Genomic DNA, 72,089 nt, shown 5'->3' on the forward strand with positions numbered 1-72,089 from the left:
AGCATTGACTGAGACTGGACAGGACCTTAGTGTGAATTAATTACATATGCACAGCATTTGAACTAAACCTTGTTAGTCTTACAGAAACCACTGAACCAGAAAAACGCAGAAACCACTATCAGCTGACCATAATGGCGAATCCCTACAACCAGGCGATTACAAACTGATAAGAAATTGGGATCGGAGGAATTTGGGAGAACGGTAGAAGGAGCCCTTCCCAGTACTACTGACTACACCTACCTACAGTGAAAGTCAAAAATAATCCTCATTGGATACACCAAACTTATTGCAAAATAATTGGAAACTGGAAAAAGGAAGTATGAACATGGATGTCCTCCTGCAAGACTGGAGGTAGAAGGAAGCCATACACAAAAATTAAAAAAAGGCTAGAAGTTACAGTATCTTGTTAAAACCAGCCATGAAAATAAGTGAACGCACTGCACTGAATTATATACATGCCTTCTTAATCCAGGATACTTGGAACGAGTCTCCCCCTGGTTGAATAAATTTGAACAATTAACAGTGACCCCTAATTTGTTCTTTGGGGTCCTGAGATTAGGAATAAAACCAAAGGGATCGATTTGAGATGGGAGACACCTCTGAGTCACACTTAATCGTCACTGCTAGACCTCCAGCAACAGCAAAATAAATAGGAAAAATTATAAATGGCTGAAGGACAAACAGAATAAATTGTGTTTGTCATGTTTTAAAGTTGCCAATGACACAGAAGGAAAGTTCACATGGGTCAGAAAGGAATGGGACACTATGAAAAGCAACAGCTGCCTACTGAGGATCTGCCTACTACGGCTCTGGTCCAAATACCCTACAAACTATGGGCAAATCATAAGAATCATGTGGGATGAGTGTATTCAGCCCCTGAACCTAAACTGACTCTAAAAAGGGGAGTTGCCTTGCCATGAATTAAAACAGTATTGACTGGCCCTGGAGGCTGAAGAAGGGATAGCTATGGTCTTTATGATTGACATAATTGCCTTTATTGCAACGAGCACTATTAGTGAAAATGCAAAGTCTGTGAAATAGAACCCGAAAGTGGGCAGATGTAATGAATAGTGTTTTGTCTAAGGCCTGAGAGCTATTTAAAATAGTCCTTTAGTACCTGATACCAATATTATTCTTTCATCTATAACGGCAGAAGCTGACACCTTTACAGTAATTGACCTACGTTCAGCCCTTTTCCCCATATCCCTCCTTAAAGACCGATAGCCTATTGTTCAATGGCTTTACCAGCAGTGGTGGAATAACATGCCAGCCTGCTTACCCGCTGTTATGGTAAGGGCTATGGTAAGGTAAATAAGCTTTTTTTAATCTGATTTTAGGTTTTTTAACTGGGGGCACTGCACTTTTTTTAGTATGTTTAAAAGTCTGTTTTTAATGTTTCTTTGTGTGTTATGTGTGGGGGGTGGTGTGGGGGGGGGTAAGGGGGAAACCGTTTCGGCCGCCTCTTCCATGGAGAGGCAACTTTTTCAGGTCGCCTCCCCCGTGGCCTAACAGCAAGGATCGGCGCCGACTTTCCCGGAGACGCGCCCGGAGCTTCAGCGGCGGGCGCAGCGTGGACTCTCGGCGCGGAGTGGGTGAGACCTCGCTGAAGGGGAACGCTCCGTTACGCTGGCCCGCGGCAGCCGGCAGCCTGAAGCAGCGGTCTGCAGAACTCCAGCTGGTGCGGCGTCTACAACCCGGGATCTCACGTGGAGGACCCGGGGGAAGAAGCTTCCACCGCCGGCCCGCGGCCATCTTCTACCGCGGGCGCGGTATGGACTTAACATCACCCCAGGAGGGGAGCTTCGACCGCCGGCCCTGCAGACTGCGGTGCTTCTGGCTGCGGCACGGCAGGTACTTTAAAACTTTGACCGCCGGCCTGCGGCCTACACCAGCCTGAAGCCGCGGTCTCTGGTTGGGAAGAGCCGATCCTGGACTCACCTTGACTTTGACTTTGTCCCTTACCATCTGGACGCCCGCAGCAACGGCTGTGGAGGATGGTGGTCCCGGCCACGGGGGAAAATGGAGGAGGACTGGCCAACTCTGTGCCTTCCACCACAGTGATGAATGCTGTGGTGGATGTTTGTGTAAAATTTATATTGTGTTTGTGTGTTCTTTATTATTGTACCGCTGCTGGCAACCCAAATACCACCGACCTTGGTTGTGTGGCAAATAAATTATTTCAAATTATTTCAATTTCAATTCAATTCATTAGGATGTTGGGTTTGTGCCATAACCCATTAGGACTTAAATGACAGATTCAAACCAAATTATAATCAGACACATAATGCTTCTAGTTCATGGTATCTTGTAACATTTGAATTTATGGATGTTAATCTCTTAAAGAAGCTAAAAACTAACCTGCAGGTCCCACAGTCATGGATAAATGACATGAAGCAATTCACTGGGGGATTTGTATAAGAGCTAACGCCAACAGTGTGAAACGCATGAATTCTGAATATTACTATTAATTTCAGGTTGACAGTGACATGCATGGTTACAATTAAGTAAATTGAGATGCTGGCCATTCAGTTGTCTGGATAGACGTTGGGATACTATATTACACTATGTATACACTAAGGAATAAGGAAGTTTGAAAGATTTAAAAGTTACAAAAATGGATTCAGCTGAAACTAGAAGTAAAGACAGACTGTTACCTTTCTCGTATTAATTGCAAAGCCAGCAGAAAACCCTTACCCTTGCTCCTATTACACTAACAAGGCTAACAAAGATGTTTATGTTCTTTGTCCCATAACACAAGCAAGATAACAAGAACAACTTCATGAATGTCTCCTCTATAATATAAACATTAAGAGGATGTTCAGACACTCTGCTCCTACCCTTGCTCTATAAGATTATAATGTGCGTCATTAAAGTAAAAATAACAAAATGTTTGATCTGCAGAAAAATAGCCTTCTCATCATAACCATATGTGGACTAACCCTTCCTCTCTCGGAAGAATCTGTCAATCTTAAGTAGCTGTCAATCTTAAGTAGCTGCCAATCTTAAGAAGCAAGAGGCGGTACTATGCTCTGTAAGATAAAATATTGCAGAATCGTTGATTACTGAGGTATAAATATATCTACTTAAACACTGCCCATGTGTGTGGGGATAGAGTGAACCTTTAGTCTGTACATTACATACTGTAAATGTTTACAGCCACACCCGCCTGGTGAAATAAAGATTGTACTACTTGATTACTGATTTTATTTGCGTTTTTGTCTGTGAAAGAGAAACTGAACCACAACACTGTTCCTGCCTCTAGCATGTCCAAACTCTTAATAATCTTGTATTTTTCAATAACATAAACCTCTCATCCTTCCAAATTCCAGAGTCTACAAGCCCAGCCGCTCCATTCTCTTAGCATATGACAGTTCTGCCATCCCGGGAATTAACCTTGTGAACCTACGCTGAACTCCCTCAATAACAAGAATGTCCTTCCTCAAATTTGGAGACCAAAACTGCACACAATACTCCAGGTGTGCTCTCACTAGGGCCCTGTACAACTTCAGAAGGACCTATTTTCTCCTATACTCAACTCCTCTTGTTATGAAGGCCAAAATATAACCATATAACCATATAACAATTACAGCATGGAGACAGGCCATCTCGGCCTTACAAGACCGTGCCGAACAATTATTTTCCCCTAATCCCATCTACCTGCACTCAGACCATAACCCTCCATTCCTTTCCCATCCATATACCTATCATACCATTCCTAACATGCCATTCCTAACATGCCATTCGCTTTCTTCACTGCATGCTTACTATCATTGTTGAATGGTGCATGCTTAATACATGCTTACTTTCATTGACTGATGAACAAGGACACCCAGGTCTCATTGCACCCTCACTTTTCCTATTGTGACACCATTCAGATAATAATCTGCCTTCCTGTTCTTGCCACCAAAGTAAATAACATCACATTTATCCACATTATACTGTATCTGCCATGCATCTGCCCATTCACCCAACATATCCAAGTCCCCCTGCATTCTCGTAGCATCCTCCTCACAGTTCACATTGCCACCTAACTTTGTGTTGTCTGGAAATTTGCTAATGTTGCTTGTAATCCCTTCATCTAAATAGGCACAGGGACTTTTACTCCCTCCTTTTGACATGCATAATCAAATTTACAAGGAGCATGGTAACATCGCAATACTCCGTAATTATGATTTTCCTTTCTTGTTATCGCCATCACATTGCAGTGCATCTCCTTCACATAGGTGATAGATTATATCGGCATAATCTGTTTTTCGCAGACCCGATGGCTAGCAATGTCCTAAGATAGGCGAACAACAATTGTATGCCCATCGTGATTCATCCTGGGAAGAGATTTCTTAAGAAGAAGTTAGCATTTTAGGTCTCACGCACCATACTGACAATCTTATAGTGGTGAAAGTGTCCTTCCACCAAATGCTCAGTGACTTCCTTGTCCAATTCTTGATCATTACATAAACACCAGGTACAATTTTAGACTGAGTGGTTAGAGTGTAGATCTCTCAATGCCCTGGTTAACGATAAAATATAATAGTAAGATTAAACGAGAACTTACCAGTTTGAAGTTTGATCGTTATTTTATGAGGAGTAACGTTGAGGGAATACGTGAAGAACCCCGCCAGGACGCATGTGTGTCATTCTTCAAAGCAGCGGTGTGAAATCACAGATAACTGTAATGACTAAACATAGTAAGATTAGAGAAGAGATACCAGTTGAGTATATGATCAAGGGTGGGAGCGGAGGGCACGTATTCCCTCAACGTTACTCCTCATAAAATAACAATCAAACTTCAAACTGGTAAGTTCTCGTTTAATCTTACTATTTTACTTCGGAGTCACGTGAGTGACTACGTGAAGATTTTAAAGCTCTGTGATTTCATGCCGTGGAAACGAGTCCATGCATCACATCTGCCTTGATTATGGGGAGAATAGAGTTAACATCATTAGACATCAATACGATATTGAGAACCCAATGATAAAAATATTAACACCAATTATTACCCCTATTTATGGGGTAAATGATATTACAGAACTTAAATTTGTTTCTGCAAATGTTCCAGGTTCAATGACTGGTTTGTTATAAAGTCATTGCAAAGGTTCCTCCGTTGACCATCCTGCTGTCTTGAGGATTTGGTCCATAGAAACATCCAACTTCATAGCTGCCGATGTAGCTGCAGCCCTGGTGGAGTGAGAGTTAAAAATGCTAGTGTCTACTCCAGCCTTTATTAGGACCTGTTTTAGCCATCTAGAGATGGTCTGGACTGTCACTGTTTTGAGTGGCTGTTTGTAGCTGATTAAAGTGACATATCTTCCCTCTGATGATCTTAGTATACTCCATACATAATAGTAAGTGTGTTACAATACAGAGACGACCATCTGTCGGATAGGCCCTGAATTCTGTTTTTAGGCCTGCTGACCCCTGTCTGTTCTGTTTGACTATTTCATTGATGTGAAAAGTTAAATTTCCAGATGAATAATCATGTTGTCCAACCTTTGTTTCTGTTGTGAGTGGACCCTTTGTGCCGTGACCAAGGCCATCAGCATGACTGTTTTCATAGTGGAGTAGTGACTGTTTTCATAGTCAGTTTCTGTAGGGACAGAGCTGTAGCTGAAGACCAGTTTCTTAACATGGTCAGTACAATGCTCACATCCCATATTTTGGAGTACCTGGTTCTTGGGGGATTAATATTAAAATGCCCCTCATGAATTTGGTTACCAGGGTGTGTCCCAACAGAATGCCGCACTGTACCTTGCGACAGGTATGTTGACAGAGCACTTCTGGCGCAGTTGATGGCACTATGACTGAGCCTCTCATCGTAATGGAGGCTTGCCAGGAATTCCAGAACAGACGGGATGTTCATAGATCTGTGGGTGATGTTTATTGTTGTGACAGTACTTCCCATTTCTTGATGACATCAAGTACTGATTTTTTGGGGGACTGTCTGTGGCCCGCTGAAATAATTCCACATTCGGTCTGTCAGTCCCAGGTGTAGAAGAGGTGCTTTCAACTATAAATTAAAAGGTTTATATATAATTATGACATGGGTAACACCCCTTGTAGCGGGAATAACCAGTAAATTAGGTCTATGATGGATGGTGATGCATGGTTCTAAATCCATGTCGATATCACCGGGACCCATGGTTGAGTAGGCCAATCAGGTACTATCAAAATACCAGACGCGGAGTCTACTGTTTATTCCTAAATACCCGACTGATGAGGCAGAAGGAGGGAATGCATAAATGATCCCCCAAAGCAGCGAAGATGCATCTGTAGCCACTGCCCCAGGTTCTGGATCCCAAGAACATAATTCGATAACTGGTGAGAGCATGGATGTGAATAGGTCGTTATCTGGTGTTCCATGCCGTGCTGTTCCAGCAATACATTTATTATCCAACATCCATACAGTGTTCTAGACTTAGCGTGACCTGTTGTCTGCCACTAAATTCAGTTTACCTAGTAAGTTGGTAGCTGATATCCAAATATCTATCTGGATACACTATTGCCAAATTATGTTGGCCAGATAGTCACATGATGTCGATATGTTTCCACCCATATGGTTGACATATGCTACCACGGTGGTGTCTAACATACTGGTGATATAACCCAGAACAATATGACTTAAAGCCATGGCATGCACTCACTTCCCCAGGTATTTATGCCCAGCATTTGTAATGATGCCTCCTGTGCATTCCATCTCCCCCACAGCTGGAGATGGAATTAGTAGCATCCCAATCCAAGTGCCCATCAGTATGTTGTTCCATAGACGGGTAGCTGTTAATGTTTGGATTGGAACAATGCCTAATGTTATGTTTCCATCATTTTAGTACCATAGTGGCCTCTGTTGGTAGCTTCATAGGTCTGTCAGAATGACCCCCATAATTTTTGAGTGCACGCATGATTGCGCTCAGTAATTTGATAATGTAAAGGTCTGATTTATGTGGCTGGAATACAGCCACTAAATGCCAATTATTCTACTACCAGTCTGATGGATGGTTTAGTGTACTGCAAGCCTCCATTAAGGCTGTACCCTTTCTTACGGCAAAGTCACTGACATGTGAACTGTGTTAAGGGTGAACCACAGATGATCTATTGTGTTAAATACATCTGTGGTCACCTCCAATGAGTACTGTATAGCAAGCATATTTTAAAACGATGCTTGCCATGTAGTACCCTAGGATCAATACCTTTGAAGTAACAAAGGTTCCCATCTAGTAATGAATATAAAGTACGAAAGTATTCAAATTAGTAAAATCTATGATGATGTGGCAACCCCCATCTATATTCTGATGAAGCTTTTTGGACATGAATTCCTGTGATTCGTGTTGGTTGTCCTCCATTACTCCTATTTTATTTGGGCACTGTAGTTCAGCATGCGCTTTTGATTATTTCTTTGCCTGTAAGCATGAACATTCAGTTCGGTACATGCTGAACTGGAGGATTATGTTTTGAATAATTCTATGGTATACCCCTATACTTCTGAAGTATAAGTGTCGGTAGTAATATATTCTATGCATCCAGATAGAACTGTAATCTCCCACCAACCTCGTACGGAACCAGACCCACCTTCCTCCATGGTTACTATTAGTAGGTTTGTCACTATTTCCGCAACCTCCGTGGTCATTGAGGTGCCGGTGTCTGGATCTGTAGTTGGGTCTGAGTTGAGGGTTAGCGCATTCCCCAGGAAGTAGTTTTTAGACGTTGCTTAATGTGCCCCAGGGTTTCCCTCTATGTCAAGTTCTTTACCTGTTAAGATAAGATGCCTCCAAATTTTAATATTGGTGGTATGGAGGTTCCAAGTTTGCATAGGCCTGCAAAATAGGGTCTAAAGCCGGTTGGATGGTACTTCGTCCTAATGCTGTTACTCGTATTGGTAGTTTGCAAAATAAGGCCAGTGCATCCTGGTGATCTAGTGTCATGTCTTTTTGTTTATTGTGCGGGCGAACCCGACCCACTGTTAGGACTTTTAGAACTTTCTTTCGTTTCAATTCCCTGCCCTGCCATGTTTTCAAATACACTGGTTGATACTGGGAACATTCAGTGTTTTGCAGTTCCCTGATGGTAAATGTCTTCCAATAGGTTTTCTGCACCCCATGTGCACTAGGGGTATGTTCTGCACCCCTGTTCAGGTACAGCCCAGAATTAACCCCCTATACTCCCCTCTGATGAGGGAGAACACTGTGCAGCCCTACAAGAGGTACTGCTGTAGGACTTACTAGCTGCCCCCTGTGACTAGTCTCCATCTCCCGGAGCCTGCCACTTACCTGCTCCAACAGCCGCTCCAGCTGGCTCCGATACTCTCGGGCACCCAACCGGCTCCAATGCACATGGTCACTGGCCATCGCGGCTGCTCCTGAAGCTGCTACTCCTGAGGCCGCTCCTGCTCCAGTTCCTGCAGCCACTCCACCCGGCTCAAAAAATGCTCATGGGCACTGGCCGTTGCGGCTGCTCCTGAAGCCGCTCCTGCTCCAGCTCCTGCAGCCAGCCCAGGATTGACCCTCGGTGTTCCCCTCTGATGAGGGAGAAACACTGTGCTGCCCTACACGAGATACTGCTGTGGGGCTTACTACCTGCCCACTGTGGCTAGCCTCCATCTCCCGGTGCCTGCCACTTTGGGGTATTTCCTCCAGCAGCCGTTCCAACTGGCTCTTATGCTCTAGGGCATAGGCCACTCCCGACTGCTGCTGATCCTGCAGCCGCTCCAACCGGCTCCAATGCTCTCGGGCACTGGCCGTCACGGCTGCTTGAAGCTGTTCCTCCTGCAGCCACTCCAACCGGCTCCAATGCTCACGGGCACTGGCCGTCGTGGCTGCTTTGTTCCCCGCTCCCAGCCGCTCCAACCGGCTCCAGTGCGCACGGGCACTGATCGCTCGCGGCTGCTCCTAAAGCCGCTCCAACCGGCCCCAATGCGCACGGGCAATGGCCGCTCGCGACTATTCAGAGTCGGACTCCTCGGAGTCAACGACCATGTTAGTTTTTGCTTCCCTGTCCCGCCCGGAGCAAAGTCGGGCACAGCTGTTCCCATTACGGGAGATTAGCGTGCCTTTGGCTGCTGCTGCCGGCTACCCGCAACTCCGCGGTTCTCCCCCTCCAGCTTTCCCGCAGCCTTCGTGGATCCGGTCCATGTCTCCACCTAAAAGGTAAGTGGAAGGAACGCAGAGTCTTCTTACCTGCTGTTCCCGACTTTCAAATTCTGGAACGCAGTCTCCTTACCTGCTGTTCCCGGCTTTCAAATTTTGCCGCTAAGGGAACGTCGTTCCCCCTGCTGTGACTGGTTGCAATGCGTGTAGCGATATATGACACGCATGCGTCCTGGCGGGGTTCTTCACGTAATCACTCACGTGACTCCGAAGTAAAATTAGTAATTTCCATTGTCATGTAGTGAATGTGAACAGCATTTGGAGTGTTCTGGATCCATGGGGTTCTGAGTGGGCAGCCATATACAATCTCTGCTAGACTCAACCGAACCTTCCCTGCTGGGGTGGTGCGCAGCTGGAATAGTGCCACAGGGAATAATTTATGCCAATTGGACCCGGTTTCAATGTGTAATTTGGCAAATTTATTTTTCAATGTTTGATTGGCTCATTCAGTGAGTCCAGCAGCCTGTGGCCAACAGGCACAATGTAATTGCTGTTGGATGCCAATCTGAACGCAGAATTCTTTGGTCACCCTTCCCACAAAATGAGGGCCATTATCCGAACTCAGCCGAGTTGGGATTCCATACCTGGGTATAAATTCTTTAATAAATACTTTAACGAATGTAGAGGCTTTGTTGTCCACAGTGGGGTAAGCTTCAATCCATTTACTAAAGACATCAACAATAAGTAATACATATTTATAAAACGGACATCTTTCCAACTCAATGCAGTCCATCTGGAGGGTCTCAAAGACTCAGAGCTCCCGTGGATTTCGAATATACGGCAACAAAGAGAAGCAGGAAAAAGCTCTGATTGGCTTTAGCCCGAGTGGGACGAGAGTCAGAGGGGGAAAACAGTTGAAAAGGAGAGGCAAAGCACAGGCAGACTTAACTCAGAGCTCCCGTGGATTTTGAAGAAACAGCAACAAAGAGAAGCAGAAAAAAGCACTGATTGGCTCTAGCCCAAGTGGGAGGAGAGTTAGAAGTGAGTCAGAGGGGGAAAACAGTTGAAAAGAAGAGGAAAGCACAGGCAGACTTAACTCAGAGCTCCCATGGATTTTGAAGAAACAGCAACAAAGAGAAGGAGGAAAAAGCACTGATTGGCTCTAGACCGAGTGGGAGAGGAGGGTTAGAAGAAAGTCAGAGGGGGGGGAAACAGTTTAAAACTGAGGAATTTTGTTTGTAAATTGGTAAATTAGGCAATTTATCAGTCAATATAAGCAAGATGGCTCTGAGGGAGTGGCAGTGAGGGAGAGGCCTTGTGAGAGAAGTGCCTTGTGAGTAAAGTGTGAGTCTTTGGCTCAAGAGTCTTCGGAGAGGAGGCTACACATAAAACTCGAGAGGACGGAAAGCGGTGAACACATGTTGGGATAGTGTGAGGCTTGCAGAATGTGGGAGCCCAGGGACACGGATGGAGCCTCTAGCTGCTACAACTGTGGCAAGTGTGTCCAGCTTCAGCTCCTAAAGGACCGTGTTGGGGCACTGGAGAAGCAGCTGGATGACCTCAGGGCCATCCGGGAAAACAAACGTTTCCTGGACAGGACCTACAGTGAGGTAGTCACGCCGAGGTTACGGGAAGAACCAAGGTGTGTGACGGAGAAAAAGGGTGGAAATCGTGGAGTGCATAAGACCCAGGTGGCTGTGCCTAATGAAAACAGGTACGCCCTCTTGGGAACTGTCCGGGGAGACAATGTTTCGCGGACACGTTGGTGGCTTCTTTCCTAGAGATGGGACTCGACTGGCAAGACCGACATCGGGCAGAGCCCTAGTGGTGGGTGACTCCATTGTCCGAGGAGCGGACAGGAGATTCTGAGGCGGCACACGAGATGCAAGGCTGGTCTGTTGCCTCCCTGGTGCCAGGGTTCAGGATGTCACAAGCCAAATTCAGAACATCCTCGAGTGAGAAGGTGAACAGCCGGCAGTAGTTGTGCACCAAGGCACAAACGACATCGGGAAGAAGAGGAAGGAGGTTCTCCAACATGACCAGAGAGTTGGGAAGAAGACTGAAATGCCGGACTTCTAGGGTGGTTATCTCTGGATTGCTTCCAGTACCTCATGCTAGTGAGGACAGGAACAGGGAGATAGGGGATCTGAACGTGTGGCTGAGGGGCTGGAGCAGGGAGCAAGGATTTAGATTTATAGACCACTGGTATCTCTTCTGGGGTAGGGGTGACTTGTACAAAAGGGATAGGTTACACCTTAACTGGAGGGGGACCGACATTCTGGCAGGCAGGTTTGCTAGGGCTACATGTGTGGGTTTAAACTAAATAGTGGGGGGGAGGGATTGACAAATTAGAAGTATAACGATGTAGTTGAGGGGAAGTGGCTATAGGAAAAATTACAAAAGATTCTCGAATTAATGGGAAGGAAAGCTTGAGAATGGACAACAGAGTAAGGTCAGGGCCAATTGCGAGGGGGGGAGTGAATACGGAGGTCAAAGTGCTGTATATGAATGCCCGAAGTGTAAGGAATAAAGTGGACGAGCTTGAGGCTCAGTTAGAAACTGGCAAGTATGATGTTGTGGGAATTACTGAGACATGGCTGCAAGAGGGCCTGGGCTAAGAACTGAATATTCAAGGATATACCTCCTATCGAAAGGACAGACAGGTGGGCAGAAGGGGTGGGATTGCACTGTTGGTGTTGCCCTGTGGCCCTTGTGGCTAAAGAGATCAGGGGGTATGGAGAGAAGGCAGGGATGGGATACTGAGTTGGATGATCAGCCATGATCATATCGAATGGCGGTGCAGGCTCGAAGGGCCGAATGGCCTACTCCTGCACCTATTTTCTATGTTTCTATGTTTCTATGAATGCTCAACTACAACTTCCAACAACTTACCTGGATCAGAAAAACGGCAGAAATCGGTGCCGTTTCGGACAAGCTGCTGGAGCACCTCAAGGCTCTCGCAATTTCGCGATCTCCCGCAGCTGCGGGAAATCCGGACTTTAAATTTTCCCACGCTGGCTGTGGAACTCCCGACCCGACTGTGGATCCCAGGTACTGTACCTTGAATTGTATTGTATTGTAATGTATTCAAATTTATTGGCATTGTCTCAGTTAGAGACAACGAAATTAATTTCCCTTACAGGCAGTATCATAAAAATTAATAAATAATAATAAATAATAAAACATATTAAAAATAAAATAGAATTTAAAAAAAAGCACAAACACTGAAAGTCCACGACACAACATAACACTGTGGCACCAAGGTGAGGAAGGCACCATAGTCCAGCCAGCCTCCCCTCCGTTCTTCCCAGTTGTTCACTCGTGGTCGAGGCCTTCCTAGCACCCGCAGTCGCCGCACCGGGTGGCCCGATGTTCAGGCCCTCACGCCGGGCTGGTGGAACGCCGACGCCGAACCCCGACGGTGAACATCCTCTCAGCGGCCCGGACCTCCAGATCAGCCGCCTCCCGCAGCCGGAGTCCGCAGCTCCCGAGTCCGCAGGCTGAGCCGGGTGGAGTCGCAGGACCCCGCATTGTCTATCAGCACCGCCCGCGTTGGGAGCCCGCAAACCGCAGCTCCATGATGTTGGTGCAGCAGGTCCAGCCACGCGATGTTTCAGCGCTGTCCCGCCGCTGCTGGAGCTCTGGTCGATCCCGGCAGGAAAGGCCGCGCCAATCCAGGTAGGCCGCTGGGGGGGGGTTGGGGGGGGGGGGGCGAGGACGTGACTCGAATAATAGTCACGTCCTCTCCAGGAAGCGACTGAAGGACGGTATCCCCCTTACCATGCCCGCTTCCCCCACATAAAGACATTAAAAAAACCCCGGGATGACCCCCAGAGCTGACGGGCTGGATCTTCCAGGAACAACGGAGCTGGAGCTGCCGACTTTGAGGGAATCCCTGTTCGTTACGGAGCTGGAGCTGCCATCTGCGAGGGAATCCCCGTTCCAGCGCAGGTCCGCAGAAACAGCAGGTACAGTAAACACAGTACCTGGGAACAAAGGGGAAGCCTCCATTGTGTCCGGAAACGTGGCCGTCGGGCAGGACTTCAGGTCAGATTGAAGCGCACGGGACTTCGGCCCCCTCTCCCAACTATCCTACCGGCTAATGTACAGTCCCTTGAAAACAAAGTGGAGGACTTAAGGGCAAGACTGCTTTATCAAAGGGAGCTGAGGGAATGCTCTGTGTTCTGTTTCACAGAGACATGGCTCACCCCCAGCTCCCCAGACTCAGCGGTCCAGCCTGAAGGGTTCTCCATCCACCGCATGGACCGTACCCTGGCATCTGGGAAAGTGAGAGGAGGGGGCGTCTGCCTCATGGTCAACTCTGCGTGGTGTTCAGACGTGGCAGTCCTGTCCAACTCCTGCTCTCCACACCTCGAACATCTGGCGGTGAAGTGCCGTCCCTTCTACCTCCCAAGAGAATTCACCTCCGTTATCCTGACCGCGGTCTACATCCCACCCCAGGCAGACGTCCGTCTGGCACTGGGGGAGCTGCAGGCCGTGGTCAACAAACACCAGACGTCTTACCCCGAGGCATTTACCACCATTGCTGGGGACTTCAATAAGGCGAACCTCAAGAAATCACTCCCCAACTTCCACCAACATGTCTCCTGCTGCACCAGAGGACCTAACACCCTCGACCACTGCTACACCACCATCAAGAATGCCTATCGTTCTATCCCTCACCCTCACTTTGGTAAGTCCGACCATACTGCTGCTTCTTCCTGCCTACAGGCAGCAATTAAAGAGCGCACCCCAGAAGTGAGGACAGCACAGAGCTGGTCAGGGGGGGCAGAAGAACAACTCCAGGACTGTTTGGAGTCTGTAGACTGGGCAATGTTCAAGCACTCGGCAACGGACTTGAACGAATATGCCACAGTCGTTACAGACTTCATAAAGAAATGTGTGGAGGACTGCATCCCTACAAAAACCTTCCGAGTGTTTCCCAATCAGAAACCTTGGATGAACTTTGAGATCCGCACTCTCCTGAAGTCCAGACACAGGGCATTCACCTCCAATGATACAGTGGCCTACATGAAGACCAGATACGACCTTGGTAAGGCCATCAAAAAGGCCAAAAGGGACTTCTGCTCCAAACTGGAGGACGAGATGTTCGGCAGCTGTGGCAGAGTCTGAATGCAATCACCTCCTACAAGGCAAAACCAGGAGGCAGCTCGAATGCCGGTGTAACATCACTCCCTGACGAGCTCAATGTGTTTTACGCACGCTTTGACAGGGAGAATACTGATGTGCCTTCCCGATCCCCCATTCGCTGTGATGGCATTTCAGTCTCAGTCACAGAGGCCGATGTCAGGAAATCCTTCAGAGGGGTGAACCCCCGAAAAGCACCCGGTCGTGTTCTAAAAACCTGTGCGGACCAACTGGCGGGAGTTTTTACGGACATTTTCAACCTCTCACTTCAGAGGTCTGAGGTCCCCACCTGCTTTAAAAGAGCATCAATTATACCAGTGCCCAAGAAGAGTCAGGCTGTTATTCATTGATTACAGCTCGGCATTTAACACAATCATCCCCTCCAAACTGGTTACCAAACTCGCAGAACTGGGTCTCTGCGCATCCCTCTGCAACTGGATACTGCACTTCCTCGTCCACAGACCACAGTCTGTTCGTATTGGTGGAAATGTGTCTGCCTCGATAACAATCAGCATGGGAGCACCTCAAGGCTGCGTGCTCAGCCCCCTGCTGTACTCACTCTATACCCATGACTGCGTAGCGAACCACAGTGCGAACTCCATCATCAAGTTCGCTGACGACACCACTATTGTGGGACGTATCACTGATGGGGATGAGTCAGAGCACAGAAGAGAGATCGAGCAACTGTCCATATGGTGCCAGCGCAAAAACCTGGCCCTCAACACCAGCAAAACCAAGGAACTGATTGTGGACTTTGGAAGGAGTAGGAGGGGGACCCACAGCCCCATTTATATCAACGGGTCGATGGTTGAAAGGGTCAAGAACTTCAAATTCCTGGGCGTGCACATCTCTGAAGATCTTTCCTGGTCCGAGAACACTAACGCAATTATCAAAAAAGCTCATCAGCGCCTCTACTTCCTGAGAAGATTACGGAGAGTCGGATTGTCAAGGAAGACTCTCTCTAACTTCTACAGGTGCACAGTCGAGAGCATGCTGACCGGTTGCATCGTGGCTTGGTTCAGCAATTTGAGCGCCCTGGAGAGGAAAAGACTACAAAAAATAGTAAACACTGCCCAGTCCATCATCAGCTCTGATCTTCCTTCCATCGAGGGGATCTATCGCAGTTGCTGCCTCAAAAAGGCTGGCAGTATCATCAAAGACCCACACCATCCTGGCCACACACTCATCTCCCTGCTACCTTCAGGTAGAAGGTACAGGAGCCTGAAGACTGCAACAACCAGGTTCAGGAATAGCTACTACTCCTCAGCCATCAGGCTATTAAACCTGGCTCGGACAAAACTCTGATTATTAACAACCACTTTCTGTTATTTGCACTTTACCAGTTTATTTATTCATGTGTGTATATATTTATATCATGGTATATGGACACATTTATCTGTTTTGTAGTAAATGCCTACTATTTTTTGTGTGCTTAAGCAAAGCAAGAATTTCATTGTCCTATACAGGGACACATGACATTAAACTCACTTGAACTTGAAATTCGGTCCCTTGCAAGGGGTGACATTGAAACAGGAGATGTGGAATCAGTATGGATAGAACTAAGGAATTGTAAGCGTAAAAAGACCCTAATGGGACTAATCTACAGGCCCCCAAACAGTAGCCTGGACATAGGGCGCAAGTTGAATCAGGAGTTAAAATTGGCAGGTAGTAAAAGTAATGCTGTGGTTGTTATGGGAGATTTCAACATGCAGGTAGACCGGGAAAATCAGGTTGGTACTGGACTCCAAGAAAGGGACTTTGTAGAGTGCCTTTGCGATGGATTCTTTGAAAAGCTTGTATTGGAGCCTACCAGGGAGAAGGCAATTCTGGATTTAGTGTTACAAAGGATATAAAGGACATTTATTATCACATACACCAATTGGTGTAGTGAAATTTGACTTGCCATTGCAGCACACAAATAAAGATAAGACACAACATTAAAGAATTTAACAATAAACTTAAAAACACCCCCCCACAATGGCTCCCACTGTGAGGGAAGGTACAAAGTCCAGTCCCCATCCCCTTGTCCACCCATAGTCGGGCCTATTGAGTCCTCCGCAGTCGCCGCTACGGCGGCCCAATGTTTCAGGCCCTCTCGCCGTGCTCCGACGTCGGGAGAACCCTCTCAGTGGCTTGGGACATCTGGAACAGCCGCTTCCTTATTGGAGACCACGGCTTCCGAAGCCAACTGGAACGCTGGACGGAGCTCCACCACTGGCGATCTCGGCGAGAGATCCCAGGCTCCGCGATATTTAAGGTCAGCGTCGCCGCCGGGGATGATCAGCCATGATCACATTGGATGGCGGGCTGGCTTGAAGGGCGAAATGGCCTACTCCTGCACCTATTATCTATTGTCTATTGTCAAAGGGACCCATGGGTAAGGGGATCACCCATTTTCACTGGTTATACCCTTCCCAGGATTATATTGCTGACAGGTTAGACAACGACTACTAATCCCCTGAGACATAGTCTGCAGCTTTGGATGCCACCATGTATCTAGAAGCATATCACCAGCTGCTCGGGCACCACAGTGAGTTGCAAAGTGTATACATTCAATAACCCACATCGCGAGTTCATCTGACATACATGTTTGCCCTGCCGGGGTAACCCATAATCCCGACATGCAATCAACTTTACAACCCAGCTGTTTCCACATTTCTATTTCTCGGTCAGGAGCATCCTCCTGTAATCTAACGACATCTTGGATGGCTGGCATAGTTTTTTCCGAGGGAGACTTGATTTTATCTATACTTTTAATTTGCCTCATCATTTTAGGTACCACCACCTAATGACTCGGGACATTTCTTTAGCTTCTTGGTCAACTTGTCGATTTCTGACGTCTACTGACGTAGTATGGGCCGTACATTTTTAAACGGAAATTTGTTTTGTCAACATAAGGGCTTGTAACAGGTCTGATATCAAATTCTGGTGGGATAATTGTGTTCCTGCTGAAGTCAAGAATCCCATTTTTCCACAACTGACCAAAGTCATGGACCACTCTAAAAGCATATCTGGAGTCAGTATCTGGGACTGATTTACCATCGCCCGGTGGGGTATCGCCTCAGCGCAGAGGGAGAAGAGGAGGGAAGCGACTGCAGCCCTAAGATTTTTGCCTCCATCACAGTGAGGAGGTGCTTGGTGGACTCACTGTGGTGGATGTTAATTTGTGTTTACTGTCTGTTCTGTTGTCTATTATTGTATTATTGTATGTATGACTGCAGGCATGAAATTTCGTTCAGACTGAAAGGTCTGAATGACAATAAAGGAAATTCAATTCAATTCAATTCAACTTATCAGGGCAAACATTTCCACTTGTTGGGCAGAGAATGGTGTTTCAAAGGCCGCCACCTCCACATTATTGCCATCCTGATCTATAATTGCGTATCCTGAAAGTCTTTCACCTAGTGGTCCACTCCCATCTATATCAGAGTTAAGTCATCAGACAGGGTTTGTCATGGGAATATCTGTCAAATCTTCCCGAACGGAGGTATCTTGTTTAATCACAAGTAGGTGGTTCATGTTTCTGAGTAAGGACTGCAGTGGAGCAATCAGTGAGGATTGTACAGTACAACTGGTACGGTCGGTTGTAGAGTGGCCTTCATAATCCTGGTGCCTGTATCAGAGATTTTTTCACATTTTCAAAGGCTTCTTGAGCTTCCTCAGACAATTGAAACTCGCACTCTATACTAGTGTATGGCGTCAGCTGTTTAGTGTCCAGAGCAATGTTGGGTAACCACTGTCGGCAATAGTTTACCATGCCGAGCCACTGTCTGATTTGCTTTGTCTCTTGTGGTGCAGGGAATTCACAGATCAGTTTAATTCAGCTGTTCTCTAGACCCCGCTCTGTTGCTGATAGTATCACGCCAAGAAACTTCACCTTTTGTTGAGCCATCAACACTTTTGATTGGGAAACCACATATCCCAATGATGATAGGTGATTCAATAAATGAGTGGCATCTTCGCAGTTGCTTTGTTCATCCTGGCTGGTCACAAGCAAATCATCCACATATTAGACGAGGGTGGAGCCACGCCAAAGTCTTAGGGTCTGCAACTGTTCGTGGAGACATCTGGAAAATAATGTTGTGGAATTCACAAACCCTTGGGGCAACCGAGTCCATGTATTCTGTTGTCCGTTGTAGGTGAAGGCGAAAAGGTGCTGTCTGTTCTGGTGCAAAGATAGTGAAAGGAAGGCATGCTGTAAGTCCACTATTGAAAAGATCTGTGCCTGTGCAGGGATTTGGGCTAAAATGTGAGCTGGATTAGGCACCACTGCATGGAATGGTTCCACTATGGCATTAATGGACTGCAAATCCTGAACCAATCTATATTGATTCGGTTTCCCTGCTTTGGGTACTGCGAGGGTAGGCGTATTACAATAGGATTGGCATTTGACCAGGATGCCCTGTTCTAGCAGTCCCTGAATTCATTTATCAATGCTTGGTATTGCCTGCTGCTTCAGCGGGTACTGTCGTATGGAAGGCAGTGCTACATTTTTCTGGAGAGCTACCTGGACGGGATCAATCTGAACACATCCTCTCTGAGTCAGATCTTCTGTCCACACCTGTGGGTCCACATACTCTGTTACCTCACTCCCCAGATGATGGCATAGCTGCGTAGTAACTGTCCTTGGTGACTGATAAAATTGAACAGTAGAATTATTAGGTAATTCTTGTTCATGGCTCGTGTTTGGATCTGCCAGGCTGACTGCTTGATAAACCATAGCTCCTAAATCCTTTGCATGAGATGAGAAGTTCACTTTCTTTGTTATATGCGGGGCAACCTCAGAGTCCTCCTTCCACAATTCTGAAGGCACCTCAGCATAATCTGCTGTTCCCTGTGGTCCGGTTACTAATGCCAAGAGGTTTACATCCCACCTAGTTCCTTCACAGGATGTTTCTAGCTCTTTATTGCTGCCACTCCAGTCATATGCTAAGTTGATATGGAGCGGGGGCTCATTTTCCGCGCGGAGTTTGCCGCGCGGAGTTTTTGGACAGTGTCAGTTTTTCGGAGCCCCGCACAATGTCGGGACCAGCTCCACACAACTCCACCATTGGCTCCGGCGATCGAAGTGGGACAGGCCCCGCGAGGGCGTACGGCTCAAGCGACCACGTTAGGTCGCGCTTGCCGCATGCAGTCGCTTGCTTGTGGGACAGGCCCTTAAGAAAGTGGAACACATCACTCCAGTTTTGAGGTCTTTACACTGGCTTTCAGTCTGTCAAATAATTGATTTCAAAATATTACTGTTTGTTTATAAAGCACTGAATGGTCTACGGCCAAAATACATTTGTGATATTCTGCTACATTATGAACCATTGTAAGTTATTGGGGCAAATCCTCCAAAATAATGGAAGAACTCGGATAAGGACATGGATATTTTAAAAAGACAGATTTGCTGGCTGCCACGGAAAAACCCCCAATCCACAAAGAAAGAATCAGTTTCAAGTTTCAAACCTGTCTGGCCTGTGGACTTGGGCATCACACAACTATGCGAATGGTGTGGGCAGGAAAGGCTGAGACGGAGATAACGAGATTATCTTGGATACACAAAGGAAGGAACCAAGCCTCAGCAGACGGTGGTAAACAGGCCAGCACAAGCACAATCACCACCTTGGATGACCCATTCATCGAGACAATAGGAGCCCATTCAGGCGATGGGATAACGATCAGGCTGAGGGATCATGACATCAGCAAACCCCTTATCATCGGAAGCCTATTGTTCATGCCAGATCGAAACTGGGAATCATCAAAAGAACCCTTTTATCCAGAGGACCACCTGGGGGTTTCAAAGGAAGCTCAGGTATAAAAACAGGACTCAAGCCAGAACTTGCTCTTTTTCTGCTCTGCTGGACAGCTCGTGAGCCTGCATCGACCTAAGCTGTGAGTATCCCGTGACCTGGTGAAATTCCCGAAATAGGATAGAGGTTGAGAGGAGAAAGGTAAAGGGGGAGTATACTTGCAAGTAAAATTGTGTAAAGTAAGTTTTACGGCGTGCCCGATAGTTTTCCGTCCATGGTCTTAGTTTAAAGCATAAGTTTAGCCACGTATTATGTAGTGTTGGTGAGATTCGATTTCTCATTGTTTAATAAAGCCTGTAAATTTTAGACTTGCTTTGAGTCCATCTTGGTTTCTGTTTTCTCTCATCAGCACACTCTGGTCAATTCAACCTTTTTATCATATCCCACCATAATTCCGAGGTCTAGAACCTAGGGGAATCCCTTTTGTTGTATTCTCTCTCTTGGAAACCGCTCGAGTGGAGTGGTGGCCATTTGACCCTCCGACAAGGGAAAGAATAACTCGGGCAGTTGGGCCCGAAGTGGAGTAAAGGGAAACGCAAAACCCCTACAGAATGGCGACCATGGCAGGACCTCGGTGGTTTGGGATATGTGATTAGCCAGAGGGGGTGAGAGAACGTAGCAAGATGGAGGAGAGAATCTCCTCTTATCTATTTAAAAAGATCAATCTCACCAAACAATGGGTGATAGCATTATTGACAGCACAGCAGCCTGCAGAAGCTGCTGCTCAACGGACGGAAAGCAAAGCGTATAATAAAGGGCTGGAAAAGGCAGTTTGGCTAGCGTGCCTATCACAGCAGGTAGCAAAAATGCAGAGACAGGTAGATAGAATGGAAGAGCAACTGAGAGAAGCTAGGGCCAGCGCTGAAGAAAGCGCTAGAGAAGGGGAAGGGCTATTTGAGGAATGCAGTAAAGCCAGGCAGTGTATCTTGCAGGCGAGGGAGTCCCACAGAAATGCCCAGGAATTCCTCCAATGCCAGGTGGTAGAGGCAAAAGAGAGGGAACGGAACGCCCAGGAACTCCTGGCGCAGAGTACACAGAAGTGCAGGGAGCTGGAGGGAAAGTTCCAAGATATCCAAGCAGCATACAGGGTGGCCCGTAGCGAGCTAGGGGATAGTGATCACGGGCCTTGCCGGGCAAGGATAGCGCAGCTGGAGGATACTCTGTCCAAGACTAGGGGACGGGTTCACCTGGTAGGACCAGGGGGGTCCCCTGGGGGCAGAGGGCTTCCCTCAGCAGATGATTCCCCAGGGGCAAAGGGGAATAGACCACCTCCTGAGGCGCCGGGGATAGGTCCGGGTCGGCAGGTGGGGTTCGGGTTGTCCGGGGAGGGACAGGCCCAAGGAGGGGCGGGAGAGCACCCTCAGTTAGCGGCTTCCGCGCCATGTGTAGCACACCACGAGGTGGTGGGGTTACCGATCATGGTGGGAAAGCCGGGAGTAAATGGGCAACAGCCCCAGGTAGGGCAGATGTGCCCGGTACGGCAAAGGAAATATGGTCCCCCGGTAGGGCAGGCAGATAGGGGGACCATAGAGAGTGATATCATCATTCCCCATGGGGCACATGTGCTGAGGGGGATGGTGGCTCACTTTCCCAGGTTAACCAGGGTGGGAGACCCGTCATTGCATTTTATGGAGGTGCAGCAGGCCGCCGACATAAACGATTGCGATGAGGTAGAACGGGTAAAGCTGCTACTGATGACCCTAGATTCATACCTATGCAAGGCGACGACCTCCAGGGAAGGGGGAAGACCTGAAACCTGGGTAGCGGCACAGACAGCGGTTCTGGAGGCCATGGGGTTGAATCAGGGTTGTCCTTTCACCAGGGTGGGGGAGACGATGCAGCAGGTAGCTGAGTCCCCGGACATGTTCGCAGACAGGCTGTGGGCAGTGTATGAGGGAGTGTGTGGGATGCCTTTAGATAGGCAGAATTTAGATGAGAGAACAGCTCACTGGCTGAAGACTCTGGTGGCGAATTGCCTCCCGTGAGTTAGGGCAAATGCCGAGCACTGGTTCAGCCCAGCTGACCCAAACCTTAACGAGGCGGAGGTGATCAGGAAGCTCACCCTTGCATACCGCAATGGGGAGAGAAGTGAGGAGAAGCCCTTTAAGGGCAAGGTGCACGAATTAGTACGGCACCCCCCAAAAGGAGGCAGTGGAAACAGGAAGGCAGCCAGACCTCTTCCGAGATGAGGCTGGTGTGCTATGGGTGTGGGAAGCCCGGGCACTACAAGAAGGAGTGCAGAAACCCAAGTAGAGCAGTGGGGGATAGGACCCCGGTAACTGCCGACCCAGCCCCGGAGAAGGGAGTGGCATTGCCATGAACAATAGCTGTAAGAGATCTATTGACCTATTTGCAGTCAAAGGCGGGAGGGTCCGGACAGGTAGCCATGGCAACAGGCCAGGGCGCGCCCGTATCCGCACCCCCGGCACCTTTATGACTGCCAGCGTAACAGCCCACGTTCCTATGCCCGTTAGAGTATGGCCCATGTGGGAGACCCTGGGTCAAGATGGAGGTCCAGGATGTGGTCGGGAGTTACCTGCTGGACACAGGTGCTTCCAGTACCATTGTCCACACGGACAATCCCCGTACAACCACTCTCTCTAGTGGGGTGCCCTATAGTCCACGGGGCGAGGGAAATCAGAGGGCCAGTGAAGGAGCCAGGAGTGGGAAAGCATGGGACCCCTATGAGGAAGGACAGGTAGGGGCAGCCAGGAAGCAGCCTCGAGAAAAGGAAAGTGAGGGAGCACAAGACCCCATTTTAAAGGCTGCCTCAGCAGCCATTTGCAGGCAGGAGAAGATAGAGGGACCGTATGGGGGTAAAGATCAAGAACAGACCCGGGATGATGTGGAAACCGTAGGGGAGCCAGGCGAGCCCAGAGGTAGTCAGCCTGAAGTAGCCGGCTGTGTTCCAGGGCGAGGATTAGAAGCAGCGGAGAAGGATGCTGACTCCAGCCCTCTGCAGGCAGGTACCATAGACTGCCTAAGAGAGGCAGAACTAGCAGAAACAGAGGAGATGGAGATATCACCTCTGGTGTGGGAACCCCCGGTCAGACGTAGGAGTGACAGGGTCACTAAACCCCCAGTAAGGTGGTCCCCATCCCTAATTAAACCTAGGGCTAGGGCCAGCCACAGGAGGGCCGGGAAGGAGAGTGGCCGAAACAGGGCACTACGGAGTGCGGCTGGAGGGAGCCCAGTCTCCGCAGGGAACGTAGGGGTATCTCAAAACCCCGTAGTGCAAAGGGAGGTGAGGGGCAGTCAGGCCCCTCAACAGGAGGAGTTCTGGCCTGCATGGGAGGACCCAACAGAGGGATGGCCCCAGCGTGACGGGGACCAGTTATGAGTTGGCCACCCGGAGACGGGTGGCTTTGTATATAGCATTGGTTTGTGTGAAAGTAGATGTAGTTAGCGTAATTAGATATAGGGTTTTGTATAGCTACAGGGGAGTACAGGGACAGACAGTACGGGATCGAAGGGATGCGCTGTGGAAAAGTGGGCCATAACAGAAAATCAAAACCCCAAATGCCATATTAGGCGGATAGCTTTGTGGAGGCGAGGAGGTGCTTTGCTTTGTTTTCCAGATGGGTAGCCCTGCCGTATGGATGATGGCAATGATGTGCCTCCAGATGTGCGTGGCGCGTCGCGGGGACACGGAGGAGTCCATCGTATTTGACTGAAGTGCGGTTACCCGCATGGTGCCCCCGCGAGACGGAATTAAAAAGACATGTTCCAAAAATTCCACAACCTGGATTTTGGGGACATAGACATAGAAGAGATGTACCACGGGGGAGGGGATTTCACTTTGGGGTCCGGTAGGCAAAGACGAGGGGTGGTTAACGACGGGTTTACAGCATTTAACATGGGGACGTCTATTATTAATAGCATGGACAACTTAGAACTGGCTTTGCAGATCAATCAGTTGAAGGGCCAGTTACGAAAGGTTCTGGGGGAGGAAAATGCGGTGGTAGGATCAGGACTGCACGAAGAGGTGGCAATGACTCTACATCTAAAAGAAATCATAGCACAATTGGAGACACATGCAAAAACGATAAACGCTTTGATTAAAGAGGACCGGAATGCGTCCGATCAGGCTGCACAGAATGAGGTGTGTGGGCTGTATGGTGCGTTGGGGGAGGGGAGGAGCAACCTGGAAGACGTGAGGCAAGGTCGGGTCCCCTCCTGGATAAGCAACCAGCACCTAGCAGCGCTACACCCTTATAACTGCACTTTGAGTCCTTGTCAGCTTCGTGTGGCCTCCGAGGCCTACCCGGTACCGGTGGATTGCGGAAAATCCAATCACACCATAATGGGAGTGGTCGTAAGAATCCCGGTGATGGGAACCTCGGCACAACCAGCTCCTCTGTACCGTGTGGAGAACGTGGGAGTTGTTCGTGGGGAGGTGCATATTCGCTACGGGAAGGTCCTGCCCTATGTCATAGTGAGGGAGCAGGCTTTGACAGGCATTGACCTTCTGGTTGTCGGAGCCGGGGAGTACAGGTAATCCTGTGTCCCCAGCACATGGGCGCTGAGGCTAGGCCTCAGTGTGGGTTCAGGGCTGTTGGGGCACAGCCTATAAACTGCACCATGGAGGCGATGGCGGCAGACCATGTCCCTCCACAGGTGGCGTATATAGGCAGTGGGAGGTACTGTGTCACCCCAAGTGCCCAGCGGTATCAGCACGGATCACAGCTGTGGTGCCCGATACCGCACAGCAGCTTCTGCTTTAAACCCAGGGCAGAAGTCCATGTGGCACAGCAGCGAATATTACCCATCCCGGAACCTTCTTCGGTTCACCTCTCGGTATGAGAAAATCTAACTGACTTATTTAACTATGTTGCCCATTTTGGGTATGATAATCTCCCAGTCTATGAAAAATTAAAAGAGTTGCTGGTGGCGGTCGAGTTGTCGCACAAACACTTCTTCTCCCTGGAACAAAAGAGTCTGGATATCGCCAGGGAGATCGAAGAGATCAAGTCTCCAAGTTGGTGGGACCTGGAGTCCTGGATCATAGTTCCAGCATGGGTCCGCATCGTGTCCCATGTTCTGATCATCTGCCAGATGATAATTGTGCTGTATTTGCTATGCATTGATTGCAAATTTAAAAGGCGGAGGAGGATGGCCAAATTACAACAGCTGGTAAATCGAGCCACCCGACGTCACCGTAACGACACCCCATCACTGTAAAATGTCTGTACTCTAGTGCAATAGTTTTTGTACATATGTTGTAATCCCTGCATTTTCAGGGAATGGTCGTGAGGGTACTGTATGGTTTGTGGGATTGATGTAAAGTAAAAGGTGTATAATGTAAGTTAATGTGCTTCGAGGGCCTAGTTTAGCAATTAAGGGGGCTTTCGGGGTACATCATTTCACCTTCTCACCAGGAGTGTTTACAGCTCTTGAGGCTGGAGGATTGCCCACTAACTTTGTCAATCGATACGGTCCGTGCAAGCCTGGACGTATCGTAGGGGCATGTAAGTAATTGGGGCAAATCCTGCAAATTAATGGAAGAACTCGGATAAGGACATGGATATTTTAAAAAGACAGATTTGCTGGCTGCAACGGAAAAAACCCAAATCCACAGAAAGAATCAGTTTCAAGTTTCAAACCTGTCTGGCCTGTGGACTTGGGCATTACACAACTATGCGAATGGTGTGGGCAGGAAAGCTTGAGGCGGAGATAACGAGATTATCTTGGATACACAAAGGAAGGAACCAAGCCTCAGCAGACGGTGGTAAACAGGCCAGCACAAGCACAATCACCATCTTGGATAACCCATCCATCGAGACAATAGGAGCCCATCCAGGCGATGGGATAACGATCAGGCTGAGGGATCATGACATCAGCAAACCCCTTATCATCGGAAGCCTATTGTTCATGCCAGATCGAAACTGGGAATCATCAAAAGAACCCTTTTATCCAGAGGACCACCTGGGGGTTTCAAAGGAAGCTCAGGTATAAAAACAGGAGTCAAGCCAGAACTCGCTCTCTTTCTGCTCTGCTGGACAGCTCGTGAGCCTGCATCGACCTAAGCTGTGAGTATCCCGGTGACCTGGTGAAATTCCCGAAATAGGATAGAGGTTGAGAGGAGAAAGGTAAAGGGGGAGTATACTTGCAAGTAAAATTGTGTAAAGTAAGTTTTACGACGTGCCCGATAGTTTTCCGTCCATAGTCTTAGTTTAAAGCATAAGTTTAGCCACGCATTATGCAGTGTTGGTGAGATTCGATTTCTCATTGTTTAATAAAGCCTGTAAATTTTAGACTTGCTTTGAGTCCATCTTGGTTTCTGTTTTCTCTCATCAGCACACTCTGGTCAATTCAACCTTTTTATCATATCCCACCATAATTCCAAGGTCTAGAACCTAGGGGAATCCCTTTTATTGTATTCTCTCTCTTGGAAACCGCTCGAGTGGAGTGGTGGCCGTTTGACCCTCCGACAAGGGAGAGAATAACTCGGGCAGTTGGGCCCGAAGTGAAGTAAAGGGAAATGCAAAACCCCTACACCATCCAGACCTCTGAGGTTGTCTGGTGCTTTCTGTCACCAGAGTCAGAACTAAACATGGAGAAGCAGCATTTATTTTTTTTCACCACGTATATGAAACAAACTTCCAGAAAAATGGAGGACCACTCCAACTCTCAGTTCTTTTAAATCGGGGCTGAATACTTTTCTGTTTGACGCTGTCTTTAATTAAATTAAATAAATATTCATTTCTTACATTGCACTGTAACTTTTAGTATTGTATTTTATACTTATCCGATTCTATTTAGCTTGTTTTTATTTTCTATTCTTTTTAATCACCATTTTTAATTGCTTATAATTGCTCTTTAATACTTTGTGAATCATGTCGGCCAAAAATTTCACACAAAACAATTAGATACCACAACAAAAAATTTACACAGCAAAACTTACACAGCAAAATCTACACAGCAAAAAAAATTCCACAATGCCCCCCCACAAAACTCAGTTTCTTAAAACAACAAAAGTTAACAATGCAAGAACAAAATCATGCAAACTCTAATAAAAGTATTTGATTTTAATGCTTTAAATCTGAAGTATCTGAGTACCACTTTAAGTGAAAGCACTCGACTGCTAGGAATACTAGATGCTCATCAACAAGGAATGCCACGGACCGTTCTCAGAAGAATGCTGTATACTCATCACTACTTCAAATCAATTTGAAGTAGTGATGAGTATACGTGCAAAATCACACGAATTTAAGCAAAAACATAAGCCACTATATACAAAATTAAACCACACAAACTTAAACAAATCATTCAATAAAACACTTTCACTTAATGGAATTTAGAACAGAAAAATTTGGATCGCACAATCCTGGAATATCACAGACACCCCTTCCCAGATCACACAGTCCTGAAATTTCACAGACACCCTTTCCCAACCTTATTACACAGTACAGGCTCTCAAGGTAATTTATCAATCTTTCTACCTCGGCACCGATTTTGAAGTAATTTGTCAACTTTTTACTTCAGCCCGAAACTTTTATTTCCAATTACACCTCAATACTGAAATGATCCCTCAGCTGAACCCCTTTATCAATATAACTGATCCAATATCAGTATTCTTTGGGCTACAAAACTCAATCTCTTGAAGCCTCTCGAAGGCCAGCGAATTGTCGAGCAGCTTCATCAGCGAATCGGAGGAAAATCACTTTAATCCGGGGCCCAATTCTTCCCTTCCCTGACCCGACAACTCAACTCTTCTACCACAAACCTGCGCGGGCCTCTTCTAAGATCCTGGACGAGCCCCCAAATGATAATTCCGGTATTTGCACCCCTTAGTCCATTCAGTGAAAACACCGACTAGAATACTTTAAAAATACTTTATTTCACCTAGATAACCTTGCTTCTCTGTCCTGCTCTGGGAAGCTCACTAGCTCCAGCACAGTCAAAGAGAAACATGTGCTTAAACAAAGCAATTAGCATATATTTATGGTTAATATAGTGGGAGGTAACTTACAAAGGGCAATAATTCTAGACCAATTACTACAGTATCACAACAGAATACTTTTGTCTGTTTCAACTACTTCCCTCCGGCAGACGTTACAAGGCCTTCTACGTCCGAACCTCCAGACTCAGGAACAGTTTCATCCCAAGAGCTATAGCGGCTCTGAACTGGCCCTAATGAGTGCCCCCCCCCACCCACCCCCTTTGGACAGTCTCCCTCAGATGGTCACGTCAATCAATTCAGCTTGTTTATTTATGTATTGTATTTATTTACCTTTCTTGTACATCAGTGGAGCTGCACACTAAATCTCGTTGCACTGACGTGCAATGACAATAAAAGATATATTATTATTATATTATTATTATTATTATATAGATGGGGACTATCTTTACACCCAATTACAATCATACACAGCATAATACATCTTAGCTAATCACAATAGCATTGAACATTACATATTTTACAAAAATGATGATGTCACAGCAAGTAAACTGAATCCTACTTCAATCAGCCACGAGGTATCCCTAAATCTCCAAGAAACAGAATACTTAACCCTTTAGTCCTAGAATATCCCCAGTTCTGCATATTCTCACCTGAAGACACACTTTACCATTTATCAATTTTCTGGGACTTATTTGGCTTGAGCCCAGGAAGCTCTGGAAAGGAATTCAAAGGTAATTTGCAATCATTTGATGCAACTTGTTCAGAGAAAATTGTTAGAACTGCAACACTTGCTTCAAGTTTCTGGACCCTTGGCAGTATTTCATTTGACTACTTATTCAATTTTAACCTGCATTGGCATCCATTGGTCCCCATTTTACTTTATGAATCTTGTCCAAACGTTTCATCAAAATACTTCTAATTCTGAAGATGTTTACTGTTTTTATTAAGATGGATTATAATGGGCCCATCTGCTGCCAAAGTTTACAACCTGCAGTCCCTATGTTTGCATGTTCCAAATGTGAAGGGTCAGGTAAGCAGATTCTTCACACTCCAGAAATGTCCAATAGGGTAAAGAAGTATCAAAGGCAAGTTGTTCTCAGCCAGTGTATCCTGAAGACCTTTGGTAGCATGCCATTGTTAGTGACTTCTGAGCAATATTAAATGGCTCTAATGGAGACATTTAAAAACTACTCAAAATGATATAATTGTTTTTGAAATGAGAATAAAGAATACATTGATTTAAATATTAACAAGTAGTTAATGCTTTAAAGTATTAGCAAGTACTTAACATTATTAAAATAACATGAGGGAGAACTTCTTTACTCAGAGAGTGGTAGCGGTGTGGAATGAGTTTACAGTGGAAGTGGTGGAGGCAGGTTCGTTGGTATCATTTAAAAATAAATTGGATAGGCATATGGATGAGAAGGGAATGGAGGGTTATGGTATGAGTGCAGGCAGGTGGGACTAAGGAAAAAAAGTTGTTCGGCACGGACTTGTAGGGCCGAGATGGCCTGTTTCCGTGCTGTAATTGTTATATGGTTATATAAAATAATAGGGCATGTGCTTTAGTACAGTTGCCTTTTTTTGTGGAGTCAATCAATCCAATTAAAGGAATGGTATTGGGTTTCCTACACCATTGAATCCTTGGATAAATCATATGAAGTACATCCACACTCTGTTCTCAGCATGTCTGTGCTTTACCACTGGTCCCAATGGCAAATCCAGCACTGGAGTTCAGCAGAGATGAAAGGCTAGATGTATCAGAATCAAGATGTTTCAGACTCAATATGGATGCACTGATATCTAGATTAGCTGCAGGATAAATACCATTCAGCCAATTAAATTTATTTACACCTCGTGTCCATTCAATATCTATTTGAAGATTGGTTTACTTTCCGTCTTAGCTCTCTAGATATGTTTTCATCATGACCTTCCTTGAAACTGTTATACATGTATATTTGATATACTGCTCTTTAATGCTGCTGGCACTCTATCATTCCTTTCATAAACATTTCAAAATATTTTTAAACTGTTCTTTTGAAATGTTTCTTCTTTCTTTGTTTTCTCTTTCCAATATAATTTTAAATGTTACTATTCCCCTAAAATCTGCATTTGAAAATAACCTTTTAATTGCATAAATTTTTTTTTTAACTGATGCATCTTTGATTATCGCAATATTATGAGAACTAGGATTCAAAGTCTTCTCTGCTTAATGTTGTCTTCTCACCTTTGAATTAAATCTAACGTTACAACAGCTCTTGGAGATTCTTTAACCTATTTTAGAATGAGATCCTAAGAATTTCATTAAATTCTTGATTGCGTGCAAACTACGCTTCAACTATTAAGAGGATGATTAAAATCCTAGGGACTGCTATTCGTTAATCGGACTAGTAATTGAATTTCTCACTTCTAGTATTCACCAATTCTCTTTTATCTCATCTCCCTTGGTAATCACTAGCTCCAAAGGGCCATGGTATTTCTTATACTGTCCACTTTGATCTTATCCTCATTAAATGCATAAAGCATTGAATAATTAACGTCTGATTTCAAGGCAAAGCAATAAGGACCGGGGTCTTTCTTTCACCTTGAATGAAAACAACATTTTTCCTGTTCCTGGCTCCTTCCTGAATATGTGAAGATTTTCTAGAGGTTAAAAAAGTTTGGGGAAAGGATGGTGGTCACAGTGTACAAGTTATTACTTAGACATTAAGCAACACATTCCTTATATAAAATCTAGCATTTGGACAAAGGACTCCTCTGTCAGGATTCAGGTATTGGGCATTGGATACCACCTGTCAGGATTAGGACATCAGACAACAGACAATGGAACCCTATATCTGCTAGGGCTCAGAAATTGACCATGGACAATGGTTCTCCATCTCTCTTATGATCAAATAAATGGATCCCTTATATCATAACGGACATCAGAAAAGAAATAACGATTCGCCACCGATGTCAGGACTCAGAATTTAGGCAATAATTACCAGCCTGTTGGGAGACGATGAACAATAGATCCCCTCAGTTGGGAGTTGGCCCTTGAAAATATATGAAAAAATCAATTTATATTGTATAACTATACAAGAAGGTAAAGTGGTTTCACATCATAGTCATGGAGTCATGGACTCATTCAGCGCAGAAACAGGCCATTCAGGCTCCATTTGAGCTAGTCCCATTTGCTCACATTGGCCCAAATCCCTCTTAACCTACTCTATCCATGTACCTGTCCAAATGTATTTTAAATGTTGTTACCGCACCTGCCCCAACTACTTCCTCTGGCAGGTTGTTTCGTATTTTCACAACCATCTGTGTGAAAAAGTTAACCCTCAGGTTCCTATTAAATATTGCCCTTCTCATGTTAAGCCTATGCCTTCTATTTATTGATTTACCTACCCTGGGAATAAAGATTCTGTACACACACAAACGCACAAATAACCTTGTGTTTAAATTTATTTAATTGAACATTTTAGATATGTGTTAATTGGGACAGACATAGGTCATTGAGATAATGCTCTTTTTGTAGATTACATCATGTTGACAAGTGGTGATTAGAGGTGGTTTCTTGATCCCAGTCATTCTTGATGTTCAGAGGTCTATGGGATACATATCAGAATAATAATTAACATTTTCTGAAAGTGCAGGTCATTATATATAATACCATTCAAAAAACCTTTCAAAAGTTAAAAACTAGCCGGTCACAAGATGCTGCACTGGAAACTGCTTCTCCTCAGACAAAACAACATAATGGAAAATTATCCCCCGGGGGGCACAATTTTGGGACACCATTCTTCAACAGGTTTAAAACGGTAATATAGTCAGTTGCAACAGTGAAGCAGAATTTTAAGGATGTTCTTTTAGGAAGGAGGAGGAGACATTTATTTAGTCAGAGGTTAGTGATTCTGTGGAATTATTTGCCACAGAAGACTGTGGAAGCCAAGTCAGTGGTTATTTTAAGGCAGAGATAGATGGATTCTTGATTAGTACAGGTGTCAGAGGTTATGGGGAGAAGGCAGGAGAATGGGGTTAGGAGGAAGAGATAGATCAGCCATGATTGAATGGCGAAGTAGACTTGATTGGCCTGGTTTGGGTCAGCCACCAAGCACGACATCTGGAAGCTGCAGCGAAGTGTCTGATCAGCTGAGAAAGCAATTGGCTGCAACCTTCATTCCATTGACGAACTATACACTGCAAGGGCCAGGAAGCGAGCGGGTAAGATCATCTCTGACCTCTCTCACCCTGGCCACAAACTCTTTGAATCACTTCCCTCTGGAAGGCGAATCTGGACTGTCAAAGCTGCCACAGCCAGACATAAAAACAACTTTTTTCCACGAGTAGTAGCTCTACTCAATAACCAAAAATCTGTAGCCTCCTTTTGTTCCAGTATTTTATTTAATTCACATGTTTATTCAATAATGTTTTATTATTAATGTTTAATGTTTTATGTGTCATTCCTAACTGTCACTGTATGTCAGGTTGTCACTTGTGGGCGGAGCACCAAGGCAAATTCTTTGTATGTGAATACTTGGCCAATAAACGTATTCATTCATTATTAATAAATCAATTAATTAATCAATTCATTCATTCATTCATTCGAATGGCCTAATTCCACTACTATTCCTTATATGACATTAATCACCCAAATGGCACAATTCAGTAATCACAACCATTAATGGCTTCCCTGTACTTGAATTTAAAAAATGGTGCTATAATCTCATCCAAGACCGTTTCACAGAATTATAAAAATGATATGACTTGAATTCAAAAACAAAAAGCAAAAAACAAAACAAACAACAAATGAATTAGGAGAACCTTGAACCTTATTTGAAGGAAGCCCAAAGATTTCCCTTCATTTTTACATATTTTCAATAGACAATAGACAATAGACAATAGCTGCATAAGTAGGCAATTCAGCCCCGCGAGCCAGCACCTCCATTCAATGTGATCATGGCTGATCATCCACAATCAGTACCCCGTTTCTGCCTTCTCCCCATATCCCTTGACTCTGCTATCTTCAAGAACACTATCTAGGGATGGGGGAAACTATTTTTCTCAGTCCCTACCTGGTCGGAGATGCGTCTTTCCTCCGAGCCGCATCTTCGCCCTCTCCTCGCTGCCCACCAACTGGACTGGAGCAGCGTTTCCTCCCGGGACCGGCCAGAACCTTCAGCCTCTCCAGCGGCGCAGTGCTGAAGCACCATCGTGGAGCGGGCGATGCCTTACCGAGGACTACCGTGTGGTAAGCTCTGGAGTGCTGAGACCGCTGACTCCAACATCATGTAGCTATGGGGTCAGCGGAGTGTTCAGCCGTGGCGGCGCTCATTTTAAACACCACGGAGCCTCGGATCTTTCGACAAGATCGCCAGTGTTGGAGCCCCGACCAGCGCGGCCTGTGGACTTCGGGAGCTGCGGTCGTTCCAGACACTCCAAGCCGCTGAAGAGTGTTCTTCTGATGCCGGAGCTCCGTCATTCGGCAAGAGGGCCTGAAACATCGGGCCGCTGTTGCGGCGACTGCGGAGGCCTCAAATAGGCCCCGACCACGGGTGAACACAGAGGAAGAGGACTGGACTTTGCTGCCTTCCCTCACAGTGGGAACCATTGTGGGGGGATGTTTTTATATTTAATGTTAAATTCTTCTTTAATGGTGTGTTTAATATTTATTGGTGTGCTGCAATGGCAACTCAAATTTCACTACACCAATTGGTGTATGTGACAATAAATGTCCTTTGTCCTTAGCTCTCTCTCATGTAAGTATCCAGAGAACCGGCCTCCACCACCCTCTGAGGCAGAGAATTCAACAGACTCAAAACTATCTGTTTGAAAAAGTGTTTCCTCATCTCCGTTCTAAATGGCTTACCCCTTATTCTTAAACTGTGGGCCCTGGTTCTGGACTCCCCAACCTCGGGAACATGTTTCCTGCCTCTAGCATGCCCTCTCATCCTTCTAAATCCCAGAGTACTCAAGCCCAGTCGCTCCATTCTCTCAGCATATGACAGTCCCGCCATCCCGGGAATTAACCTTGTGAACATATGCTGCACTCCCTCAATAGCAAGAATGTACTTCCTCAAATTTGGAGACCAGAACGGCACACAATACTCCAGGTGTGGTCTCACTGGGGCCCTGTACAACTGCAGAAGGACCTCTTTGCTCCTATATTCAACTCCTCTTGTTATGAAGGCCAACATGCCATTCACTTCCTCCACTGCCTGCTGTACCTCCATGCTTACTTTCATTGATTGATGAACCAGGACTCCCAGATCCTATTGTACTTCCCCTTTTCCCAAATTGACACCATTTAGATAATAATCTGCCTTCATGTTTTTGCTAGTAAAGTGGATAACCTCACATTTTTCCACATTAAACTGCATCTGCCATGCATCTACCCAATCACCCAACCTGTCCAAGTCACCCTGCATTCGCATAGCATCCTCCTCACAGTTCACACTGCCACCCAGCTTTGTGACATTTGCAAATTTGCTAATGTTACTTTGAATCCCTTCATCTAAATCATCAATGTATATTGTAAATAGCTGAGGTCCCAGCACCGAGTCTTGCGGTACCCCACTAGTCACTGCCTGCCATTCTGAAAGTGATCCGTTAATCCCTATTATTTGTTTCCTGTCTGCCGACCAATTTTCTATCCATTTTAGCACACTACCCCCCAATACCATGTCCCCTAATTTTGCCCACTAATCTCCTATGTGGGACATTAAATGTTTTATGAAATTCCAGGTACACTACATCCATTGGCTCTCCCTTGTCCATTTTCCTAGTTACATCCTCAAAAAAGTCCAGAAGATTAGTCAAGCTGGATACCTATAAGATGCTGAACAAATGTTATGGTTTACTGTTTGAGAACAAAATGATGGACATAACCGACATTCAGTAGAACTGGCTGCGGTTTATACAACCGAGCTGGAGTAACACTTTCCTGATTAACTCATTTTGCACAGTATTTGTGCCAGAAAAATATGATGACAAACTGGTGTAATTCTAAAACAAAGTAAACTCAAGTCAACATTCCCTAACATATACAGTACATTATTCTTCAACTTTTTGTGATCCTGCTAGTACTGGCATGGTCTGTACATCCTCAATAATGGCAAGGAATGAAAATTAAAATGAAATCAAAAATGCACCAGGGCACCTGAACATATTGTCTATGATGGATGCTGGTGGAACAAATAAACTTTGATGACATTACAACAAATGTTTCAACTTCAAACCTTAGAAGAAGCTAATTATATAAAGGCCAGGATATCTTTTCACCTGGTTTTATATAATTGTATTATTTTCATATTTTGGTTAAATAATTATGTAATAGTAGCATTACATCGTAGATGTTGGTGGTATGTGAAAGATACATTTTACAGTGATAGAAATTTAGCACATAGTGTTTCAAAGATTTCAAAAAACATTAAGATGTGTCATATAGCCTTCTGTTTAGTTTAAATACACGAATCAACAATGAGTTCTGAGTCTTGTGTTCGAGGCTTTTGGTATAGTTTAGTGGTCTGAGAAACGACTACTGGAGTTTTCAACAGATCTTTATTCGAAAGTTCAAGTTGCAGCATTCAGGCTTATCAGACACGTCTGCCCACAACGGTGGTCAGCGCTGAACTAACGCGCGCGAGGGAAAAAACGCGCGAAAACAACAGCACCTCCCGAGTCATGCGACCGCGGCTTCCGAACGCCGGGTTCGATATCTGCGTACGCTAGCAGGCGTCGCTACAATAGCATGTATTTTCTTTCTTATATTAGTTTGTCCTGATGCACATGTGTTGTAAAATGTGTATTAAAAGGCATGCATCTGAGTCACTTTCTTGTCAGTGCTTTATTCAGCGGATTGTGGCAAAATTGAATTGTTACTTTTAAGATTATACGAGACCAAATGCAGACTCGTTGGGTCTGCTCCCCCCAACTCAGCCGTCCCCTACCTGTAGACCCCATGGGAGGCATGGGGGCAGAGAGGGAGTGGGGGGGGGGGGACAGAGAGGGAGGGGGGTAGAGTTTGATGGTGGGGGGGCGCATCATCACAGGCGAGGGCTGGTTCCCAAACGCAAAATAATCCCTCACTCCCGGCTGGCGGCTCCCGGCTCCCAGGCTGCCTCTAACGCACCCGTCCCCTACCCATAGCCCCCACGGGAGGCCGGCTCCAGGCTCGGCCCGAGTATGGAGGTGCGTGGGCGGGGTGGTGACGCCACTTGCAGCGCAAGAAAAATGACAGCGGGTTTTTTGTCAAAGTCTTTTCAGATTCTTGAACATTTTCATTAGTAACTGGAGAAATAAAGCAAGAATTTTCAGATAAGGCGATTTTGGACTCCAGGGGGAAAATCTCTAGCAGGATATGTAAAAATTTTACCATTAGCACGCCGTTTTTTCGAGGAGATATGATTATACTCAAACAAACACACACATGAACAAACACACACACGAACAAACATACATACATCCAAGATCAGAGTTTTAATAGGTACTAGACTAAGGGCAGACCCATTGGTGACGTCACTTGCAGCGCGAGAAAGAAGCCAGCAGCTTTTTTTCAAAGTCTTTTCAGATTCTTGAACATTTTCACCAATAACTGGAAAAATAAAGCATGAATTTTTCAGATAAGGCGATTTTGGACTCCAGGGGGAAAATCTCTAGAATGTAGAAATTTTATCATTAGCGCGTCATTTTTTCGAGAAGTGATTGTATACAAACAACCACACACACAAACACACACACATACAAGATCAGAGTTTTAATAGTTATAGACCAAGTGGGACCCAATGGTCCATGTCTCACAGGAGGCCTGGACCCCAACGCAACCCGTTCCCCAACGCAATAATCCACCACTCACCCATAGCCCCCACGGGAGGCCTGGTCCCCCAACGCAACCCGTTCCCCAATGCAATATTCCACCACTCACCCATAGCCGACAACTGTGCAGGGGCTGCTCATTTTGCCTTAATTTTGCCTCCCTCATTTTTAAACTTTAAAAAAATGCATTTGAATTTGCTAGCTAGCAGAACTCAGTGTACTGTGACTTTAAAAAAAAAGCATTTGCACTTGCTCGGGCTAGCAGAACTCAGTGTACTGTTACATTAAAAATGCATTTGCACTTGCTAGAGCTAGCAGGACTCAGTGTAGGATAGCAACAATGTTGCGAGCAGGGCTACAATCCCATTGTGACAACGTTTTTTTCCCAATGTTTTTCATCAGTAATGGATGGGAGCCGAGACAGACCCGACAACTCTAATACAGGGCCCAACTTGCTCGTTCTTCACTCGCAGCGCATGCCAGTCTTCAGCAATGATCTTCGGCGTTCAGCCTACGAGGTAACTTTTGAACAACGGGGGGAGGAGGGAGGGGTGGGTGGTAACGTCATTCGCTGCATGAGCAGACAGCACGGCAGAACCATTGTCACGTCATCAGCGAAAACCCCCCCAAAAAAACGCCTTTTGAATAGAAAGTTGGATCGGATTTGTGAACATCTTTATTAATTACTCAAGAAATAAAGCAAGAAATTTTCAGGTAATCCGATTTTTGACTCCAGGGGGTAAATCTCTACCGAAATATGTAAAAATCTTCCCATTAGCACGTCGTTTCTTCATGTAGATACACACACACACACACACACACACACACACACACACACACACACACACACACACACACACACACACACACACACACACACACACACACACACACACACACACACACACACACACACACACACACACACACACACACACACACATGATTTTTGATACATTTATGCAGGGTGTGAAAGCATAATATATAAAACATGATATTATGCAGGTTGTGGGGGCCTACACATTTCAGTCTAATAAAAGTTAATGCCTGCTGGCTCTGTTCTCCTCTTTCTTATGCTATTCACTTCTCTTGGCCTGCAATATCTCATCCAAAGAAAGCTAAATGGTGCAAACAAGCTATTTGATCTTAGGTTACACGTTTCTATGCTCTACATGTAAAGGTCAGTGGCAGATATGACATTTGAGCTAGATATTAGATGCATAGAGTCAGGAGAGATGCAGCATGGGAATGGGATTCTTAGCCGACTGAGTCAGTGGTGACTACCAACCACCTATATACAGTATACTGTTCCTTTATTACTCCTTTTTCAAATTTCCTTCATATTCCCATCAACTCTCCCCAAATTCTACCGCTCACCTAAATGCTTGGAGAAGTTTTAACTTACTATTTTACATGTCTTTGATGAAGGAAGAAAGTGCGTCATCTGGAAGAAGTCCATGTTGTGTCAGGGAGAATGTACAAACTCCAGCAAGATAGTTTTGACCCCGGTTACAGGTGCTGTGAAGCAACGGTTCTACTAGTGGCATCACTGTCCTTTCTTCTTGAACTGGACCAAATATATAGCTGAGTGGTGAAAAAACACTTTACCTGAACCTAAAATGGCACAGCTAACGTTGAAAAACTACATCCGAGAAGTCCTAGTTTTTTTAGGGAACGGGGATTCTTCTCACCCATCATAGATGAGGCCCTCGCACGTGTCTCCTCAGTACCCCACAGTTCTACCCTTACTCCCCCTCCCCCTAGCCGCAACAGAGATAAAATCCCCCCCAGTCCTTACCTTTCACCCCATCAGCCGTTGCATACAACACATAACCCTCTGACATTTTCGCCTCTTACAGCGGAATACCACCACAAGTCACATCTTCCCATCTCTACCCATTTCCGCCTTCCGCAGCGACCATTCCCTCTGCAACTCCCTGGTTAACATCCCTTCCCAAGCAAACTACATCCTCCCCAGGTACCTTCCCCTGTAACAGCAGGAGATTAAACACCTGTCCCTATACCTCCTCCCTCGACTCTGTCCAGGGACCCCAATAGTCCTTTCAGGTCAGGCAGAGGTTCACTTGCATCTCCTCCAACCTCATATACTGTATCTGTTGTTCTAGATGTGGACTCTTACAAATCAATGAGACCAAACGTAGACTGGGCGATCATTTCGCTGAACACCTTCGTTCAGTCCACCTGGACCTACCTGATCTCCCGGTTGCTACACACTTTAATTTTCCTTCCCATTCCCACACTGACCTTTCTGTCTAGGGTCTCCTCCATTGTCAGAGTTAGGCTAAATGCAAATAGGAGGAACAGCATCTCATATTTTGCTTGGGCAGCTTACAGCCCAGTGTATGAATTTGATTTTTCTAACTTCAAGTAACCCTGGCTTTCCCTCTTTCTCCATTCCTCCCCCACCCAAGTCACACCAGCTTCCCATTTCCCCCCAACAAACAGCTAACAATGGCCTGTTTCTTTTATTGTTGTTACTTTTATCTTTCATTCATTGTTCTCTATCTCACTCCAGTATCGCCCATATCTCTCGTTTCTCTTTCCCATGACTTTCAGTCAAAGAAAGGTCTCGATCCGAAATGTCACCCATTCCTTCTCTCCAGAGCGCTGGCCGTTACTCCAGCTTTTGGTGCCTATCTTATGTTATTGAAAGCATTGAGTTGGATTTATTGATGTGATAAAGAAATATCAAAGGTAGATTAAAATATTATCACAGGGAATTGTGGCAGGCTCTGGACCAAACCAATTTGAAAGATATTCCCCTGGACTGGAGGAACATTCTTCATGTTGAGATGGGTGACACGGGAGCACATTAAGAAGTGTTGGGGAAATAGACCATAAAACATTACAGTACAGGACCAGGCTCTTTAGCCTACTGCATCTGTGCTGAACATGGTAACTAATAATTTCTGCCCGCACATGATGCATATCCCGCCATTCCCTGATGTGAATAGGTGACCTGGGTTTGTTAAAGGGGAATCAAAATTCATGTTATTCCCAGTGCTCCACAGGGTTCTTCAAAGCAAGGACAATGAAACAGGCTGGGAAAGAAGGCAGTACATTTAAAAGAACAATGCAAGATTCTGTAAATCTGGTAGGGTTTATATCCAGATTACTGACAGCAGCAAAGAAAAAAACTTTCAGTTGGATAAAGAAGATTTAGCCACCATACTTGAAATGGAACATTTCTATTCGGATATTTATAAATGGCATTTACCATTTGCACAGATCTCAATCCATGATGTCATTATTCCACAAAATGAAGCCAGTGCCTCAAATGATCAGGGATAGAACCATGATGTCACCCCCTCCCCTCCCCCCACCGCTTAAGTCCAGGTAATCATTCTAAAATAGCTGGCACAGCTCGAAATTAGAAGGATGATCATAGATGTGGTGAACTGAGATGAACTCTGACATTGCATGAGAAGTGCAGTCCTGCATCAAGCAATAAGAAAACACAAACAAATCTGATCTGCTCCCTTGCATCCTTGAAAGTGGACCAAGCTGGTTTAGAATAGACTCACACATTTAGATCAATTTAGAGCTTTCTTAGAGAAGATATTCCTGCTAATTGTTATTCATTCAGTGGATGGATTCAAAATTAATTGTACAATTGAAGCATTTATGTCACCATTATGATCCTGGCCTGATGCCATTTTGGTTGCTCTCTGAAGGAACTATATTTGTTGACATATAGTTGTAGACATATACGGGAGGCACAGTGGCGCAACGGTAGAGTTGCTGACTAACAGCACTTGCAGTGCCGGAGACCTGGGTTTGATCCCAACTACAGAGTTTGTACGTTCTCCCCGTGACCACATGGGTTTTCTCCGAGATCTTCGGTTTCCTCCCGCACTCCAAAGACGTACAGGTTTGTAGGTTAATTGGCTTGGGTTTGTATAATTGCTGTCAGTGTAAAATAATTATCCCTAATGTGTGTAGACTTGTGTTAATGTGCGGGAATCACTGGTCGGTGCAGACTCGGTTCACCTGTTTTCACGCTGTATCTCTAAACTAAACTAAACATCAGCACTCAACAGGCCTGAAGAAAATAAGCAACCTTCCGGATCGATGAAACTCAACCCGCGGCAATCTTTGTACATTGTGATGTAATACTATGGGTCAATATGTGCATTTCAAAGTTAAAGGTATACTTATATGAATGTTGTAGAACTGCCAATGTCATAGTTAAGTATATGCTGGACTGTAAGGAATACTTCTGCAAATGCCGATTCTTATCTGTATTTCATGGGTAAATACATGACCAAAAAGTGTAACTCAAAAGTAGAATCCAGAGGTGAAATAAGAGTAACTGTCCTTGACATCACGGCAACATCCACTAGGGGTGCCGCATTGATGGCAGCCTCTGCCTATAGTCTGTCTGTTTTTCTATTTTTTAAAATTTTTAGTCCGTTTTAAAAGTATGCTTTGGAGATTTCTTTAGTTTTTCGATGTGGGGGAGGGGGGTAGGGTAAGGGGGAACCCGTTTCCCAGTCACTTCTGTGGCGAGGATGCGACTATTCTCCGAGTCGCGTCCTCGCCCCCCCTCCTCGTGGCCTACCAACTGGGTTGGGGCGGCCTTTACTGCCGGGGACCGGCCAAAGCTTCAGCGGCAGCGCAGCACTGGATTCACGGTGGAGCGGGCGATGCCTTACCTGGATCGCTGTTTGAAGCTCTGGAGTGTTGGGCCTACTGCTTCAACATCGCGGAGCAGTGGTTTGCAGAGCTTCCAGCGCGGGTGGCACTGACTTCAACATCGCGGTGTCCTGGGACCTTTTGCCGAGGGCCGCCAGTGTGAATCTTCGCCCAGCGCAGCCTGTGGACTTCGGGAGCCGCGGACTCCGGTAGGAAGTGGCCGATTCGGATGTCCAAGCCGCTGAGGTTGTTCTCCCATTCCGACGTCGGAATTCCATCATCCCGGCGAGAGGGCCTGATCATCAGGCCACCCGTAGTGGCGACAGCGAGGGGTTCGGGAGCCCCCCGACCACGGGTGAACAACAGAGGACAACAGAGGAGGATGACTGAACTTTGGTGCTTTCCCTCACAGTGGGAAACTTTGATTCCGCTGTGTGGGGATGTCTATGTTAAAGACTATCATGTTCTGTGCTCTTTTTTATTCGTATGACTGTATGGTGACCACACATTTCACTGTACCAATTGGTACATGTGTCAAATAAATGTATCTTGTATCTTGTATCATTTGATCAAGTCTGGGATCAAAGAGCTCTGGCTAAATTGGAGTCTATGGAAATCAGCGGGGGAACCATCACTGGCTGGAATCATACCTAGCACAAAGAATGATGGGTACATTAGTTGTAGGTCAATCATCTCAGAAACAGGACATCTACAAGATCTCCAGGGTAGCCCAGTAGGCCCAAAAATCTTCAGATACTTCATTAATGACCTTTCTTCATTCATAAGGTCAGAAATAGTGATGTTCACTGATGATTGCACAATGTTCACGCCATTCCCAACTCCTTAGATAATGAAGTACTATATCAAAATGCAACAAGACTTGGACAATATTCAGGACAGGGCTGATAGGTGGCAAGAAGAATTCATGTGACAGAAGTGCAAAGCAATGCTGATGTTCAACAAAGGAAAGTCCAGCTCCCATCCCCTGACATTTACTGAATCCCCCACTATCAATACGTAGGGTTTTATCATTGAGCAGAGACTGAACTGCAGTAGCCATATACACAATGTGGCCTTGGCAGCAGGTTAGAGGTTGGGAATGCTGTGGTATGGTACTCATCACTTAACTCTCCAAACCCTGTCCACAAGGCTCAAGTGAGATGTGTAATGGAACACAATTACTTGAGCCAACTGCATATTAGACCCCTAATATATCTGATCTGCTTGTTGATCAGTTTGATGCCACAGTGCAGACTGAGAAATAAGGTTAACACCTTTGCATCAACTTGAAGGATCTTGTGGAAAATTCTAAAATGGATGATGGCCTTTAAAGACACCGACAGAGATCAGGAAAAAAAAACCTAGCTAGCGATGTGTACACTCCTGATTAAATATCCTTTAATCAAAGTGATTTCTATCATCCTACCTGACTTCTTCAACTGGTCCTGCGGTCCAAACAATAATGAGGTAGGATTGGGACCATGAGAGGCTGCAATTGTGAAGAGGAGCAGTTCAATCAAAAGTAAAAAAAGTCAAAGTATCCTTTATTGTCATTCAGACCTTTCGGTCTGAACGAAATTTTGTTGCCTTGCAGTCATACATATAATAAAAATAACAAAACACCCAATAAACACAAATTTAACATCCACCACAGTGCGTTCACCAGGCACCTCCTCACTGTGATGGAAGGCAAAAGACTTAAAGTCTCTGTCAATCATAGTACACGCAACCTCTTCGTCTTTGCCCGCAATCTGGTTAATCTCTTACGTGCACATTTATTGAGACTATCACTTTAGCTACTATTGTTACTTTCACTCTTCCTACAGTTTCTTCTTCACCCATTGTTTTTAAGCAAAATTAATTTTCAAGCTGTGAGGGCATAATCACAAGAAATATTCCAAGCTAAAAATCCAGAAATAAAAATCTGCACATTGAAAAATCCCTTGGAAATATACTGAGTGAGGCAGGTCACAGATCCCAATGATCTGAATGCCTTCAGCTGAGTGCACTTCAGAATGTGCTCCCAGACAACTTAGCTATTGCCTGAGGCCAATTTTGCAAAGCTTTACCCATTAGGTTGACTGCTGGATTAGACTGCTCTTTGAAAACGATAAATTTGTGCATGGCCCTGACTTCATTTTATTTTAGGCACCTGCTTTCTTCTGATTAACGAGTAATTTCCATTAATTGAAGTCCTTGGGTAAATTGAAAACTAGCTGAAATGGATTACTGAACTGAATCAATTAATGCAAAAGGCCCTGTTCCCACAATGTGGGATGGATTTGTATCCATTTTATCCTCACTGTATTCCTCACAACCCCAGTGCAACTTGAGTTAAAACTGGAGGTTTTAACTTATTTACAATGCTTGATTTCAATTTCCTGGAGTTAAAAACGTGAAGCTAAACATCCAGCTCAAAACTCTGAGCTCTGATGTGGCTGAAAACGGATTAATTTTGTACCCAGTCATAACAAATTCTGTGTGTGTAATAAAAGCTTTATCAATATTTAAAAAAATATTGTATTCTGTAGTCGGTATTTATTATTTTTTATTTTCTTACCAATAAATGTGCTGTTTACATTCTCCAATCCAATCCAATATTTTCACACTTAGTGTTACTATTTGCACAACTCCAAGAGCTTGAATGTCTACTAAGCCCACCCTGACTTCTTTCAGCAGCCTGATACCATGACATGTACCCAAGGAATATTTTATTTGGCATTTTCGTGTACATGACTGCTTTTGGACTCTATGGTTGGTGGGTTTACTACCACCTTATAAATCTATGTCATGTAGCTAACAAAGGAACATTGTATGCCATATTTAGCTTGGGCAACTTACAACTCAGCGGTATGAACTTTGATTTCTCTAATTTCAGGTAATTCCTGCATCCCCCCCCCCCCACCCTCCCCCTTCACTCCTCCCTTCCCCTTCCCTTGTCATCCCACTGTTCTCATCCTTGTAGCCCTTTTGTTAGCACATCTTCCCCAGCAAACAATGGCCATTATGGAATCCATCCTTCCTAAGGTCATCTGTTGCCGGCTCTGTTTTGTTCTGGCATTTTCTCGCCTCAGTCACTCCCTCCCCCACCTCTATGTTTCAGTCTGAAGAAGGGATCCAACCCAAAGCATCACCAATTATTTTTCTCCAGAGATGCTGCCTGACCTGCTAAGTTTGAGTAGCATTTTGTGTCTATCTACAGTAAAAATCAGCATCTGTAGTTCCTTCCTACACATATTTCAATTTAGGGTTGACTGTCATAATAAACATACGTTCCCTAGATGTTCAGAAAAAGCTTCTGATCTGCCTTACAATGCAATAATAAGGAGAACATTTGTGATAAGAAGTGATGCCTAGCTTAAGAAAATATATTATAATAGTGAGACTGGTGCATTGTAAATTAAAAATAAATCAGGGCAGTGAATTCCTCACTAGAGGAAGGAAACATGTTCCCGATGTTGGGGGAGTCCAGAACCAGGGGCACAGTTTAAGAATAAGGGGTAAGCCATTTAGAACGGAAACGAGGAAACACTTTTTCTCACAGAGAGTTGTGAGTCTGTGGAATTCTCTGTCTCAGAGGGTGGTGGAGGCCGGTTCTCAGGATACTTTCAAGAGAGAGCTAGATAAGGCTCTTAAAGATAGCGGAATCAGGGGATATGGGGAGAAGGCAGGAACGGGGTATTGATTGGGGATGATCACATTACAGCCATGATCACATTGAATGGCGGGGCTGGCTCGAAGGCCCGAATGGTCTACTCCTGCACCTATTGTCTATTGTCTATTAACTAATTCTGAAATAAGAAACATCAAAAATGGACGGTACACAAGAAGCTAGAATGTGGGATATAGAGTCAAAGAGTGATACAACATGGAAACAGGCCCTTCAGCCCAACTTGCTCACACCGGCCAACATGATCCAGCTACACTAGTGCCACCTGCCCACGCTTGGTCCAATCCCTCCAAACCCATCCGTTCCATGTACTTGTCTAACTGTTTCTTAAACGTTGGGTTAGTCCCAGCCTCAACTACCTCCTCATGGAGCTTGTTCCATACACCCATCACCCTTTTGTGTGAAAAAGTTACCCCTCAGATTTCCCTTCATCTTAAACCTATGTCCTCTGGTCTTCGATTTATCTAGTCTGGGCAAGGGACTCTGTGCATCTACCTGATCTATTCCTCTCATATGCCCTCACAAAATTCTTAAGGGGTTGGACAGGCTAGATGCAGGAAGATTGCTCCCGATGTTGGGGAAGTCCAGGACAAGGGGTCACAGCTTAAGGATAAGGGGGAAATCCTTTAAAACCGAGATGAGAAGAACTTTTTTCACACAGAGAGTGGTGAATCTCTGGAACTCCCTGCCACAGAGGGTAGTCGAGGCCAGTTCATTGGCTATATTTAAGAGGGAGTTAGATGTGGCCTTTGTGGCTAAGGGGATCAGAGGGTATGGAGAGAAGGCAGGTATGGGATACTGAGTTGGATGATCAGCCATGATCATATTGAATGGCGGTGCAGGCTCGAAGGGCCGAATGGCCTACTCCTGCACCTAATTTCTATGTTTCTATGTTTCTATGTTAAAGCCATGAAGTGTGGGGGTCTCAGGTGATAATATTTTTGGTTAGTTTTGAGACACAGCAAGGAAACAGGTCACTTGCCCCCCCAAGTTCATGTTAACCATTGATTACCTGTTCAATCTAGTCCTATGTTATCCCACTTTCTCATCAACTCCTTACACAGTCGGGTCAATGTACAGTAGCCAATTAACCTATAAACCCACATGTCTTTGGGATGCGGGAGGAAGCCAGGGCACCCAGAGGCAACCCACATGGTTACAGGGAGAACGTACAAACTCCATGCAGCTAGCTCCCACGGTCAGGATCATACTCAGGTTTCCAGCACTGTGAGGCAGCACCTCTACTAGCTGTAAGAGGGAATTTTGTGCTACAACTGTACCCTGGATTTGGCTTTACTGAGGCAGTGAAACAAAATAAAACAGCTTGTGAATCAGTGGTGAGTCTATCTAACAAGTCAGTTTAATGTAGACCTTAATTGTGCATTATGTTGGGAAGTGACTTTATAATACAGGTGCACAACCTTTTATCCGAAGATCCAAATAACGAAAACCTCCGAATAGCGGACATTTTTTCGGTCCTTGATGAAAGGTCCTTGAAAACGTTCACCGAGTGCGGCCCGCAGAGGTGACAGCGAAACCTCCGGTCGGTCCTCGAAGAAAGGGGAACTAAATCCCCATTCATAAAAGAGAAGGTGAGGGTATATTGCGCGGGAGGGTTAATAATTGACAATATGCTGCTGCCTGCCCGCTGAGTTAAAAAGTTCCCACGGTAGCACGATACACAGTGTATCGTGAGTATTGCGTGGGAACTTTTTAACTCAGCGGGCAGGCAGCAGCAGCAGATTGGCGCTGCCTTCAGTTTCACCCCACCTACACCCCTCTGCTTCCCGGCCATGTGTGTGACCCCTTCCCTCCCCTCTCCAGCTCCCGCCCATTGCACCGCCACGGGGGCTATGCACTGTCTTCATGTCGGCGATGCTAGCAGGTCAGTGCCAGTCACCGGAGACGTCAGGACCAACGGGACACTGACCCCCAGGCCCACTGCAAGCACGGAGATCCCAGAGACCCACAGCCAGCAGCAGCCCAGACCCGTTCCAACTCCAGAAGAAAACTGCAAACTGGCTGGAGACATCAGGACCACCAGAAGCCGCTCCCCGATGGGCCGCTACGGCGACAAGTGGCAGTTCGCCCACAGCCCCCTCATCGGGACACCGACCCCCAGGCCCATTGCAAGCACGGAGATCCCAGATCAGCAACTCCAGCCCAGCCCCGCTCCAACTCCAGAGGAACACGCTCCCCGTATGGGCAGAAGCTGATGGTGTGCAAGGTACGTCTTGTTCTTGGGGTCGCGCAGCTCGGGCTGTGGGCGAACTGCCACTTGTCGCCGTAGCGGCCCATCGGGGAGCGGCTTCCTCTGGAGTTGGAGGGGGAGGGGGGTATTGTGCTGTTTGATCGCCCCCTACTATCCCAGGGACAGGGAGACAGGACGTTCACCGAGGGCGGCCCGCAGAGGTGACAGCGGAACCTCCGGTCGGTCCTTGAAGAAAGGGCAACTAAATCCCCATTCATAAAAGAGAAGGTGAGGGTACATTGCGCGGGAGAGTAGGAATCCCAAGACAAAGTTGAGTGAGCGTTCACCGAGGGCGGCCCGCAGAGGTGACAGCGGAACCTCCGGTCGGTCCTGGAAGAAAGGGGAACTAAATCCCCTTCATAATAGAGAAGTGGAGGGTATATTGCCCGGGAGTGTATATCGCCTACCTGGAAGAAACCATACATTTTTTCCAGGATGTCGTCTGCACACCGAAGCTCACGTTTGGCGCCAAACGCACGTCGCCTCTGCTGCACACGGATATAAGAGTGTGAAAATGTCGCCTTAGGCCGCCTAAGGGCATGTAGCCCCGCTAACGTGACATGAGTGCGAGAGGTGATTCAATGCTGCGGTCATATTTATAAATTCAGGAATTCATTCAACACACTGCATTTCATACAGACATTTATTCTGCAAGAAAAAACTACATTGAAGACTCAAACTCGCGACCGAGGAACTGCCGGGATCAAGGCGCAAACTCGCGACTTTGCGGATATGTGCCGAGCACTCTACCACTGAGCCAGCCATTAAAATCTACGCTAAAAAATTTCCATTCCGAAGACCGACAAATTCCGAATTACGAAAAGTGTCTGGTCCCAAGGCTTTCGGATAAAAGGTTGTGCACCTGTATGTGTAACTGTTACTTATGGTTGTTGGGGAGTCTATGTCTTTAAGGGTAAAAGGATGGGGGTGGCACAAAACCTGGCAAGTGATAGGTGGATACGTCAAGAGGGGGTGGGGGGGCGTTAGAGGCGTTAGAGTAAAAAGAGACAAAAGGCTAAGGAAAGAAGAGGAGTAAAATATAAAGCTGGAGAAAGCGATATAGATTGAAGGGAGCAGCGGGGATAACAAAGGGTGAATAAAAGGAAATATAGGACTTGGTGATTGAAGAGAGCTTTTGTGGGAGGGAAGGAGCAGGGTGACTAGAGTGGTTGAAGAGATGGGTGTGCACCAAGATTCCACCACCATATACATCTTCTTGTCTCCACCCCTTTCCACATTCCGCAGAGACCATTCTCTCTGTAACCCCATGGTTCACCTATCCCTTCAATTGTTCCCATTTCAGGCACTTTTCCCTACAACCACTGGAGATGTAACACCTGTCCCTACACCTCCACTCTCACTTCCATCCAAGGGCCCCAGCAGCTCTTTCAGCTGGGACAGAGGTACACATGCACCTTCTCCAATCTTGCCTATTGTATTCAGTGCTCCCGATGTGCCTTCATTAGGAAAGATATTGAGTACAAAACTTAGCACATCATGATGCAGTTATACGAGTAATTGGTGAGATGAAACTTGAAGTACTGTGTGCAGTTCTGATCGCCCATGTGTACTTAGAATGTTATTAAGCTGGAAATTGGTGCAGAAAACGTTCATCTCGATATTACCTAAACTTGTTGCTGGAGTTATAAAGAAAGGTTGAATAGGCTGGGATTTTTTTATTTGGAATGTAGGAGGCTGAAGCGGTGACCTGACTGAGGGTCACATGATCATGAGGGCATGGATCATGTGAATGCTCACAGTCTTTTTTCCAGCGTAGAAGATTCTAAAATGTGAGGCCATTAGCTTAAGCAGAGGGGAGAGATTTAAGAGGGACCTCAGGTTCAACCTTTTCATCAAAGGGGTACAGTATCTGGATTAAGCTGCCAGAGGAAGCTATAGAAGCAGATACAATTATAACTTTTAAAAGTCTTTCAGCAGTGAGGTTTAGAGGGCTATGCGTTCAATGCAGGTAACTTGGTCGGCATGAGTGAATAAATGAATGATACATGGACAAGGAGGGCCAAAGAGCCTGTTTCCCTCTTGTATAGCTCTAGTCCCTTGAGGGATTCATTTTATTTTTTATCTCAAAATCTATCCATTCCTATCTTGGGGTTTTACCCTGGCCGTTCTATCAACCAGTTTTCTGTTTTGCCAGGTTAATTTACACTGTCTATCTGCACATTTTTCACCATTCCATAAATTTGTATTCCCAATTCAAAATTGTGCCTGGTATTTAACTTGGTATTGGCTCATATATAATTCAAATATGGATGCACAAGAAGTAAAACCTGCTGCATGCACAGTAATCCCATTTCAGATCAACACAATGTTGGGAATATAGGACAATCATTCTCAAGCAGCTTGCTTGAGAGAAAATCAACATAATTCAAGCACTGTTTGATTCCTTCAGATATGCATCTAATTGGCAGCTTTTTGCATAACATTTGCCTGGCTTTGATTATTGTTTTTATCTGCTTGCTTCTTTTCAGATCTTGAAGTCAATCATATGAGCAAAAGCCTTTCAGGGATCTTTGAAGTGATTGGATATGAGCATTTCAAAGTGCTAGTTTGCCAGCTATTCCCACAGTTGGCAAACATTAAAAAATAATGTATGTAGTTAATTACAGAGTTTAATTTTTTTGCGTGAGGTATATGTTGTGAGCGGAAGCTTTGTCTGATAGTCCAGTAGTCAAATTTTTTTTTTTTAATGATTACTACAATTGAGCAACTCTCAGCAATAGTTTCACTCTTTGTAGGCAGATCAACAATTGGACAGCATAAAGGTGCACGTTTTCTTAATGGATACATGCACCTTCCAAAATGCACCTTGCCTTTCAGTGACGGCTTCATCTACGGGCACCTTAGATTCACTGATGCATCACTGGTGCTCAGGAAACAGGGCAGGAAAGAACGTTTTATCCCTTCGGAAATAATGAAACTAAAGGGTCAGCAGAAAAGGAAAAGAATGTGTAAAAGTGCATGAAGGTTCACGAGGATGGTACCTGCAATGAGGGAACAATTAGCCACAAAAAGCTGAAGTAACTCAGCGGGACAGGCAGCATCTCTGGAGAGAAGGAATGGGTGACATTTCGGGTCGAGACCCTTCTTCAGATGTCAGGAGAGAGGGAGATACATAGATAATGAAGTGTGAGGTTGTGAAAACAGGACAAATGGAATGAAGATGAAAGAAAATGTAGAATGGATCATTGTTAGCTGGGAGAAGGTAACAACAATGCAAACAGAGATAAAATGTAGTCGAATCAAATGCCATACCAGGACAGTAAGATTGGTTGGAGAACTGGGGGAGGGATATCTTTGGGTTAAACCAGCATCTGCAGTTCCTGCATACACACGAGGGAACAGTTATGTGGAGAGATTGGAGAAGCTGTGATCTTTCTCAACAGATCAGAAAAGTTCAAGCCGAAACAAATTAGAAATTAAAAAAATTACATGGAAGTTTGATAGAAACAGTAGAACAAAAAAAATCCTCAGGCAAGTGGGCTGGTAATTGGGACAATAACAAGAAAAGTATTCAAACAGCTAGGATTATTCAGAAATTACTGGAAATAGCATTGGAACCAGTTTTGACAAGAACTTTAAAAGAAACAGTTACACTTACATTAGGATGAGGCTGATGGATACGGTTACAGAATGAGGGATTGAAATGGAGTAAAAAAACATTGTATGAATTTTGGCAATGCTCCAGAATATTGTTCCAGAATTTGCAGTGCAAGAAGAAATTTTATAGCATCATCAGTGGTACCAGGTTGTGATTCGTGTTCACTCCCTCCCTCCATTTGAATTTACCATCCTGCTTCGGCACCATCACTGTCATTAATTCCCACGCTTATTTTCCCAAACCTTTTCTGCAAATACAATAGTACTTTTCACATTCTCAGCTTGCATACAGCTGAAAAGACCCAACTGTCTTCACAATTACTTTACCTTCTTGATTACATTGTTTCAAATTTGCCTGACCATGCATTTTATACAATTATACAATTATACAATTTATTTATTGTCATTTGAACCTCAAGTATCAAGTTCAAACAAAATTTGGTTTCTGCAGTCATACAACAAGAAAAGAACCAAGACACACAACCAACGCAATTTACACAAACATCCATCACAGTGAATCTCCTCCTCACTGTGGTGGAAGGCAAAGTCTTGTCTCTCCCCTGTGTTACATTCTTCTCCCGATGTTAAAGCCCCCGGCGGGCGATGGCAAGTCCCGCGGCTTTTAAGGCCGCGCCGGGCGATGAAAGGCCCCCGCTCCAGGTCTTAATGTTAATGTTGGAGCCCCCGGCGGGCGATGAAAATTCCCGCGCCGGGCGATGTAAGGTCCCGCTCCAGGTCTTAATGTTAATGTAGGAGCCCCCGACGGGCGATGGCAAGTCCCACGCCGGGCGATGTAAGGCCCCGCTCTGGGTCTTAATCTTGGAGCCCCTGGCGGGTGATGGCAAGTCCCACAGCCGTTAAAGCCGTGCCGGGCGATGTAAGGCCCTGCTCCGGGTCATTTTCAACCCCACAACTCGGGCGGGAGAAACTGCCATTGCGGGAGCTCCTAAAAGCGGTCTCCCACCAGGGGACCCGTGAGCTACCGATGTCCATCTACGGTAAAAGTGCATACCAAATCTCGTTGCGCTTATGTGCAATGACAATAAAATATATTATTATTATTATTATTATTATATTATAGAGGGCTTGTATGGATATTATGGGCCTAAGTCTCTTTACTTAGGCTAGTACAGGTGTTGTGGGCTAGAGAGGGGATTCTGGAGGGTTAGTAGGACATTGTTGGCCAGAAGGACATTCCATGGGCTAGTACGAGTGTTGTGGGCCGAATGGACTGCAGCTGCGGATGGGGACGGCTTCAGGCGGGAGCTGGCAGGGAGTGTTCTATAGCCGGGGGAGAAGGACGGCAGCATGCGGGAGACGGCGGGAGCATCCGGAGGACGAGAACGGGGATGGCTTCAGGTGGGGGCTAGCAGGGAGCGTCCTGCAGCCTGGGGAAGGGGACGGCTTCAGTTGGGGCCTGTCAGGTGCTGGTGGGGAGCGATGCCGTGGCCTACCATTGCTGTGGCCTACTGTTGCCGCTGCCTGCCGCTGCCATGGCCTGCCGCTGCTTTGGCCTACTGCTGCCTCTCCCCACCGGCTTCTGGAGGGGATCGGTGGAGAGCATCCAGTAGCTTAGGACAGAGATGCCATCAGGTGGGGTCCGGTGTGGGTGGGGGGGGGGGGGGGAAGCGTCCTGCAGCTGGGGATGGGATGGCTTTAGGTGGGGGCGGGAGCATCCTGCACCAGCAGACGGGGACAGCTTTAGGCGGGGGCCAGCGGGAGCATTCTGTCGCCAGAGTAAGTAAGTAAGTTAGTAAGTTTATTGGCCAAGTATTCACATACAAGGAATTTGCCTAAGTGCTCCGCCCACAAGTACAACATGACATACAGTGACAGTCACGAATGACTCAGAAAACACTAAACATTAATAATAATAAAACATTCATAATAAAACACCATTGATCAAGCAAGTGAACCAACAAAATACCAGATCAAAGGGAGGCTACATATTTTTGGCTGTAGAGTAGAGCAACTACTCTTGGATAAAAACAGTTTTTATGTCTTGCTATGGCAGCTTTGACAGTCCGAAGTCGCCTTTTGACTGTGGAGTCGATGGTAGCCCCCCACTTAAGGTCCTTGGCGATGATGGTTCCCAGAAACGTAAAAGACTCCACAGATGTGGTTGTGGTGTTGTTGATGGTGAGTGGGGTGAGGGGAGGGGGAGCTCTCCTAAAGCCTACAATTAATTCCGCTGTCTTAAGCGCATTGAGCTCTAGGTTGTTGCTATGGCACCAAGACGCCAGCTGTGACACTTCCTGTCCGTAGGCAGATTCCTCCCCACCCTGGATCAGTCCAATCAGGGTTGTGTCATCCACAAACTTGAGAAGCTTGACAGATGTGTCTGTGGAGGTGCAGGCATTGGTGTAGAGAGAGTGGAAAGTACGCAGCCTTGCGGTGCTCCTATGCTGAGTGTTTGCGGACATGGAAGGCTTCAGGCGGGGAGCATCCTGTAGCCAGGGGAGGGGGATGGCTTCAGGCGGGGCCTGTCAGGGGCCGGTTGGGGGGAGGAGTGCTGCCGTGGCCCACTGCTGCCATGGCCTATCCCTGCACAGCCTACCACTGGTGTGGCCTCCCGCTGTGTGGTGGGGTCAGTTTTTGGCAGGGGAGTGTTGGGTGGGAGGGTTATGGGGGGGGAGTGGATGTGTGCGCAAGTTGGGTATGGCGGTGAGGTGCTGTGTGTGGGGAGGAGTGGGGAGGGGTGTGAGGTCAGCAGGCATGTGGGGGGGGGAGTGGGGATAGCAAAGTAGTGTGGGGTGAATTTTTGGCAGGGGAGTGTTGGGTGGGAGGGTTATGGGGGGTGGATGTGTGTGTGCGAGTTGGGTATGGTGGTGAGGTGCTGTGTGTGGGAGGGAGGAGTGGGGAGGGGTTTGTGGGGGAGGGGTGTGTGGGGGAGGGGGGAGGGGTGTGCGGGAAGGGGTGTGTGGGGGAGGGGTGGGGAGTGGGGGGAATTGTGTGGGCAGCAGGCATGTGGGGGGGAGTGCGGATGGCAAAGTTGTGGGGGGAGGGGAGCGGCTGTGTGCAGGAGGGGAAGGGGGATGTGTGTGGGATGGGGAGGGGTGTGTGTGGGAGGAGGAGTGGTGTGTGTGGGAGGAGGGTGTGTCATGGGGGGGTGGTTGGTAAGGCCTACAGCTCTAGCATCACTCACCATCTCCCGACCACACTTACTCACTGGCTCCCGGCCGCACTCACTCACTCACTGGCTGCCTTCCAGCCGCACTCACTCACTGATTGCCTACCGGCCGCACTCACTCACTCACCGGCAGCCTGCCTGCCGCACTCACGCACTCACTGGCTGCCTGCAGGCCACACTCACACACCGGCTGCCCGCCGGCCGCACTCACTAACTGGCTGCCTGCCTGCCGGCCGCACTCACTCACTCACTCACTCACTCACTCACTCACTCACTCACTCACTCACTCACTCACTCACTCACTCACTCACTGTATCACCGGTTGCCTGCCAGCCGCACTCACTCAGCGGCTCCTAGCTCATTGTGATGGTTGAAGCAGCTCACTCTCCACATACTGCTCACTCCACTCCAGCTTTATTCTCCTCGCCGCCGGTGATTGACAGCGGGTGCCAAAAGGGGCGTTTTTTATGATATTTAAACCTTCATAACTTTGGTAATATTCCACCCATCGAAACAAAACTTGGTGCACCTGCAGCACAGTAGAATGCCGAGTAAGGTGGCGAAAAATCGTAGCACTATCCTGCACCATTTTTGTGCAAATTCTAAAACAACGCAAACAGCAACAGAGGACACGATGAGAGTTTTCGTTCAGGACAGACAGACAGACAGACAGACATACAGACAGACAGACAGACAGACAGACAGACAGACAGACAGACATACAGACAGACAGACAGACAGACAGACAGACAGACAGACAGACAGACAGACAGACCATTGAACATTATTAGAAAATACAGCTGCCATTTTCCATATGATCAACTTCTACAAACAGCAATGTGAAATGACCTGATCTGTTTCAGAAATTATGCTAACTATTTTTGGACACTGATATGGTGCCAAGGAAATATTTACTATCACTTTGGTTTAATATCAGCCAAAATCCACCTTTTTAAATATTAGATGGAAAAGTGCAATATTTTTACATACTGTTGAAGAAAATCCAAGCAAAATCACTGAATATTTTGAGATGCCTGTGATTTTGCATTCAGAGCCATTGCCTGTGGTAGAGTTCAGAAACACTCATTCTTGTGCCTTGAGGGTAGCACCACAACTTATACTTATACTTAGATATGAGCAGTCTGTAGACAGAATACCGAGTTAGATCTTCACGATGACGGTGAGGCCTGCATCAGCATTACTTAAGGCAGATCTTTCTCAGCATGTTCCAATTTCAAAGTTCGCTGTTGATCCCACCCAAGATGATCTAATTCAATTAACATATTTACCCTGATAACCTTCGCCTGGCAGCAAGTGTACTCAAGCAATCCTTTGTCCAAAATAATACATGATTTGCTCAGATGTAGCAGTATCTTAATGGAGGACCTATCAGCTGTCTTTTCTGGATGAGACCACTTGTATTCTTATTATCACCACTTCAAGTCCTAGCTATTGCCCTTCATCCAGTAGACTAATGGGCAACCGGTGCTACATTCAGAAGCCAACCATTTTCTCGCAGAGCTATTGCAGGTCTCCCTTTTGGGAAATCATTACTTCAAGTAAGGAGCTTACACGATTTTGGTTGTAATCATTGGAGGCACAATATGTGGAAAGCAGGCAAAGACACATGACAGTCAGGCAGCAGGGCTTAAACAACACTTGTATGCTCAAATGTGACTCAATTAATAGAAATAGCTCAGGAATTTGTCTATACAAATTACAATTTGATCAATGCAGACTAGATCAATTCTGTGCAATGGCTGGTTTTAATAGTACCCATTGGTAAAATTGTCTCCAATTTTTCTACTGCAGTTTTGAGTCACTAGCATTTTCTTTGGCATGAAACACTGATGACTGATTCAGCAGCTTTGTAATGCCAACATTATTCAGCAGCAAGATTTTAGATCCCGTTGGTTTAAAAAAAAACAATCTCAGCATGCAACAAGTAATGTCAAAGTGCTCTCCTGGGTGTATTGAAATGCACCAATGGACGTATGAGAATGTATATATTTTCTTGAGCTGACAATTGATAATCTTCATTACAGTTATGATGATTATTCAAATGTCCCTTATTGTAGGAGTACTTAGCTCTTGTGATTGCAATCTTAATTGGTATCAGGAAACAGATGTACAGGGACTAGCCCTTATCTGCCAATAGACAGATGTTGGTTTGGCATGGTGGCATGATGATGCTGCAATATGACAATATAGAAGAGCTCCCCACTGCTTTTCTTAAAACATGATTTAAAACATTTCAAATGATAAAATGTAAACTGTTAAAATCTTTAAGATTTATCCTACTTCTGCCAATGTGGGAAAACCCAAATAGTCTGCTTAACTGACACAGGCACAGCAGACCTGATACCACCCTATGGCTACACTTTAGCCTGCAGCAGATGAGTGATAAACTTCCCATAGGACTTGTTTCCATCCTCCTCAGAATGGTGGACTATCTCTCAACAGTCTGAAGAAGAATCCTGTAAATAGTTAAAGTCCACAATCTGAAGTTCAAGATCATCTTTAATCAGTATCCATGTATAACGAACAGCAGGTTGTTAGTAGTTAGTACATCGTGACTGCTTCCAAGACTGACTAATGTAGGAAGTGGGTGTTAGTATGAATCATACAGGAGGGTGGGGTTAGTGATGTTATTCTACTATGATTGGCTTTCATGCATAAACCAATCTACAAATCCCAAGCCAAAATATTACCGATCCATGTTATCCAGAAATGCTGCCTGACCCATTGAGTTACTGCAGCACTTTGTATCTTTTTTTGTAAACCAGCATCTGCAGGTTTTGGTTTCTCCCAAAATATTCCAGCTGAATGGCGCACCTTGCCCTTGTCTCCACCTATTTCCTCATCCAACCAACAAGCAAAACTAGCTATGCCCCCTGTTATTCAATGGTAATACCCACACTGAATGCACCACTATCAAATTCACAGGGAGTTACCATCAACTATAAAATGAAGTAGTGTAACCTTATGCACAATGTGGTTACAAGACCAGGTCAGATGTTAAGAATCCAACAACGAATGTCTCACCTCTTAATTACTCAAAGCCTGTGAATAAGGCTCAAATCTGGATGGAGTACCCTCCATTTATCAGGATCAGCACAACTTCAACAGCACTCCAGAAGCCCAACAACATGTATAGAGGTGAAGTAGGAGGCATATGGATACGTGTTCTACCTCCAATGGTTGCAGCAGAAAGTGCAATAGAATGGGGTGGAGTGGGGTGGATGGAGAATGATGAGTGTCAAGGAGTCACAGAGAGAATGGTATCTGCAAAAAGCAGTAAGGGTTGGGAAAGATGTAACTGGTGATAGGATCCCATGACAACTGGCAGAGATGTCAAAGGATCGTAACATCAACGTCTTACTGCACAAACTCATGAAAAGTAGTGTAAAACCATGTACTCACAATTTATGGTCAGGAATGAACCATTTTCAGTCAAAGTGTTGAAAAATCTGACACATTACAGCTATATGCATCCCAGACTATATTTACCTATTAAAATGTTGTTTATTAAGATATCTTAACGTGGCAAAATTCACAGTTGGATCCTTTAAATGTACTTTGTCCCTTGTATATAATTTGTTAACCTTATTTTCTTTGAATTACTTCACACATTAGGGATTTAGAAGTTTTTTTATTGGTGAATAAATTAATTCCTTTTGTTCAACATCAAGGCATGCATTTTCTTTCTAAACTGGCTCTCCTCGCATGGCTCACAGAGCTAACATAGGTTTAAAAATAGCCATAAATGTTATAACCTATTGTCAAAAAGGAATTAAAATCGAAATGCATCTACTCGTGGAAAATTATTTTCAATCTGTCAAGATTTTATTTTTCGAACATCCGTGCCATAATTGTAGTTCATTTTATTCTAATAAGTACAACCTAGATCGATAAAGGCTATATAATGGATCCTTAAAAGGCTGAAATGATGTATTGGTTCAATTCAAAGTAGGAACTGAACAATTATGTGTTAATATCCACATTTTGGAATGTTGAGCAAAAGTCAAGTTGAGTTTATTGTCATATGCAGAAATACAATATGTAATTAAAGTACAATGCAAAACCAGTGCATTTAGAAGAAATTGGCATTTGAACTCAATCTGCACAAGAATGCCAGAGTGTGGCTCACAAAGCTAACATAGATCTCAAAACAGCCATAAATGTTATAACTTATTGTTAAAAAGGAATTAAAATCTAAATGTCATGAAAATTGTATCTACTTGTGGAAAATTAATTTCAATCTGTCAAGGTTTTATTTTTCGAACAATCCAAGTGCCAAAATTGTAGTTCATTTTATTCTAATAAGTACAACCGAGATCGACAAAAGCTGTATAATGGATCCTTAAAAGGAGGAAATAATGTTCTGGTTCAACTCAAAGTAGGAACTGAACAATTATGTGTTAATGTCCAGATTTTCAAATGTTGAGCAAAAGTCAAGTTGAGTTTGTTGTCATATGCACAAATATAATGAAGTACAGGTGAAATAAAATTCTTGCTTGCAGCAGCATCAAAGGCACATGGACTCAGACAACACATGAGAGTACAAATTTATATTTAAACTAGACTAAGTGGGACTTGTTGGGTCCCATGTTCACACGGGAGGGCTGGTCCCCCAACGCAATATTCCACCTCTCCACCAATTCCAATGTTGGTGGCCAGTGGCTGGTATGGGTGTTGGGGGCTGAAGGGACTGGTATCCAGAGGGCTATTATGGACATTGTGGGCCAAATGGATTATTGGGGTGGCAGTTCAGTCCCTCAAGCCTGATGTGCTGGCAGCTCACTCACGGCTGGTGGGCTGGCAGTTGACTCACGGCTATTCCTTGAAATTCCATTTCAAGCAAGGTGCAAGGCCACCAAATTCAAAACCATTTTCCTACCATTTCAAGCAGGGTGCAAGGCCACCAAATTCAAGTGCAGTTTCTTACCACTTCAAGCAGGGTGCAAGGCCACCAAATTCAAGTGCAGTTTCTTACCACTTCAAGCAGGGTGCAAGGACACCGAATTCAAGTGCAGTTTCTGACCACTTCAAGCAGGGTGCAAGGCCACCGAATTCAAGTGCAGTTTCATACCACTTCAAGCAGAGTGCAAGGCCACCAAATTCAAGTGCAGTTTCATACCACTTCAACAGGGTACAAGGCCACCAAATTCAAGCGCAGTTTCATACCATTTCAAGCAGGGTGCAAGGCCACCACATTCAAATGCAATTTCATACCATTTCAAGCAGGGTGAAACCGCCAGAAAACCACCATAAAACTACACAAAACACCACACTCACAATTCAGTAGACATTCAGTGTGTTCACTTGATTCACAGCGCAGACAGTCATGACGTCTCCCTCCCCCATCATGCAGAGACTGAGCCACACCTACACTTCCGGGTTTTATAATCCCTCCCCTCTCACACCGGAAAAGGTGTAGCCTTCATGGCGTGATTGACTGGAGAGAGATTCTCAACATTTTTTAAACTAATAACATTTTTATTTTTCATTGATGGGAAGAATCCTCTGCACCTGATGAGCGGATGGAGACTGAGTAAGATGGCCAAAAATCATATCTGTATGTGGTAGCGTTTTATCAAAAATCAATATACAATGCAAACAGGAAGATGTCATATTTAGACTTCCAACCATTTGCAGTGCTTTGACTTCAACCCCAAACCCCCACCAACCATTTGCAGTGCATTTACTTCAACCCCAAACCCCCACCAACCATCGGCTGTGCTTTGACTTCAACCCTAAACCCCCACCAACCACGTGCAGTGCTTTGACTTCAACCCCAACCCCGCACCAACTATGTGCAGTGATTTTACTTCAACTCAAGACCCCACCTACCATTTGCAGTGCTTTTACTTCAACCCAAACCCTCACCAACCATTTGCAGTGTTTTTACTTCAAACCAACCCCCCCACCAACCATTTGCAGTGCTTTTACTTCAACCCAAACCCTCACCAACCATTTGCAGTGCGTTTACTTCAATCCAACCACATTTTCATTTTCAAATCACATTAAGGGCACTCAAGGTCAGTAAAACCACACTCACAGTTTAGTAGACATGTGTTCAGTGTTATTCACAGCTCAGACTGAGAGACGTGACCCTCTCACTTTCCCCATCTTGCAGAGACTGACTGAGGCACAACACTTTCAGGTTTTATAGTCCCTCCCCCCCTCCACCAGCAGGGGCAGCTGAGAGAATCTCAACATTTTTTAAACATTAACAGCTATTTTATTTTTCATCGATGGGAAAAATCCTCTTGTCCTGCGCAGTGGAGGGGGACTGAGTAAGATGGCCAAAAACCACAACCGTAAGTGGCAGCGTTTTTTTCTAAAATCATGAAACAGAAAAATAGGAAGTGGTCAAGATCAAAATTTTAGTAATATAGATTATACATAAAGTACACATAAATTCTACAGGACTGGATAAAGTCCATATAAAAAAAGATATTGTTGTAAAACACAATTAGAAAACGAGTCTAAGGTAGTGCAAAAGGTTGTCCATTGTCTTTCGTTGCTCAGAGAGAATTAGGGTTGTGCAGGCCAGTTCAAGAACCTGATGTTTGTACGGAAGCTGTACTTGATCAGATGGTGCTCAATTTCATGTTTCTGTACCTCCTGTCCAATGATAGCAATGAAAAGGGAGCCTCACTTAAATGGCAGGGATCCTTGAGGCAGTGTATCATGTAGATACTTCTGATGGTGGGGAGGGCTGTTCCCATAGTGGACTGTGCTGAATACAGCTTCTTGTATTTCTGTGCATTGGAATAACCTGTCAGGATACTTTCTACAGTGCATCTGTAGGAATTGGTTTGGGCATTTGATGATATACCAGATGACTATAAACTTCAAAGAAAGTAAAGGCACACCTTCTTCATGATTATATTCACATGCTGGGCATAGGACCGGCAATCCGAAATGATCAAGGGATTTGAAGCTTCTAACTCTTGCCACTGCTGAGTCACCAATAAAAACTGGCATTTAGTCTCCTGATTTCCCCTTGCAATTAACAGTCCCAGTTTTGTTGACATTGAGTGAGAGGTTGTTGTTGCAGCATCACTTACCCAGGTGTTCTATTTCTCCCCTGTCCACTGACTCATGACTGCCCCACAATAGTGCCATTGGGAAATTGTAGAATATGCATACACTGTTAATTTTGAAAACAGGTCAGCAACATTACCACATATGGAACAGTTAAATTAAGTGACAGTATGTCCAAGGAAAGCAAAAAAACAAGTCTGGATAATAGATGTTTCCTCATCTCCGTTCTACATGGCTTAACCCTTGCTAATTATTAAAGAGGTAATAAATGACAATGCAATGAATTGTTATGACAGGCAGCATCTCTGGAGAGAAGGAATTGGTGATGTTTCGGGTCGAGACCCTTCTTCAGAATAGAAGGGAGGTTGGTGTGTATGATGGTCTGGGCTGCGTCCGCATATTGCTGCAATTTCTTACAGTTTTGGATGGAGCTGTTTCCAAACCAAACTGTGATACATCCTTTTAAAATCTTTTTATTAGTTTTTTTTCAAAAGCAAAAACAAAACAACAAAAAAGTAATGATAAACATAACTGTGATATTGATATATAGGGATCAGGGTTACATTAATGGCAGGTAAAACCTAAATATGAGTCTCTATGTAAATAGAGTTAAGTGTTTAAAAGAGAACTTATATGTATAAAAACAAAAAGAAAAAAAGAGAAAAAAAGAGAGAAATAGAAAAAACAAAACCCCCCTAAACTAAAGAGAGAGAAAAAAAAAAGCAAAACAGAACCAGGGATGCAAAGAGTTTCAACAATTTAAGTCCCTGTTTGTCGTCAAGTCCGTTCCACCGTATACCAGTAAAAAAAATTATTATAACAGTTGGAGAGGGGACAGTTTATGTCATATGAAAATGTTGAATAAACCTTCCCCAAGTCCTATCAAATTTAACCAAGGGTTCAACAATGCCACTCCTAATTTTTTCTAAATTTAAACATGATATCGTTTCAGAGTACCAATGGAGTGTGGTCGGAGGATTGGAATCTTTCCATTTAAATAAAATAGATCTTCTGGCAATCAATGTGGTAAAAGCAATCAGCCGATGGGCGAAACGGGACAGATGAATAGAATCTAACATTGGTAGCCCAAAAATTGCAGTAATAGGATGAGTTTGTAAATCAATACCTATAACTAGGTATGTTGCAAAGCCTACCTGAAGCGTCGCTAAAAATCTGTCGCTGCGGGTGTGCGCGATTTTGGCGCCGTTTAGAGGGGGCGGGTTTAAAACGCGATTTTCTCTAGGCTGTTCAAATCGAAGATGTTCAGCCTAGTTAATTATTAACGAAAAATCGCTGGAAGACCCCGTCGCAAAAGCTATTATTAGTTTTAAGGGCCTCGTATAATAGTTATAGTAGTTTAAAAATCAACCTCTAAACCCGCGAACACCAGCAACCGCAGGGTCTCATAAAGCAAATAGCAGAAGGTAAGTTGTATATTTTTACATTAAAAAGGGCTTCTAAAGATCCCGTTATACAAAGTTCAATATTGCGAGTAGCTCATTTTGGGCCCATTATATCCCGCAGTATTTTTCTGGGCATTTGGGGGCACAAATCTACCGCTATGTGAACGTTCTAAACCAGCGCGTTCACAGGAACCCACTGGAAAACTGATTTAAATGGACTTTAATTTACAGCAATTGAACACTAAATTCCTTCCATTTGGTCTATAAATTAATGTAAATGAGATTTAAAAATCATGTTTTATTGTGAATTATTTGTGAATATTATTTGGACATTTAGGCTATTTAAAAATGTTAATCATTTATTAAGAAATGGATAGATGTTTAGATCTAGTAATTGAAGTCTGAAATTAGCTACAATTAGGTAACTAACTAATTATATGCTTTAATTTCAGGTCATCCAAGTAAGATAATTTTATATTTGTTTCAGAATGCTTCAATCTATGATAACTGAAAATTTCATTCAGTTCTCTTAATTTTTAAGAAAGTTATGGGCTTTTGACTGTTCACGATCACAGCTTTTTTGTTATGTCCATAGAAAATCAATAGGGAACAAGATGCTCATTTCCCAGTATGAAAATGGCCATAACTTTTTAAATACTTGAGATATGAAAGTGAATTAGGTGTCAAATTAAACTTATTGTTATGCTTTATCTGATGGGATAAATTGCAGACTTGATTTTTAAAATCTCAAAATTTTGTAACATTGCTACTATAACTATTTATGATGGTATCAAAAATGTCTTTCCAATATTTTTCCAAAAGTGGGCAGGACCAAAACATATGAGTCAATGATGCCACTTTAGAATTACATCTGTCATATGTAGTATTTATTTGACCATAAAAACAAGCTAACTTATCTTTTGACAGATGAGCTCTGTGAACCACCTTGAATTGTATCAAAGCGTGTCTTGCACACATTGAGGAAGGATTAACTAATTGAAGAATCCTCTCCCATTTCTCTATAGATAAAGACATTTGAAGTTCTCTTTCCCAGTCATCCTTAATTTTATCAAATGTATCTTTTTTTAACTTCAAAATCAACTCATAAATAGTCGTTATTAAGCCCTTCTGATAAGGGTTCAAATATAAAAAAATGTCCAAGATATCGGTTTGATGTGGTAACGGAAAAAAGGGTAGAGAAGCCCTCAAAAAATGTCTAATTTGTAAATATCTAAAAAAAATGTGATCTTTTTTTGATTTCTGTAAGTATTTATTACTTCGTCTGGAATTTTTATTCTGCCACATATATAAGGAGATTTTTTAGTCAGTTATATCAAAGAAAGATTTAGGAATAAAAATTGGTATCGTCTGAAATAAGTATAAACATTTAGGTAAGATAAACATTTTAATAGCATTGATTCGGTCTATTAGAGAAAAGGATATTGGTGACCATTTAGTGAACTGTTGTTTAATATGATCAATTAAAGGCGTAAAATTGGCTTTAAATAAATCCTTGAGTTTCTTGGTAATCTTAGTGCCTAAATAAGTAAAACATTCGGTAGTCAATCTAAATGGAACTGTTCATAATTCGAAACTAAATTGTTTAATGGAAAAAGCTCACTCTTACTAAGATTTAATTTCTAACCAGAAACCTACTAAATTGATTAATAATAATAATAATAATAATAAATTTTATTTTTATAGCGCTTTTCTAAGACTCAAAGTCGCTTTACAATAGTAACAGACAATAGCAAACGGAGAAGCGGCGAACAAACAGCGCCAGCGTCCTCTCCGTGCAGCACATAAAGAAAGAATACAGACATAACAATAATAGACATTTAATCGGAATAACATATAATCGGAATATAACAAATAATAAAGACATCACAGAGACACAAATTAAAAACAGGATTCAATCCAAAAACAGAAAATCAAAAACACAGTGTGAAGAGGGAGCAGCGGCAACCAAATCGTGCCAGCGTCCACTCTCTCTTCACGGCAGCCATCTTGGACACAGACCTACAATACTACAATTAGACAAAAAAATCATCCCCCCACAGTGGATAGCACTGTGGGGGAAGGCACAATGTCCAGTCCCCACCCCATGTTCACCCCAAAGTCAGGCCTATTGAGGCCACCGCAATTGCCTCTACGGAGGCCCGATGTCCCTGGCCGTTCTCACCGGGTGGTCTTGCCCCGGCGTCGGGAGAGTCCTTTTGGCGGCTGGGCCACTTGGAACGGCCGCTTCCTGGTTGGAGCCCGCGGCTGCCGAAGCCGACAAGGCCGCGCCGGTTTGGAGCACCCAGGCTCCCGTTGATAAAGATGGCGCCGCCTCTCCACACTGCCGCCTCTCCACGCGCCGCCTCTACGCTCCACAGACCCGCAGCCCAGAGATGTTGCTCTCGGCGGTCCAGCTCGCCAGAGCTCCAGCGCTTCGCTCCAGCGCGGCGACCCAGGCAAGGGATCGCCCGCTCCGCTCCAGCGCTCCAACGCTGTGCCGCCGCCGAGGCCGAGGTGCTGGGCGGTTCCCGCCAGGAAACGGCGCTCCAAGCCCGCAGGTAGGCCACGAGGACGGGTCAACGGGCAGCCCGGAGAAAAGGCTGCCACACCGACCAGGTAGGGACCTAGAAATTAAGTTACACCTACCCCCCACATTAAAAAGTCCATATCCCCTACAAACAAAAAACAGGACTCACTAAAAACTATAAAAAAAACGGATTTAAAACGGACGGCTGCTGGCTAGCAGCCGTTCACCAAGATGGCTCCTCGAGCTACTATAGCCTGAATAGATTTCTCAGGGTTAGAAATGAATAATAACAGATCATCTGCATAAAGAGATAGTTTATGTGTCTTATTCCCAGGGACAACACCAGAAATATTAGGGGATTCCCTAATAGCGTTGGCCAAAGGTTCCAAAGCGATATCAAACAGTAAAGGACTTAAAGGACAGCCCTGTCTAGTACCTCGAAAGAGCCTGAAAAAGGGGATCTCTGATTATTGGTAAGTACAGAAGCCTGAGGTATATGACATATCAGCTTGATCCAAGAAATACATTTTGGACCAATCTTAATTTTTTCAAGTGTTTTGAATAAGTATTCCCAAACTACTCTATCAAAGATCAGCATCAAGTGAAATGAAACATTCTGAAGTGTTATTTGACGCTGTATATACGATATTCATTAATCTCCTAACGTTAAAGTATGAGTAACGATTTTTAATAAAACCTGTCTGATCTTCAGAAATAATTTGTAGTAAAATATTTTCCAACCTCATAGCTAATATTTTGGAAAGAATTTAGTAATCTACATTTAACAGCGATGTAGGTCTATATGATGTCACCTCTATAGAATCTTTGTCTTTTTTAAGAATTAAAGAAATAGATGCTTCATAAAAGGATTGTGATAATCTATTCATTAAAAAGGCTTCTTTAAAAACCTTGCATAGCCAGGGAGACAGTAAACTTGAGAAGTACTTAAAACATTCCAATGTGAACCCATCTAAACCAGGAGCTTTACCAGAATTCATCAAAAGGATTGCTTTCTGTATTTCTTCCTCCGTGATGGGTTTGTGTAAAAACTGAGACTCATTATGTGGTAAAGTTCAGTTTCTTTAAAAACTCATGCATTAAATTTGAATCAGTAGGAAATTCTGATTGGTATAGAAAGGTATACAATTCCTGAAAGGATTTGTCAATTTCATCATGGTCTACAGTCAGTGTACCATCCCGTTTACTCACTTTAGTAATCTGACTTTTGGCCAAGACCGTTTTCAAGTAATTAGCGAGTAATTTACCAGATTTTTGGCCATGTATATAAAATTGACTTTTGGTTTTAAGTAGCTGATTCTCAATCGGTGATACTAATAACAAATCATGCCTCAATTGAAGTTCAACTCTATTCTTATAGAGCTCTAAACTAGGAGCTTTTGAATATTTTTTATCAATTTCTTTAATCTCATCAGCCAATATACGTATTTCATTTTGAGTTTGTTTTTTTAATCCCACGGAGTATGAAATAATTTGTCCACGAATATATGCCTTAAAAGCATCCCAGACTACACCATTGGATATTTCTTCAGTAGAATTTGTTAAGAAGAAAAAACAATCTGATCCTTAATAAAATTAACAACATTTAGATCTTGAAGCAAAGTAGCATTAAATCGCCATAGTTTAGCACCAAACTTGGAATAAGGTAGTTTGATTGAAAGTTTCAATGGTGCATGATCAGAAATAGCAATTGCATTATACTCACATGCAGTGACCAATGAAACTAGCCGAGAATCTATTATATAGTAGTCAATCCTAGAGTAACTGTGATATACATGAGTGAAAAAAGAAAATTCTTTGTCATTTGGGTGTAAGAATCTTCAGACTTCTAACATTCCAGGGACAAGTAAAAAAAAATTGATAAAACTAGCTGATTTATTTGGAAGCACATGATCAGATGCAGATCTGTCCATCGACGGGTTCAATCAGCAGTTAAAATCTCCACCCATTATTAAAAAATGTTCATTTAAATTAGGAAAGGATGCGATTAACTGTTTAAAAAGGGTGATCAATATTAGGTGCATAAACATTCACCATAGCAACTTTTTGGTTATGAAGAACACCAGTAATCACCAATAATCTACCATATGGATCAGAAATTGTTTCATAATGAACAAACGGAATTGAGGAGTCAATAAAAATAGAGACTCCTTTCACCTTAGCCTGTGAATTTGAATGAAACTGCTGTCCTCTCCAAAACTTGAAAAATCGTTGATTGTCATCTTGCCTTACATGAGTTTCCTGAACAAAGATAATCTGAGCATTTAGTCGACATAGATTATTTTTTTTAAAAATCCTCTCAATGGGATGGTTCAAACCATTCCATGAAGGGAAGTTAATAACTTTATCCATATTGTTTGTAAAAATCATGTGGAATGTAAAGGGTTAATTTCTTAAAGCATGATACTGGAAGGAAAAAAATCTAGGGCGAAGCCAGAAGTGATGACATTTCAGACATTTTTGTAGTTCAGATTCTGCACAGATAGAAAAAACTAAGCTAGAAGCGAAAGATCCCCCCCCCCCCAACCAAGCAAAGCCGAAACTGACCAATAGACAGTCAGTACGCTACATAATCCCTTCCTTACCCCCATCTCTCCTAATGACACCACCCAACGTAAGAATAAGACATATTTACCACTCAAGAGCCAAAACAAAATTAATGTTATGGTTAAAAAGTACATAGTAACTGTGGAACACAAGAGCTACTTCATATTATTTATCCAAGGTCACAATATGAAAAACAAGAACTGCATTCACTTTGTTTGTCTACAAACAGGGGGGGGAAATTCCTTCAATTTTAAAAATAGAAAATCTAACAAAGGAAATCTTAAAAATTCATATTTAATACCATTACATTAAATTAACAGTACCTTAAAGAAGGTAAAAGTTGTTGTTTGATACCATCATACTAAAATTCAAAAAAGTAAATTAAAAACAACTCATCCAATTAAATTCTTAATCATTACAAAACGATATATTGTCAAAATAGGAACAGTTAATCTCCAATTATAACTTAATCAGCTATCAGTAGCTCCCGGTCACGGCTTCACCATCATAAGCCTCCAGAAAGCTGGAAGCGTCTTGTGGATTGTTAAAAAACCGATTGTTATCGTTAAAGAGTCATATACGCAGTCTAGCTGGATAAAGTAAGGCAGGGCACAACTTTTTCTTAAACAACTCAGACATTACATTATGGAAAGACTTTCTTAATTCTAAAAGCTCATGGCTGTAATCAGGAACAAACCAAAACTGGCATCCTTCATATTCAACCATGCCCAACTTTTTTGCTGCCTGGAGGATATTCTCCTTCATCAGCAAGAAGTAAAACCGAACAATCAAATGTCTTGGATAATCTTGGGGACCAGATTTCTTCCCGATCCTGTGTGCGTTATCCATAATTGGAAGATTTTCATAGTGCTCGATGTTGAAAGTCTCCTTTATCATTTTAGAAGCATATTTTATAACATTATCTCCTTCTTGGCCTTCCGGCAAACCAACAATTCGCAAATTCAGTCGACGGCTTCTGTTTTCCAGATCCATACTTTTAATCTTGTATTGCTGGAGTTCCCAAATATTTTCATTAATTTTCCATTCCAGTTTTTCAATCTTCAAATCTCTCTCCTGGCCCAGGGTTCGCAAATTATCAATTTGTTCCTTCTGTTCACGAGATTCATCTTGTAACATAATCAGCTTGTTTTGAACTTCCTTCAATTTGCTCGAAATTCCTTTCACCATTTCTTCCAAACTTCAAAATTTTTGTTTTCATTTCATTTTTCATTTCATCATTCATTTTCGATATTGCTTCTAAGATACCAGAGTCAGAAGCTGTGCCTTCCCCATGCTCCTTCCTTGGAGAAGCTCTTTTCCCTCTTGTCTCCATCCTTTACACGATTAAAGCGTATAAAATTGTTATCACCACTTTAAAAAAAGTTAGACCGTGCCTTGAAATCAAGTAATAACAAGTAACATTGAAAGAGTGGTAAGCAAAAGTTAAAAGTTAAGGGAGCAAACAAATTTGCAACCTTTACAGCATGCCGCCACTAGGAGAGTGTGATACATCCTGAAAAAATGCTTTCTATGATGCATCTGTAAAAGTTGGTGAGTGTTGTAGGGGACATTCCAAACTTCCTAAGCCTTATACGGAGGTAGAGGCATTGGTGTGCTTTCTTGGTCGTTGCTTCTATATGGGTGGTCCAGGAAAAGTTGTTGGTGATAATTGACTCCTAGGACTTTGAAGTTTACAACCATCTCTACTTCGGCACCATCAACACAAACTGGGGTATGCACACTGCTTCGCTCCCTGATGTCAATCACTATCTCCTTTGTCTTGCTGCCATTGAGTGAAAGGTTGTTGACTGGACACCAGGACACGAGGTTCTCAACCTCCTTCCTGTACTCCATCTCATCATTATTTGATATCCGGCCCACAATGGAGGTGTCTACGAATTGGACAATTGAATTAGATTTGTACACGGCTGCACAGTCGTGGGTGGACAAGGAGTAAAGAAGGGGGCAGAGAACGCATCCTTGCGGAGCCCCCGTGTTGAGGATTATCGTGGAGGATGATTTGTCCCCTATCCTCATTGATTGTGGTATGTTGGTCAGGAAATCGAGGAACCAGTTGCAAAGGTGAGTGCTGACACCATGTCCCACTAGTTTGGTGATAAGCTTGGATGGTATAATGGTATTAAAGGCAGAGCTGTAGTCTATGAATAGGAGTCTGACGTAGGTTTCTCCCTTCTCCAGGTGATCTAGGGATGAGTGTAGGGCCAGGGAGATGGCATAGTCTGTGGACCTGTTATGGTGGTAGGTGAATTGCAGTGGGTCAGGGCCACTGGGGAGACTGGATTTAATGCGTGCCATAACTAGCCTCTCAAAAGATTTCATGATGGTGGATGTCAAGGCCCCTGGTTGGTAGTTGTTTAGTCATGAGGTCTTGCATTTCTTCAGCACTGGGATGATGGTGGTCTTCTTGAAGCAGATGGGTACATCAGAACAGAGTAGGGAGATATTAAAGATGTCTGCAAAACTCCCGCTTGTTGGTTCGCGGAGCTACTAAGGACGGCCAGGAACTCTATCTGGGCCAGTTGCTTTTCATGGGTTTACCCTCAAAAAGGCCGATCTAACCTCTGCTACAGGCACCCTGGGGAGAGGCACAATGGAGTCTAAAGGGCCAGGTGTCACCGCCCTGTTGGCCTTCTCCTCAAAGCGTGCATAGAAAGCATTCAATTCATCAGGTGGGGTTGCGTTATCAACAATGATGTTGCCTGACATTGGTTTGCAGCCAGTTATCTTCTACAGACCTTGCCACATTCTCCGTGTGTCCGAGTGATTATACAGGGACTCATGTTTGTCCCAGTATTGTCCCTTGACATCCTTGATGGCTTTGAGGAGATCATAGCGAGCCTTCTTGTACCACTTGGGGTCGTTTGACTTGCATGCAGCAGACCTGGCCTTAACCTGTGAATGTACCTCACAGTTCATCTATGGTTTTCAGTTGGGGAACACTTGGGTTGCTTCATCTGCACACAGTCTTTCAAGCACTTGTTGATGAAGTCAGTCACAGCAGTGGCATGCACATTCAGGTTAGCTGTGGAATCCCCAAATAAGGACCAGTCCACTGACTCAAAGCAGTCACGTATGATGTCATCTGTGACCGTTGACCAGCATTTCACAACTCTATGTACCGTTCTCTGCACCTCTCGACAGTTGCTAATGGCTACTCATCCAGTAAGCAATAACCTGTTAAAGTGTGATAAGGAAGTTGGTTAGATGAAAGCAAAAGATCTTTAAAGCATCAATTGAAACCTCTTTGAAGCAATCAAGGACTATAGCAATGTTAAAATGCAATGAAGTGTATTATGAAACCAGGAAGGATATCTGATAATAAAATTATTCTAAATTATTTCCATTTATCAAAATCGATGTACTATTTTAACTGTGCTCATAACTATTAAGTTCTGATATTTACTGGAGAAATAAGAGACTTCAAGTGCTTGAAACTTTGAGCAAAAAAAAAAAAAAACTGTTGGAGAAACGCAGCAGGTCAGGCAACATCTGTGGGGGGAAATGGACCGATGAAGTTTTGGGTTGGGACCCTGCTTCAGACTAATGCATCTGAAGAAGGATTCCAATCTGGAACATAGACACAAAAAAGCTGGAGTAACTCCATCAGATGACATTGCAGGGGGCAATGTCATCTGATGAATACTCTTTCTCCACCCTCCTCCCACCACGATCACTCCGTAGAAGGGTCCCGACCCGAAACGTCACCTATCCATGACCCACTGAGTTACTCCAGCACTTTTTTTACAGTGTCTTTTTCTGTAAATCAGCATCACCAGTTGCAGAGATTTAATAGGAACCTGAGGGACAATTTTTTGAACGGAGGTTGGTGGGTATATAGAACGAGCTGCCAGAGGGGATAGTTGAGGCAGTTACTATAACAACATTTAGAAGACATTTGGATAGGTACATGGTCAGGAAAGGTTTAGAGGCATATGGGCCAAATATGGGCAGGTGGGACTAGTGTAGATGGGATATCATGGTCAGCATGGACGAGTTGGGCCGAAGCATTTGTTTCCATACTGGATAACTCTATGACGCTATATAATATCCCAGTATGCTGGAGAGGACATTGGCTCTGTGAAAGTGCAAGCTGGAAAGAAGTAACAGAAAGGGAAAGATCCATTCATCAGAACTCCTGTGGATTTTGATTGTTCACAGAGCTAAAACATTCACAAAACAGTTGTAAAGTCACTTTTGTATATCCAAAGGAGATTTAGAAATACTAACATGCATAAGTTATCTATTTATACATGCCATTTCAAGTCAATGTGGGGTTAGCTTTGTCCAACAACATGCTGTGAAGAGTTTGTTTTTATTTTTCCCAGCTAAAATGTATCCTATGGTGAATTTGTAATTCCATTGAACTTTGCCAATCAGAAGTTGCAAAGAGTTCTATTATTTGAATAAGTAACATAATCCTTTATAACTACTGAAATTGTGTTTAATGACCTGAATTGCAAGTCAAATTTATGATTTGTA

The 72,089-nt window shown here is 44.5% G+C and overlaps 1 long non-coding RNA gene across 1 annotated transcript; it reads left to right on the forward strand.

Moving 5' to 3' along the window:
- The first annotated feature begins 19,422 nt into the window (after positions 1-19,422).
- LOC116973999 lies at positions 19,423-26,533 on the forward strand. The gene is made up of 3 exons (XR_004412241.1): positions 19,423-19,536; positions 20,311-20,313; positions 26,523-26,533. It is a non-coding gene; the product is annotated as an uncharacterized LOC116973999 (long non-coding RNA).
- Positions 26,534-72,089: the final 45,556 nt, after the last annotated feature.

The sequence above is a fragment of the Amblyraja radiata genome, chromosome 6 (assembly GCF_010909765.2).
Source record: "Amblyraja radiata isolate CabotCenter1 chromosome 6, sAmbRad1.1.pri, whole genome shotgun sequence".
In the NCBI taxonomy this organism is placed as follows: Eukaryota; Metazoa; Chordata; class Chondrichthyes; order Rajiformes; family Rajidae; genus Amblyraja; species Amblyraja radiata.